Raw genomic sequence first — 72,089 nt, forward strand, 5'->3', positions numbered from 1 at the left:
AAGAGTAGTGAGTAACATTCTGTAGTGCACCTACTGTAGTTATTGCACAGCAGGCACACAACGACATAAGACGTTAATATTAGGTTAGATTTAGGTTGTGATGTCAGGTGACTAAAATTCAACTTCTATAGCCAGCGCCTAAGGACAATGTTATTTTTATGTCCAATAATGACGTCAAATGACGTTGATATTTTGTTGATTTTAGGTTGTTAGAAAATGACCAAAATCCAATGTCTGATAGAAGTCATAGTGGTAATGTCTACACAAAGTTAAGCTGTAACATCATTAGACGTTGATATTTAATTGCTTTTAGGTTGGACATCGGCCTGACATTGAGTTTTGAGGTTAACCTGAGTTTCATTTCTAAACAAAATGCAACGTCCCCATAACGTTAGGGTACAACGTCAATCTGGCGTCATGTTAACGTCTTGTGCATGCTAGGTGTTTAAAACTATTTTGGTCATCATACAGTTAACATCTGTCATCTTCTCATGGGTCAATGTGTTTAAAGATTTTGGACAACTTGGACACTTTTGCGGTATCCAAACAGTTTGCTGCAGTTTTAAATCACCCATATCTTGAGGTTGTTATGAGGTGATTTACCTTTTATGTGTGATTTGATTGACAGGAATCACAGGACAGATTTTTCTAATTCCTATAGACAAGAAATAATAGTGACTGCAGGTTGAAGGAAAGTAGAGGAGTAAAAGAACTGATACAGCACAAAAAATTTACTCAAGGGAGAGTAAAAGTAGACATTTATAAAACTAGTTAGAAAATGACAATTCCTGAGAAAAATTACTTAATTACAGTAGTTTGAGTATTTGTAATTAGTTACTTTACACCACTGGATATAGCCAATCAAATCTAAGGATGTAGGTTTGAAATCAAATTAAGCAGAAGACAGTGCACAAAAACTCTAGTTCCACAAGCCAGATGACAACACTGTAAAGTTTTTGAAAGTATTCACTCTGGCAAAAGTTTTTTAGAAGTTTTACTTTCAGTGACCTGATAATGCATGTTGTATGTGTACAAATGGCCACACCGTGTAGAGAATGGCCACCCAGATAGCACGTACATCTGCAAGATGTATTTTAAAGATCGTTTAGTCTGGAAAACATCTGCTACGTTCAAAGGTCTAATAAACGTCTTTTAAAGGACTACTGAATGAACATTCAAAATTTTACATTTTGCAGATGAGCAAACATTAATAAAATCTTCCAGATGTAAACATATAAACATCGGCTACTCTCTGTGATGGTTAATGGTAATAGAGAGTTGGACTTCTGATCCAAAGGTTGATAGTAGGTGGTTGGTGAATACCCAGTGTGATAGGGGCTTGACGAATAAGGGAAGGATACGCAATGACACAAAAGCCCCAAATTTAAAAGCAGCAGCATTTTAGAATGAAAATGGCCTTTCCAGCGTTTCCAAAACGCTCCGTTTTCAGCGCTCGAAAACTCCGGTGTAGTGTGGATGGATGGCGTAACCATGCATTTTTTGTTTTTTAAAGGTGTCTAATAGATGTCTAAACATAATCATCTTGGCTAAAACAAGGCTAAACTTGGACTGTCAGTGAAAATTTAACAGACGTCTAAGAATAGGCCAAAACTAGAGTAGTCGTCAAATAAACAGAAATTAATGAGTACACATATAAAGTCTGTCTAATCTATCTATTTGATGACTAGTCTAGTTTTGGGCTATTCTTTGACGTCTATTAGATTTTCACTGACAGCCCAAGATTAGCCTTGTTTTAGCCAAGCTGTCTACGTTTAGACGTCTATTAAACACAAAATTGTTTGCTGGGGATTGACAGCAAACAGCCAGTTCTCCTCTGACTTGTATTTCTTTATTCTGTTGTATTTTTAAGTTTCGTATTCATGTAGTATTTTGTCATCAAGAATAACTCAAAACATATGGTCAATTAAAATGGCAAAAGAAAATCTAAGCTAATCTAACCTGCATGTGACAGATGAGCAACTGTTTGGGTGAATGTACTCTATATGCTTACACACAATCAACTTACCACCAACAACAACTGTCAACGTTGTTAGATTTATAAAACTTTGTCACACTTTATTTTGATGGTTTGATTGTTGAATTTAAGTTACATTGCATGTACATGCCAGCTAATGCTCATTAGATTATTAATAGACTGTAAGGTTGGAGTTAAAGTTAGGGTTAGTGTAAGTTGACATGTACTTGCAAAGTTTCTTATAGTCAGTTAAATGTCTGTTGAAGGAGCATTATCAGCAGATATTACACAGACAGTCTACTAATACTCAAATGTACCATCAAAATAAAGTGTTACCAAGCTTTAATTCATAACTTCATCCTTGAAATTATTTCTGCTGATTTATTTCTGTCAGATGTGGAGGTGATCCCATGATTCCATGTTCCTTTATGAAGTCATTAAGCTTCCTTTTTTATTATTGTTGATTTGAATAGGAATCCAATGGTTCTAACAGTCATTTATTCATATATTTGATTTATTGCTTACATTTATATGACTGTGTCTAAAGGTCTTCTAAAAAAAAAGAGTTGCCTTTTGAAAGGAACTCAACACTGCATCATGATGTTGACACTGTGGTAGTTTTTTCCAATTGGTAGTGTTTGAAGCGTATGTAAAATCATGTCCGTTTTTTTTTTTTTTAGTTGACAAGACAGGTGACAGAGTTGAATGTCAAGACCATAAAACAGCAGCTGCATCAAATATCATCAGTTTCTTTGTCTTCAAAAAGTGTGTTAGTATTCCGGTGTCTGGGAGCAAAGCACATTGAGTTAGCCCTTGAGCAGGCTGCCTGTCCATTCTTCACTGTGAGTGATTCATGATCCTGCCTAGCTCTTTTCTTAAGGCATGGGTGTCACACATCTGTGCCCCATGGTTTGGGTTGGCTCCTGCATACACTGATAAAAACTATTGAATAAGGTAAATTCATTCATTTTCTTTTCAGCTTAGTCCTTTTATTAATCTGGGGTTGCCACAGCGGAACGAACCATCAACTTATCCAGCACACATTTTACGCAGAGGATGCCCTTCCAGCTGCAACCCATCTCTGGGAATCATCCATACACACTCATTCCCCACATACACTGATGACAATTTAGCCTACCCAATTCACTTGTACGGCATGTCTTTGGACTGTGGGGGAAACCGAAGCACCAGGAGGAAACCTACGCGAATGCAGGGAGAACATGCACACTCCACACAGAAACGCCAACTGACCCAGCCGAGGCTCAAACCAGCAACCTTCTTGCTGAGGCGACAGCACTACCTACTGCGCCAGTGCGTTTAAAGTAAATTGTATAAAAAAATACTTATTTAAATAGTATAGCACAGGCTAAGATCATTTTTTAAAGTATACACTGTATACTAGTTTATTGCTATATCATTTTTTAAATTATTTTTGCTTATTTTATTCTTAATATCAAAGTAATACAGATGTTACTACTTCAATGTGTTCCTTATGCCGCCATTCATACCGCGGCGACGGCGGTACTTGATGCGCCAGCAGCTTTTGACCGCTGGGTGGCAGTTTAACCACAGATATTCATCTTTGCCTTTTCACAACACTAAACAGACTTTTCTGTGCGTACCTTATGTGATCAGATGTGTTCAATTAAAATATAATTTTGATTTAGTTTTCTTATAGTGATAAACATGATCTTACCAGGGCTTAAAGTATTCCGGCACCATGCCGGATCTCCGGCGTGCGGCCGTGAGAGAAAAAAAAAAAAAATAGAGCTTGCACATGCGGTTTAGTTAGGGATGCTCAAAATAACTGATTAAGCAATAACCGAAAGGGTGCGTTTGTAACCGATGAATGGTATCAGTTAAACGATTAAAATATGCTTTATACATTTTTAAAGTTTGGCTGCATACGGGGAATCTGTTTAATGGTTTACTGACTGCCGCCAGTGTTTTACGCTCTGCTTATGCTTGCTCAGCGCGCTTTAAGTTTTGCCGTTGCGCGCTGTGTGCTCGAGTGGAAAAAGCGTGTTACCTCTGTTTCATTGTTCAGTCAAATGAAAGCACTGCAGGCTTTCTGTTGAGGTGACAGCGGGGTTTGGGTTGTCAATGTGAGTACGATAAACTTTTAAAGACTGAGGAGAGACTTGTGGTCGCTGTTTCAAGTTATCCAGAGCTGTATTTATAGATCTTAAATATCACAATATTATTAAAATTACAATTATAACATCGACAGCAACTCGACTCGCGCACACCAGCTAATTCAGTCGTTTTCTAGTGACATACAAAAGAGGCTTATTTTTTTCTTGTCAACCATAAAAGGCAGCGCGGTACGTCGCGCGTTTTTGCAACGTAAAGGCGTGCGCTTTGTGATCGGCCCCTAAATGTACAACAAATATTTGTTAACTCTTGGGATGGTAACACATGCAAACACACGTTTCTACAGACACATTTTGCCAAAGAAGCAAAATGAAAGAAGGATATTTCTCGTCACAGTTTCACACAGTGTTGACAATAACCAGCGCTGATGCAGATCACCTCTGTGCTGTATGGAGCCGCTTCATAAACTTAAAAAAAGCAGGCTGTTGATGATTTAGGGTGGGCTACAACCAACAAACCCCTTTTTTATTAATTTTTTTATTTTTTGAAAATTACAGTTATTAATAGTTCTTATATAATATCAGCTTTTAAAATAGCCTACAATCTACGAATCAAACAAATCCAAAGATTTTCTTGATTTTTGTATATAATAACTCCGCACCAAACTGAGGCTTTCATTTTATAGCTTAAAACATGTATGCAAATGTATGGAATGTCATATAAAAGGGCTGTGACGGTCACCGTGACGACAATCACTCTAGAACACACAATTTCTGTTTTGTTGCCAAATAGCCTATACATTTATGAACATAACGTTAACTTAGACGTGATACAGCAAGTTCAAGTTCAGCCATGAACCTTGCTGGAAAACTTATATTACATCGCCAATCTGGAAACATTTTGGATTCGTGGCGAACGAGTAAGGCTAATCAATAATTAGGATGAAGCTATTTGTAGGGCTTGTTTAGAAAAATAAGTGTTAAATGGACAAACACGTCGAACCTCCATAGCCATCTGTGGTAATGTCACCCAGCCATGACATGCGGAGCCAGCTCCGGTGTCATCTACTGAACGCAAATGCCCAGCTAGTCAGCCAGGTATGGTAGAGAGGCCTTTTCAAAAATGGGCAAATACAAAAGAGAAACTGATAAATAGCAGACGTTGATGAGAAATGGAGCAGCATATTTGGTAGTTGAGAACGCGCCGATCCACAATGTAGAGCTGGTTTCCGAGAAATGCAGGCGGCGGAGCAAGATACTCTCTTTGCCACGGTTGCGAAAAAGTATCTGTATGGGCTACAGGCACACAGTCTCAGTGCTGCTGGAAACATTGTAATCTCAAATAAGTCTCCGCTTAAACCGAACAAAGTCAACATGTTAGTTTTTCTGGCAAATAATTTAAAATATGAATAGAAAAAACGGCAGAGAGATGCAGTTTTTTTTTCCAACATCTGACTTGTGTTGTTACAAGCCTATAGGCTAATATTTTTGTTCTTCGTTACTATTTATATTATTATTGATTAGTATTTGAGAAGTTTTTAAAATGTAACGTTTACTGTTTCAAGCAGTTAAAGTTATTTAATATTTAACTAGCCTAGGCTGTATTGTGTTGTTTTATCAACGATAGTTAAAAAACAAACATGTTGGTTTGTACGAATATTTAGCATAATACTTTGGTCTTTTTTATTTCTTAATTTTACATGAAATGTAAATTAACTTAGGTAGGCTACTTGGGTACAGGGGCGTAATTTGTTGGTAGTATACCGAGGAATGTTTAGACAGTAAATATTGTCATCATTATTTAAAAAAATTATAAATAAATAAATTAAATAAAAAAATAAATAAAACACCTTACGGAAAGGATGCAATGAAGGAAAAGCATGCTCTTAATCATTCTTCATAATCTGATTCGTACCCTATACATGCAATAAACTTATATTGCGCCAACAAGAACAAGCGCTAAAAGGTAAAGTCTAAAGCAAGAGGAGTTATTGATATGATATTAATGTTAGTTGTTAATATTAATGATCGTAAACACGACCTGCGTTGTATAATAAACGGCGTCATTGTGTCCTGTCTGCGATTTTTTTTCTCGTTGAAGAACAGAAAATTCATGTTGTCACCATCTTCCCAGCCAGGTTTTCATCCACAGTTTCCGCTTTTGTTTCTTCTCAAACAATAAAGTTTCGCTATAGCAGGCCCGGCGGCAGGATATCATAATTGAGGGCGCAAGGGCGCAATCCCATTGCACTTGACGACTGAATTTGGTCCTTTCTTGTTCCTTTTATTTAGGCTATTTATTAATTCATTACTTTGCATTACCGATATAGTCCTACTTTTTATAGTAATAATAATATGCAGTTTTGCTATTACCGATTTTATTAATGAAGGCAACGATACCGTTTACATTAATGCAGAAAGATAATGTTAAGCACCAAACAAGTGGTTTAAATTATGCTAGTCTCCTTATTTCTTTCCGTTTTATTTTAAGCATTATAAATGTGTAAAGTTTTAGGTAAAGACGTCAAAATACGCCCACACATGCAAGCTAAACTAGATCATCTGAGTCATCACGCTTTATTACTCAACCAAAATCAGCGAGGAAAAAATAAATGTTTTAAATTAAATTATATTTAAATGTTACATTAAATAAAAAAATAAATTTAAATGTTAAATGCCATTTAAAAATAGTTTCTAAAATTAATGTGTTACTTAGTTACATTTTTAGGCATTAGTGTAGCCAAACAGAAAGCCATGTCTACCTCTATTATTCAGCCTGCAGCGCAAGAGGTGGATCCGCGGTAAATCCACACGCACTAAATAGCCTACCTTTTTCTTTTACAACACTGTAAACATAACTTCGCAGGTCGATCATCTTTAAACGCAAAAGACATTTTTAAGTGTCCTAAATTGACTGCCGCTGTAGAAGGGGATGTTTTTTTTACATAACTGTAAACGTGTGCTTTAGCTATGCCAAAATGAAAGCAAATATTTTGTTCTGCGTTTTGTCAATTGTATAGCTTAATAATAATAATTAAAATAATAATAATAATAATAATAATAATAATAATAATAATAATAATATTAATGGATATAATAAATTATAATATTATTTATAGTATAGACATTTTTACTAGGCTACTTTAATATTAATCCCTAACTCAAAAACTAATGTGAAAATGAATGGCAGCTGTGCTAAAATTAATGTAACGGGAAATTTCTTCTGCGTTTTTCCCCTTTATAGCTCAATAGTTTTATTCAAAGAATTAGTTAAGCAAAACATGAAATAAATTAAACTGCGTGTCTTTGTGATATCCACTAGTCCAGTTTTCTCCAGTGTGAGTTTAGAGTGCGCCTCCACCGCATGCGCATTCCCAGACAGCACACATACGTTGGGCCGACGTCGTGCCGATTTTCAAAATTCCATCGGTGCGATGTCGCTCAGGAAGCGTTTGCTAATTGGCAAAATGTCGCCGCGACGTCGGCAAATGATCGGAAACGCTGTCCGGCCGATGTTAGGACGACGCAACCGGAAATACCGGCCGCTCCGCGGAGGCGCTGTTCTCAGGCGTTTTGCTCATACTTATGGACCACTCGCTGCAGCAGCTGCTTATTTATTATAAACACGAGACACCACTCTCAATAACAGTTTAAGATTTATTAATATTTTCACAAACATACAAATAGATTAACATACCTTTATCACACATAACCATGTTTTACCACGTTTAAAACAAAACCAACAAGTTGTACTATAACCATGGCTGAACAACTGTGCAATAAAGATTTTAAATACAAAGTCCATTGCAGCATTCACATTAAGACCATAGGAATATTTACAAGTACTTCAAAACATGTACACTAAGGGTGACTATAGTTTACTATAGTAAAAACACAAATAACTTGTGTAAGCACATGTTATAATGCTTATAATTTCTTAAATAGTGTTAAAGAAAATGCATGTTTCCAAGACTATAATCTTAAAATACAAGATAATACCAGTCATGAGTTCAGTATCCAAAAGACTTTCTTCAGGGAGTTACAATAATAAAACAGGACACAAACACAAAATAAATACCAAGCAAACAATATTTACAGTAGTAAATAAAATCATACAAATTAAAATAATTTGATAAAATCTTATTAAAGTCTGTAGTCAATTTTTTTTTACAATTTTTTTATAAATGGCATTCAAAAATTTGCAATCTCCTCTGAACTAATAACACATCAATAATATAAAATAACAATACTTTCTCAGAGATAACCAGTTTTTTTTAGCAAACTCTAATGCACGACACAAAACAGATTTTGTCATTATATGTATATATATATATATGTATATATATATATATATATATATATATATATATATATATATATATATGTATATATATATATATATATATATATATATATATATATATATATATATATATATATATATATATATATATATATATATAATCCCTTAATTTCTGTTTAACAGAAATATTTTTTAACACATTTCTAATCACAATAGTTTTAATAACTCATTTCTAATAACTGAGTAAATAATATTTGACTAGATATTCTTCAAGACACTTCTATACAGCCTAAAGTGACATTTAAAGGCTAAACTAGGTTAATTAGCTTAACTAGGCAAGTTAGGGTAATTAGGCAAATTATTGTATATCGATGGTTTGTTCTGTAGACAGTCGAAAAAAATTGCTTAAAGGGGCTAATAATATTGACCTTAAAATGTTTTTTTTTTTAATTCAAAACTGTTTTTATTCTAGCCGAAATAAAAGAAATAAGACTTTCTCCAGAAGAAAACATAACATTTTCTTGCTCTGACCTTATATATATATATATAAAACTGGTTGTAAATTGTGTACAATGTTCCAAGAAAACAGAAAAAATGAAAAGAAATAACCTGTCATTTAGTTTTGTTTTATCTTGTGGAATGTTTTTACACATAAAAGGGGATAAATAGGTGGAATAAAAAGTGTGTCGCCATCCTCGAAATTGTTCTTGTATGTTGTCTTCAACTTTAGTCTTCACAAGTGAGGCTGGCCCAAACCGGGACTGCAGTAGCCAAATCTAATCCTTGTAGTGGGAACCCTTAAATAAAGCAAGAAACCAAAAGGAGAAAGATTAGCATTGCAGCAGTTCATATTACCACAAATATATATTATTTGTTTCATGACATATAACTGGAGTATGTGTTATGCAAGTGCCTAGCTAAAGTGTGTAATTTAATTTAAACTTAAAGAGTGTGTCTGAGCACTAATTTTCAGAAAAGCCATTTGAAAGTTAAATTCCTTGTGAAATCATAATGAATGTTTTTTTTTTTGGTTTTTAGTATCATTGTGTTAGTATAAATGTGTATCTAAATATATGTCTAATCTTCAGATACCACATTACATGCAAATTAAACTAAGTTTCGTCAACTAAAATGTCACACTGTACACCACATTTAATATATCATAGCTAGGGCCAGGAGGAATCTGCGGATGTTTTTTGCTATTTCTGCTGAAAATTTTGGTGAAAGTCTGCGGATTTCTGCGGAATTATTTTGGGAGTATCATAACTAAAACCTTAATATATGAAATAAAAAATAATATATTTTTAAGTTTTATTTAATGTTTAAAATGCAAATCCAATTAGATTCACTATATTTGGTAAATAAAGCAAGTTTTTCATATAACATATCTAGTAAGACAGAAAATATTACTGTACAAACCTCATTGTACATAAATCAGATGAACATTTTCACATTAGTCAATAATATTACTGAAATTAATTAAAAAACTGAATAAATATAGATTTACACACATTTACTCAAGTAAATAAACAGAATTAATGATAGGCTAAACATCTGCGGAGTTCTGCGAAAAATCCAGGTGAGCCTAACCATAGCTTTATTTCTGTTACAAAAAAGGTTTTTCAGCAAACAACTTCTATTATATGTGGGCTATAGAGGAGGATATATAAAGAAATTATATATTCAACTCTCTAATTAAATGCACCTGATGCAGCTAATCAAGTCTTTTAGGCTTATTTGAAAACTTAAATGACGTGTTGACCACAGTTGGACAACGCTCAGTGAGAATAATTTTTTGCACAAATTCTTTTTGTTCTAAAGAAACATGTCTGATTGTTAGCAATCATCAAAGACCAAATATATATAAATAAAATATAAATAAATACTATGCTCTTAAAAATAAACTTTTCATACATCAAGAATACTAAAAATATGTTTATTTAAAATGTTTTATATAAAAAAACAGCTTGAGGAGAGAATCAGTACATTGGAATACTATTTTTTCAGAAGGATCATGTGACACTATTAATTATATACATTGTATTAAATTCACAGTATTACTGCTTAACTGTATTAATTAAATAAAGCTGACACTATCAGAAGAGAATTTACCATACCAACCTTAAAGCTATGAAACAGTAGTGTATGTTTAAGATGTTACTCACTAGTCCTATTGTACTTTGGAGAGGTTGTCTGACAGGAGGATCCCTTCAACTCAGCAGAATTCTCAGCAGACCATCAGCGTACACCAATCTAAGAATAAAATAAGCAATTTGTTAAAAACCAAAAATATATATATTTTATATTTCCAGGTTCATAGGAAAGAAGAAAGCTAAAGCAGATTTAAAATGTAGAAAAAAAAAAAAAACCTATTGACAATTTAATGGCACAACATACCCAAAACTAAGCACGCTCAAATGGTTAATTTACATAAATGACAACTGCTTCTCATTATACCAATATTAGCTGTTAAGGATTCATTCATTCATTTTCTTTTGGGCTTAGTCCCTTTATTAATCTGGGGTCGCCACAGCGGAATGAAAGGCCAACTTATCCAGCATATGTTTTACGCAGCGGATGCCCTTCCAGCTGCAACTAATACACACTCATTTACACACACTTATACATATGGTCAATTTTAGCATACCCAATTCACCTATGTCTTTGGACTTGGGAAAACCGGAGCACCCGGAGGAAACCCACGCCAACATGGGGAGAGCATGCAAACTTCACACAGAAACGCCAACTGACCCAGCCGAAGCTCGAAGCAGCGACCTTCTTGCTGTGAGGCAAACATGCTACCCTCTGCGCCACCATGCTGCCCTGTTAAGGAATCAGATTAATATAAATCAATTGACATGTTTATTTAGTGTCTGACACATTAAATATTGCATTTTTAAATATTGTTTCTTTTTAAGATTTATTTCAGAATTAACTATAGAACCTGGATATATCGTCACATTTTCATGCACAGCAGCATTTCCAAGAACATAGAAAAACAGAATATAGGCCAACTGAAAAATAAAAATAAAAAAAAACTCTGACTGAATGCTTTAAGTAACTGGTTAGGAATGGGCAGGTATAAGATTCTGAGGGTATAATCTTAGATAAAAATATCACAGGTTCACAGTATTGTGATTACTGCTCTGAAATGTGTTTTTTTTATCTCTGTGTAAAAAACAGCTACTTTTTCCCCATTGAACACAACATGTTTAATTTTAAGAAACATTTAAAATATTTTGTAACAGTAAACATACCAGGCTAAATAATAATTTAATAAAATAGTGCTATCTTCATTAGACTCAAAAACACTAATTTCTTGTGAAGGCATAATAAGCTATTTGTTTTTCAGATGTTTGCTGAATCGTGAGCTGACCAGTAGCTTTTGATGTGGAGGGTCTTTTGCTGCCGTAGATAATGTTGGACTATTTCTTTAAGTCTTTCTTTAAGATAACGCGCTAAAAACCATATACAATGCATCCGGAAAGTATTGATAGCGCTTCACTTTTTCCACATTTTTAATGTTTCAGTCTTATTTTAAAATGGATTAAATTCATTAATTTCCTCAAGTTTCTACACACAATCCCCATAATGTGTGTTGACCCGATTTTAGTTAATCATTTACAAGTCAATATTGCCTATATGGATTGTAATTTAAAAAAAAATAACATGTAAAATTGCAGTGTTAAATGCAATGCCATCAAACATTTTAGACGCACCAGTGCAAAAAGCTAGTCTAGAGCACTTGGAATGTTGGTGTAGTTCTAGTTAAATTCAGTTCAGTTAAAGCTGTATATGCAGCCGGTCTCAAGTATAGGATATAGTATTTAACTAATCTTAACAACTAAACATTTACGAGTCTGTATTAGCCAGCTCATGTACTACAATGTAACAGATACTGTATATTGCCACCTTGATACTTAAGCTTTCTTTAAAATATTTTGTGTTCAACCGATTAATTAATTCTTTCATTTAATTTTTTCAGTGCAATAGTATAGCTTACACTGGTGTATTTGTATGGACCCCCCAAAATAGCGGAGGCCACTTTCTGGCCACCCAAGTATAAACTTCTATCCTAGCCACTGTGAACTACCTGTCTGTCCTGCTCCAGAACTCTTTGTCGGCTGCTTGTATGTGTGGATACAGCTGCACAAGTCTTATAACACTGACAAATACAGCCTCTGCACATCCTCACCACCAGGAGAACAGAATGACCTGAAAAATATAACCAACTGAAATCAGTTGAAATGTATTTTGTCTTGTGATGATGACACAAAAATAAATTATTTTTTACAAAGGATGTGCTGTTACCTATGAAACGGTCTATAATGAATGATCTTTTGATCCTGTTTCCTTGATGTCATTCACTCAGAGATGGTTTGGACATTTGATTGTATTTAAACTGTAATGAATTTAAGTTACAAAAACATTGATAGCAGGACCATTGATCTTGTAACTTATACAAATTGTTAAGTATTGAACAAGTCTGCAACCAAACTAGTCAAGTTAATAATACTAATCTCAACTCAACTATGATTAGTTGTCTTGTTTCTGCTGCCCAGACGGTCTCTCCACCTGCTGATAAAAAAGGAAAAAGTATGGTATTTTTACAACAATGAAACTGCAAACAACTTAACTATAAGGGGGTAAGCAGTGAGCATCTTTTATTGTAAGCAATTTACTGAATACTTTGTCACTGGTATTACCTAAAAACCAAACGTCCCAAGTTTGGCTCATAGCTGTCCACACATCTGCCCAGTAGCTTGTGGTAATACTGAAGACACTGATCAGCTGGTCCAACTGAGTTTAGAGTTGAACTGCAATCAGGCATCCAATACTGCAAAGAAAAAGAAACTCACTTTGGGTTAACAAATAATGTAATCCAACACATTTCAAGTAATTGTGCAGTTAATTCTCTTATTGAATTTTCTGAGAGCTTATGAATATATTTTGTCTTCCCAAAATAGCATGTACTGAAACACAACATTATGTAAATATAATTTAATAAGAGCGTGACGTGGTGGCACAATAGGTAGTGCTGTCGCCTTACAGCAAGGATGCTGACTCGAGCCTCGGCTGGATCAGCTGGCATTTCTGTGTGGAGTTTGCAAATTCTCCCCGCGTTTGCGTGGGTTTTCTCTGGGTGCTCCGGTTTTGCCTACAAGTCCAAAGACATGGGGTACAGGTGAATTGGGTAGGCTAAATTGCCTGTAGTGTATAAGTGAGAATAAGCGTATATGGTTGTTTTCCAGTGATGGGTTGCAGCTGGAAGGGCATCCACTGCTTAAAACATATGCTTGATAAGTTGACAGTTCATTCCGCTGTGGTTACCCCAGATTAATAAAGGGACTACGCAGAAAAGAAAATGAATAAATGAATGAATGAATAAGAGTTAAACTGATTTGTTAACATGTCTGTCAGGAGCTGATCTACCTTTTAATTAATTTTTTGCTTAATTTTTTTAACAGGTAAATCAATATATATATATATATATATATATATATATATATATATATATATATATATATATATATATATATATATATATATATATATTTGTACAAAAAAATGGTTCCAGTAGTAACGCTCCTTAAAGTTAAACTACATATTCACATTCCTCATCTGTCTACTGTTACATTATACTAATCGCTGTTACATACAGTGGCCGAGAGTGCAAAGAGAGTAATAAAACACAGACAAAGAAGACAGCTTTGTCACTTTTTCTATGCTATTTGTGAGATTGTGTATGTTGTCAAACTGATGAAAATGTTTTCTCAATTTACTTTAACATTTTTGTGTTTGTTTATGTTTTTATAACTTGCAGCTGTTGTTAAATTTAAAAGTATTTTAAACATGGATGGACATCTAAATGCATAAAGGGCACATATCTCAATAAATTATGAAATATTTTCAGATAAATCAATTTTGAATTAAAATGTATATTAATCTTCAGACTTGCATCTCCCTGATTTTTTTAAAAGAACAGCCATTCGTTTGCTCATCACTGTTTGACAAGTGTCTGGCAGTCAGTCAAAAATATACTTACATATAAAGATGTTCATCAGCTACACAGCACTTAGGTTAAACTTTGACCTCCTTTTCAGTTGATGTGGAAAACAAAAAGCAAAAGAAAGAAAAAACAAAACGACTGAATACAAGTTGCATATCATGCCTGTACAAATCAAAATGTATTCATTTAGGGCTTAAATTGACTTGTTTGAGGATGAGTTAAGGTGTAAGGGATGAGTGAACGGTGTAAATTTACATGTAATTCATAGCTATGATGTAAAGCTGAATTTTCAGCATCATTACTCAAGTCTTCAGTGTCACTTGATCTTTCAGAAATCTTTTTTAAAGATGTTGATTTAGTGCTTGAGGTTGAACTAATATAATGGTGATTATCAAATGGTGCTGATTTGCTGCTCAAGAAACATTTCGGATTGCTATCAATGCTAAAAACAGATGTGATGACAAATAATTTAGTGTAAACTTTTTTCTAAGATTTAATAAATCAATTAATCATAAAAAAATAAACAAAATGAAAATCACAAATATTACTTCATTAGCAGCAAATCTATATATTTACTAAGTTCTGAAGAATCATGTGATGTGAAATTTAATACCACTCACATGTTTCAATGTCAAAACTTTCTTAAAACAACTGCAATAAAGACAAGTAACAGATGCATAATATATAGACATGTAACATTTGCATAATGATGTGCAATGGAAATTCATATGAATTAATCCTATGCTTAAAGTTACCTTTCTTTCCTGTATCTCTGTGATCAGCTCCCTTCAGAAATTTAGGAATCTTGAGTTATATTTTCTGTAGCAGGGGGTTATTCTCTCACTCCTGAAACCACAGAACACTTTTTTACTTAACATTTAGTTTAAGATACCATGAAATATCAAAACACGATTGAACTTTTGATTCACGGTCCTTTACAGTAACGTTACAATGCGTATTTTAGACTACATATGGAGTGCATTCAATTAAAACATTGACAAAACCTCTCATCTACACATAAAGAATAAATAAAAGCCAAAACTTTAACAAACAAGTTTAACAAGAGCTAACATTAAGTAAGTTAACGTAATATTACCCCGACGCTAACGTTACCAGTGCTAATATGCTAACGGACTTTTACGAAGACTTACCACTCTTATATAACATAATATTCAACTGAATATTCATCAATTGCCAATAATAAATGTGTGAGGAACAGTTTTATGTAGTATTTGCTTTGTTTTAGGGACTAAACTTACCTGAAAACAGTCAAAACGGCAGCTTGAGAGAAGTCGTGTTGTGTCTTTCAGGTGGTGTCGTGTCGTGTTGTAGCTTCGTTTCCCATAGCAACATCCTCTCCGCTCCAGTGTTGGAAGCAAGACGCGCGCGCACATTAAAGTCTTGCAGTATTGCATTTATAAACATGATCACTTCATAGACAATTTAAATAATAACCTTGTATTTTAAATCTTGAATTTAAAATGTATTTAGCAGTTTTATATACGCTATTATCTTTAAGACGAGCTTTATAGCCTACTAAACTGTTACAAAACAAACACTTTATTTGTGCATCAGATTCACTGTCAAAAATAAATAACCAATAAATATAAATGCAAGTATATATAAAACAAAGATGTCACTCTGTAAAAAGGTGTTTATTTTAATTAAACAGCCGAAATGCAGAACATACTTGATTTTTACACTGGGAAAAATGTATTAGAAAAAGCCACAATAAAAAAAAGCAAACAGCAGTTAACACCAGAAAAAACAACGTTTTCATTATTAAAGCATAACAATAAAACTTTTTATATTTTAATGAATTGAAATCATGTGTTGTAGGCATTTTGGTCAGTTTTACTGCATTAATGTAGGCTATTTAAAGCTGGACCGACCGACGCAGTTCACATGATGCATGTCGCGTTTGTCTAATTTATTATGCACGCAAAAACTTACTTGTAAACCAAATATGTTGCCGGATTCTTTCATGGGCATGAGAGATAAGCACTTTATCAGCATCTAGACCAGCAGCCTGTAAGTACATTTAAGATTTGTTTCAGTTGTTGTGTATGGTTTGAGGACTTGTTTCCAGCTGTTTGTGTAAAGTTGTAGGACATTTAAACTTGCTTTCAGTTGTGTATAATACTAGAAGTTGTTTAGCCACTGTTTCCTTGGTTACTATAAGAGCTTGTGTAGCGAACGCAAACGCGGTTTCGCGTCGTCCGCCTCAGTTTCGGCCCTTGTTTTGACTCGGGAGGCGTGTCCAAACGCCAGGTAACCACTATATAGCGAGCACGCTAGCATTAGTCGGCAGGAGAAGCACTTTATCAGCATCTAGACCAGCAGCCTGTAAGTACATTTAAGATTTGTTTCAGTTGTTGTGTATGGTTTGAGGACTTGTTTCCAGCTGTTTGTGTAAAGTTGTAGGACATTTAAACTTGCTTTCAGTTGTGTATAATACTAGAAGTTGTTTAGCCACTGTTTCCTTGGTTACTATAAGAGCTTGTGTAGCGAACGCAAACGCGGTTTCGCGTCGTCCGCCTCAGTTTCGGCCCTTGTTTTGACTCTCGAGGCGTGTCCAGCTGAATTCAATCAGCTAGTGCTTTGGGGTTATATAAACAACTAGTTCACCGCGGCAGCGGTCGCGGCAGCCTCGTGTGAAGACCGCCTCGTGTGAAGACCGACGAGGGTAAAGACCATCGACTCTACCTGCGCGACTCCACCGAGCAAAGACACCGACAAAGCACTTGAGTACTTTACTGTATTGTTTTACTTTACACTTATTTTTTTGTTGTCAGTGCACTTTTATTATGTGTTTTCTAATTCCTGTTGTTACTAACACTCGCAAAACACGGGAGGTGCGCTGCAGGCGTAATCCTCACAACCTTCGTTCAATACATGTATCTACTATTTCACAACTCTCTCTCTCCGTGGGCCTCTGGAATTGTCAATCAGCTGTTAACAAGGCTGATTTTATTACCTCCATAGCTACATATTCTGACTATAATCTCATGGCTCTAACTGAGACCTGGTTGAGGCCGGAGGACACTGCTACACATGCTACTCTTTCTGCTAATTTCTCTTTTTCCCACACTCCTCGTCAGACAGGGAGAGGGGGTGGGACTGGACTACTAATTTCCAAAGAATGGAAATTTACTCTGATACCGTCCCTGCCAACAATCAGCTCCTTTGAATTCCATGCAGTCACCATTATCCACCCCTTCTACATAAATGTGGTTGTCATCTACCGCCCACCAGGTAAATTAGGTCACTTCCTAGATGAACTGGATGTTCTTCTCTCATCTTTTTCTAATTTTGCCACTCCCTTATTGGTGCTAGGTGACTTCAACATTTACGTTGACAAACCGCAAGCTGCAGACTTTCAGACTTTGCTTGCCTCTTTTGACCTAAAAAGAGCACCTACTTCTGCTACCCACAAATCAGGTAATCAGCTAGACCTTATTTACACACGACACTGCTTCACTGATCAAACAATAGTAACTCCACTACAAATATCTGATCATTTCCTTCTGTCTCTCAACATCCACATTACTCCTGAGCCGCCACACACTCCTACACTGGTTACCTTTCGCAGAAACCTACGATCTCTCTCACCCAATAGACTATCCACCATTGTTTCAGACTCGCTTCCTCCATCTCGCAAACTCACTGCACTTGATTCGAACAGTGCCACTAATACACTCTGCTCCACACTAGCATCATGTCTAGACCGATTATGTCCTCTTGCATCCAGGCCAGCCCGTGCCAGTCCTCCTGCACCCTGGCTCTCGGATGCTCTCCGTGAGCATCGCTCAAAACTTCGGGCTGCGGAGAGAATTTGGCGGAAAACTAAAAATCCTGCACATCTCTTAACATACCAAACTCTTCTGTCCTCTTTCTCAGCTGAGGTTACTTCTGCAAAGCAGACGTATTACCGTCTGAAAATCAACAATGCCACTAATCCTCGCCTACTTTTTAAAACATTTTCCTCCCTCCTCTATCCTCCTCCTCCACCCGCATCCTCCACACTTACTACTGATGACTTTGCTACATTCTTCTGCACCAAAACTGCAAAAATCAGTGCTCAATTTGCTGCACCTACAACAAACACGCAAGATACAACACCAACACCACACACACTCACCTCTTTTTCTCAGCTCTCTGAGTCTGAGGTGTCCAAACTTGTGCTATCTAGCCATGCAACCACCTGTCCACTCGATCCCATTCCCTCTCATCTCTTGCAAGCCATCTCTCCTGCAGTCATACCAACACTGACTCACATAATTAACACATCTCTTGACTCTGGTTTATTCCCCACTACATTTAAGCAGGCTAGGGTAACCCCACTGCTAAAGAAACCCAACCTGGACCATACGCTACTTGAAAACTACAGACCAGTATCCCTGCTTCCATTCATGGCCAAGATTCTGGAGAAAGTAGTGTTCAATCAAGTCCTGGACTTTCTTACTCAAAACAATCTCATGGACAACAAGCAATCCGGCTTTAAGAAAGGCCACTCAACTGAGACTGCCCTGCTCTCGGTCGTGGAGGATCTCAGACTGGCTAAAGCAGACTCTAAATCATCAGTCCTCATTTTGCTGGACTTGTCAGCTGCTTTTGACACTGTCAACCACCAGATCCTGCTATCTACGCTTGAGTCACTGGGCGTTGCGGGCACTGTTATACAATGGTTCAGATCTTACCTCTCTGACAGGTCATTCAGGGTGTCTTGGAGGGGAGAGGTGTCCAACCTACAGCATCTAAACACTGGGGTACCTCAAGGCTCTGTTCTTGGGCCACTTCTCTTCTCCATCTACACATCATCTCTAGGACCAGTCATCCAGAGACATGGATTCTCCTACCACTGCTATGCTGATGATACCCAGCTATACCTCTCTTTTCATCCTGATGATCCCTCGGTTCCAGCTCGTATCTCAGCCTGCCTGTTGGATATTTCACACTGGATGAAAGATCATCATCTTCAGCTGAACCTCGCAAAAACGGAAATGCTTGTAGTTTCTGCCAACCCGACTCTACACCATAACTTTTCAATCCAGATGGATGGGGCAACCATTACTGCATCCAAAATGGTGAAAAGCCTTGGAGTAACGATTGATGACCAACTAAACTTCTCTGACCACATTTCTAGAACTGCTCGATCGTGCAGATTTGCACTCTATAACATCAGAAAGATCCGACCCTTCTTATCTGAACATGCAGCTCAACTCCTTGTTCAAGCTCTTGTTCTCTCCAAACTGGATTACTGCAACTCTCTACTAGCTGGGCTTCCAGCTAACTCTATCAAGCCTCTTCAACTGCTCCAGAATGCAGCAGCACGAGTTGTCTTCAATGAACCTAAACGAGCACATGTCACTCCGCTGCTAGTCCGTTTGCACTGGCTGCCAGTTGCTGCTCGCATCAAATTCAAAACTCTGATGTTTGCCTACAAAGTGACTTCTGGCCTAGCACCTTCTTATCTGCACTCACTTCTGCAGATCTATGTGCCCTCCAGAAACTTGCGTTCTGTGAATGAACGTCGCCTCGTGGTTCCATCCCAAAGAGGAAAAAAATCACTTTCGCGAACGCTCACGCTCAATCTGCCCAGTTGGTGGAATGAACTCCCTAACTGCATCAGAACAGCAGAGTCACTCGCTATTTTCAAGAAACGACTAAAAACTCAACTATTTAGTCTCCACTTCACTTCCTAATCTGCAATTGCCTATTTGAATATCACACTAACTGTACAAAAAAAAAAAAAAAAAAAAAAAAAAAAAAAAAAAAAAAAAAAAAAAAAATTACTAACACTTCCCTTCTTAGACTTTACAGACCTGAAACTTGCCTTTAGTACTTATTCATTGTTGCTCTTAGTGGTGTAAATTGCTTCCTTGTCCTCATTTGTAAGTCGCTTTGGATAAAAGCGTCTGCTAAATGACTAAATGTAAATGTAAATGTAAATGTAGATAAAGTGCTTATGAAGTGCTTCGTCGGCCTCTGGTCGTTAACCGATGCAGAGCCGACGTTTGTTGAGCTGGAACAATAGAACACACGACCGAACGATCATGCGTATGTTTGGCCGACCATATACCGATGTTAGAATTAAAGGGGCCGACGTGTTGACCTTCGGCCGACGTCGGCCCAACGTATGTGTGCTGTCTGGGTTTATGCCTGCACCAGATCAAAGCAGGTGTAAAGTCCAGCACAGAGCGCGTTGTGCGGTCAACTAACAATACCCGCTCCACTGTCTCCAACACACAAATACTCGAACTCTTTATTTGTGGACTTACTTTTGATAATAGGCTACTATCATTACCTTTATCATGATTCTATTTTTATTTTTATTATTCAATTTTTTTTATTTTATTTTCTTTATTATATGTTATATCCATAATTGTTTGCACTACTGCCCTTTTTGCACTGTCTTTGTACGCAGTGACGCTGCACTGCTTTGGCAATACGAATGTACAGTTATTTGTCATGCCAATAAAGCACCTCAAATGTGAAAATAGCCTAGGCAACAAATAACAAATCGGAGTCTAATAATAACAAATGCCATTTTCATTTTCATACACGTGTGGGTTTTGACAATATGTGTTTAATTAAGCTATAAAGATTAGCCTATCAGATGAAATGCATAGTGAAATATGAAATAAATGTCAATTTTGCTGAATAATTAATTAATCTATATCTTTAATATTTTTAAAATCATCTTGCTTCGGCCCAGAGAAAGAGGCGCGCGGCACCAGCGGACCTGTGCTTTCCCAAACAAAGCCGTACAGTAACTTGCGCTGAATATGAATGGTTTGGGGGGGGGGGGGATATAGTAGTGAGTGTTTCCCAAAACCCCTATAGTTTCTCTGTCGCAGATCCATCATTTGAATCACGTCACTATTAACCCTGCTTTTATTTATTAAATGCTTCCCAACGCCGCATTTCTGTTGAGCGAAAAAAAGCTACTGAAAATAAATAAAGTTATGCCAATGCCATTTTAATAGTTTCATGATAGTAGTAGCTGGTGTGCTTCATCTGCGTGATTCTGATTTGACATTCTTCCGCTAAACTTGCACTGTCTTGGTGTAAATGGGCTATGAACTGTTGCTATTGAGGCTAAGGTGTAAATAGGCTATAGTTCTCTCTGCAACTTTCAGGTTTGAGGTGGGGGAAGTGGCAGAGGCAATTCAAATGAACCATCTCTAAAAATAAAAAATGCCACGTACGCGGCATCTGTGTAAAGATCATTAACTTATTTTATTATTATTATTATTATTATTATTATTAATTCATTCTTTCATTCATTTTCTTTTCGGCTTAGTCCCTTTATAAGTCTGTAATTGCCACAGCGAAATGAACCGTCAACTTATCCAGCATATGTTTTACGCAGAGGATGCCAGGAGGGCCAGCTGGGGCTTTGGGGGGCGAAGTGAAAGGAGAGACGGACTTTGCCCCAAGTCTGGGAAAGATGGCTTGCCGTCATTACACTAGTTTTCCGAAGGCACACGAGTTACATGCGCCAAACACATGAACAAATAAATTAATAAATAAGGGAAAGAAAACATCTAGCCTTATGGGTTGAGAGGTCTTTTTGATTATAATCGCCGTTATGTTTCCGTTTTAAATGTAAGGCTGTTGCATAAAATAATACAATTTTAATTTATAAGTGACTTTGCTGCGTCCCCCTGGATGTTTCAATAACGCATAATAATCTTTACACCATATTAAAGACACAGCAGACTAAAGGTTTTCGAGAGTTTTTGTCTAGTTTAAACGGTGTGTTTGTGCGTGTTTATATGCCTGCATATGTGTGTGTGAGAGATTGAGCAAATGAGCGCTCCCTTCACAGCTCTGGTAAGCTGCGAGCAGCTTCTTTCTTTTTGTTATTTATTTTGCAGATAATACACAATATGAATAAAACAGAAAGACATAAAACTTTACGTGTACCCTTTTGTAGACTTAAAACAAGTGTCATATCTTTATAAAATAGCCTAAGCCATATTGAAATATAATTTAAAGAATTACAAATATCTGATATAATAAAATCGCATGAAATAAATAAACCATTATAAAACAAGCAAAAGCAACAAGGTAGGCCTTTATAGCCTACATAAATGAAACCTTTAAAGCCATATTAAACAAAGCCATTTTACAAAGGCTTTGTTAAAAAAAAGATTTTATATATTCTCTAAAAACAGTAAACACCAGAGAAGGTTTAAAATATTATTTATTTATTTATTATTTATTTAGGATACGATGATAATAATCAAATCATGCAAACAGAGCATTTTTGGGGTGAGTGAACGCATGAACTGCGACCTTTTTTCAGTTAACCAAATGTGCAGTGCCACTTTAAAAACGGATCAGGGGAAACTACAAAAATAAGTGTATTCTGTGTCCCCAAACAAGCATTGATGTTTTTATATGACGCGCTAAAATTGAAAAATGAAATTTACATGAAGAGCTTTATTAGTGAAAAGCTGCTGAGCGCAACGCAATATATGCTGTTTTATTACTCGCTCTGTGCTTAAATAGTCTACTTAACACTTTCCTTAAGATCACAGATACAATATGCAACATCTAATTCCGGGGACGTTCTGGGGGCAGGGTTTGCGTGTCATGCTGCAAGCTACTAGCCCGAAAGTGAAAACGCGACATGATTTCAGCCTCACTGATGCCCATTAACACCTAACAGACAAGCTTTTGGTTATGAATAGGGGGAAGGGGTCTCCACTCTTTAAGTGTTTTTCATAAACATGAATACACAAAATCCAAAAATAGGACGGATGGCTTAACAAAACCTATGCGTTTAAAAACGAAACCGCATTAAAAATGGGGCATTATGAAAATGAATGTTTCTATGCACAACAACTGAACTTAATGTGTTATTTAAAATATCTATATTACGCTCCAAGCATTCGCCAAAACGAATATATTTTTACGTAAAAACACAGAACATAGCTGAATAGAGTGTTGCCTGCTTTAGACGATAGGTTATTAATTATATTATAAATGGTTATGTTCAGGTCAGTGAAATAATACCTTTAATAAATAAAATGGTGGGCCAGTGATTCCCTCGCTGTCATCAGTGCATGGGTTAATGAGCTTAGGAGAATTCTGCTTTGCATTTTTCTATGCATTACTAAAATCACTAAACCAGACATTTGTTTTATAAGTTAACCAAATATTCGCAGAGATTCAGCAGTTTTTTTCTGATGCATTTGCCATTCATGCCAGTCAGTGAAAAAAGAAGTAACTGTGGCCCTGTTTGCAGGTATTAAGATTCGTTTTCATCAATCTGATGCAACTTTTATTATTTACAGGACGTAAAAATGCAATTAAAAGTTTCAAATCAATTCAATTCAATTCAATTCAACTCAATTTATAAAAAGACTAGCCTATTTTATGCATTAAATAATGAAATATAACTAATTTCCTTTATTTCTGATTAGACCATGCATTTTAGACTATTTTACAATTGTAATATGTGCATATGCTTTTTTTAAAATAACATTCGTCTAACAAATATTTTAGCACATCGAAAGTAATTAAATGACCTGTTTTTGATTAAAAACCTTTATGCAAAAGGATCAAAAATTGATCGCGCACGCGTAGGAAAATGCAGTTATGTGACACATGACATGCATGGCTCCTATGCCGCGTTTTTAGGATAAATTGGCATATAGGTGCTGCTTTGAATAGAATAAAACTATTTAAAAACACATAAAAAACTTCACAAAGCGTATCTTATGGAAAAACACCAATTGCCGGGCTCTGCTTTCGGTTTTAAAAGAATCAAGCAGCTTTAAAAAAATATAATTTGCTGAAGAGAAATGACAGAAAAAAAAAAAGATTAAACATATCGGGACTGTTAAAAGAACATTTCTCTTTAATATATTCTTTCGACTCCGAAACATCAGCTAAGATTATGAATTACGGAGTGTCTCTATTGCCTGCTTCAGCAGTGCGTGGCTGGTTATGAACGAGGAGGCGGAGAGAATGCGCTGTTTAGTTTCGGCTTGATATACTTAAATAAAAACTAACACCGAACTGCTTTTAACGCTCAAAAAGTTAAACTAAAATGCACAACTCTTGTTGGTTGCACCCGCGGGATGCACAATAAACCTATCGCGCCATTATTTTAATTCTATATTCGTGAAGAATGAGCCATGAGATTGAGATTTTTGAAGGTGCTCTCCAGCGGCGAAGTTCCTGGCAGAGTAGCTGGTGAAAAAATGTGCATGCAGAAATTGAACAAGAGGAATAACATTTTAAATTATATAACAAGCATTGTATTCTTTCTAATCCCCGCCCAGTTTTAATACAAGTTGTGTTCTTCAATATTTGTGGCTGGGAAGTTTATTAATAATATATTTATAATTATATATTATTAAATAATTACATATATATATATATATATATATATATATATATATATATATATATATATATATATATATATATATATAGACAGAGAGAGAGAGAGAGAGAGAGAGAGAGAGAGAGAGAGAGAGAGAGAGAGAGAGCGCCATTACAAGTAAAACAACAACAACAAAAAACAACAATTTTACTTTAAAGAAAAACAGATGTTTTGAGAAAAAAAACTGAACAAAACTGAAACCAAATTATTAAAACTAAACTTGCGGCACTTTATTTATGTCCTGTGGCAAAATTATTTTTATTATACTTTAAGTTATCTGCTTGAAGTAGGCTAGGTCACATTTATCAATGGTAAGTTTTAGTCTAAGTTTACATCAATAACAATGTGCATTGTCCTTTACCATACAAAAAAGGAAGAAAAAACATTATTATACACCATAGTAGCCGCAAATCTTTTTAAATGCATTAAAAAAGCAAGCACATATCTTAGCCTTACCTTGAGTTTGTTCACATTCTGCCAGTATTAACATACATGCTGTATTTTATTACAGTTCATTTTGATGAATTAGGTCTAACTGACAGCTTTTTCTTCTTTTTTCGCGGTTATGCGGCATTATATTTCACACGCATATGCAAGGTGACTGAAATTGAAATTAAAATACCAAACATACTGAGCCATTAATTAAAAAACAAAACAACAGTTATAGCTTCTTTAAAGGAGAACATTGACGTTTTGAAAAAAAAAAAAAAAAAATGAACTGAAACTAAATTATTAAAGATAAACCTGCGAGACTTAATTTATGTTATGTCCTGCGGCAAAATTTGTTTTATTATACTTTCAGTGATCTCCTTAAGGTAGGTCAATTTATTTATTTATTTATTTGCTTTTGATGAAGCAGCATTCAACTTAAGCTCTTTAGACCATGCCACTGACCGTTTCTCAGTGTTTCGCCGCAATATCTTTAAATAAATAATTTATTTAGGCCTAATTTCATTATTAATTAGTTTTCATTATTCGTTTATTATTATGTACAATTGTTGAGACATAAAATAAGATAGTAAAATATAATCAACAACGAAAATTAAAACAAAAACAGAAATAAAAACATAAATGAAAATGTCTTGTCTTAGTCCTATCAAAATAGCAAACACTGAACATCTCTCTATATTTAGGCTAAAAGACTGCTTTATTTATTTATTTAAGACCACTTATTTGTACTGAATGTTTGTGCTTTCATGTTAGTTGTCTTTTATTTCTTCAATTCTATTTTCCAAAACTAGTCCTCTTTGCACTTAAAAAGTTTACAATAAAGTGTGTTAACAAATTTTAAATGATTAATGAAGGAATTATAATGCTTTGACTTATTGTTTAATCTCATTTACAAGCACAGTAGCATATTTAAAGCTGCTGTAAAGGCTATTTCTGTCCGTTCGCATCCCGTCCCTTTGCGCCCCCTGGCGGCTCATTCACAAGCTGCTGTCATATACTAAAAACAGAGCGGCAGTTATTTCAAACGGCGGCGGTATAAGACGCGGCGGTAATAGTCACTTTGAACTCTCACCTACTGTACATTCATGCCTTCCGTCGACACTACCCTAGAGTTTCTGAGGGAGTGAAATTTTAGATCTCAAAAAGTGTAAAAGTGCCTTTGGTAGATTTGTGAAAACTAAACGGCAAAAAAAAAAATGCCTCCTGGAATGTATTTCATGCTCTCCAGTAATGTATATAGGGGTACATAATCAGAATGAGTCTGGGTTGATAATTGTGCTGTGAAAAATCTAAAAGCCTTACAGCCCTACACGGATCTGAATAAAATGAACTGAAATCAATTTCAACGCTGACATTTACACATCTACACCAAGCGGCAACCTCCCGCTATCCCTCGTAAAGCCAATACGGAAGTAACTAAAACTAAAACTAAAACTGAATTCATCGCTTTGGGGGGCTGGCCCCAGGAAGTCCAGGTCATTTCTGACAGCAAAGGGAAATTGGCCATTTTTACAGCTGATAAAAATTTGCTTACAGCCTGGTACATAAGATGCCTTTGGGGCATATAGCTATGATTACCCTTGATGACAACTGTGAGGGGAGTGAATGTTTTTATAACTCATCCATTTCGTTTTTATTAAGTCATATTAAGTCTGCATAATTAAGGGCATGGTCACTTGAGTGACAGCTTGGACTTGCTGCTCACTGTCTCGTCACCTCAGCTAATTACGGCTGCTGAGCACGGCATATACATCATATTTTTGTATTGGTTAATGTTTTCGTTATACAGTCAATTGCCTTTTGGAATTATTTCCTACAATTATCAGATGATATGGCATGCTGTGTGCACTTAATTGTGTTCACAAACCGAGTTGCCTCCTTTTCCCAGGTGAGTGAAATTATATACTTGTATACCATCTCTATAAATGTATTTGTTTTATTTAAGATCATTTATAATGTTCTTTGGAGCTGTAAAGCAATCCAAAATCTGACAGATTGATTAGCTGTAGGCTCTAGAACCGTCATCTGAAGTGTTGTCATACATTGTCATGCCTGGATTTCATAAATACCCTTGCATTTACTAACACAGACTATAATTGAAGTGTTTGGACGTATTTTGCGTTTTCCTCCTGTTGAAAAACGTCTTAAGAAAAATGTTTAGTGGCTCTGTGTATTACAACAGTGTTTTTAAAAGTCTAAACACTTTATTGATATAGTGTACAACCAAGCACATGTGGTCAGAACACAACCAAGTCGCAGGTAATAAAGTATTAAGCGTTGTCCCAAAGTAAAGTCTGTGTAAGCCAGGTCCAAGCAAAATGCCAGCAGGTGTCTGTAGCTCCGCTCACTCTCCGCCTCTTTGCCCTTGTATCCTGCTGTGGGTGCGATGACACACAAACAAAATGGCGACAGTTGGCCGCGCCTACTCGTATAGTAGCTTAATTTGCGCTCTTCAGAAACCTATGGGTGATATCACAGATACTACGTCCATATATTTTACAGTCTATAATCTACACCTGCATTTTACAACTATTTCTCCCTGCCTGTCTGACCTGCAGGAATGTTCAAAAATTTTTAAATATTGTTAATGGCTTTTTATTCTCTTTTTTTCAATATACATATAAAAAGCACTATAGAAACAAAGATGAATTGAACTTTCGATTTCACCGCTGTTACCAGCTTGCACATTAGCTCACCATGTACTTTGGCAGACTTAAGATGCAGAGAGGATGACAGGGTTCGAGTCCGACGAAGAATGGCTCCAGAAAGCAGGTAAAATAAAAGACAAAAAAAAATAAAAAAAACAAGTAAATAACAGTGTGAGAACGTAATAAAAATCTGAAAACTTATTAAAAATTGGGGGGCTTTTCTTTTTTTTGGATTGCTTTTGAAAACACTGTTGGTTGGGTTTAGGGAGAGGGGTGATCCGGTAAAGCAGTGCTTTCAAAACATTATTAGTTGGGTTTAGGGAAGAGAGTGATTGGGTCAATCTGTGCTATGTAAACACTTTTAGTTGGGTTTAGGCAATGGGGTGGTTGGAGAAATCGGTCAGTCAGTCAACAGCGTCCTCTGTTGGATTTATGTGAGAGCAGCAAACGCAAATGGCACTCATGGGAGAAATTTGAGATCTGAAAAAGAGTACACAGCGGGCGCTGGTGGATTTGTGAAAACAAAAACTGCAAAGAAGCGTATCTCCTGGGACATATTTCGCGATCTCCAGAAATGTATATAGAGGTACGAATCAATAATGAGCCTTTCAGATCTCAAGTAAGGTCGACACCGTTGAAAGATGCCATCAAAAAGAAATCTTTTATGACAACCACACCACTACCAATAACATATCTCCTTTTTAATAATATGGCATTCTTTTTATCACTTTCTGAAGTGTATCGCAAAACAATGGCTACAAGACTAATGACTTACTTAGACTGAGACTGACTGAGTGAGTTGGACTGTCTTCACTGCTCTGGGAAAATAACCGTATTTCTGCAGACCCACGAATGAGCTCACTCTTCCCAGCTGTATCATCTGTGAATGGTCTGGTGCAGCTTTGCAGGGGAAAATCTCCTTGAGTGCCCATAGCAGGTGTCCATCTGAACTGTTCACCTTGAGCTAACATCACTCAGTTTGACTACGCTCCTCTCTTTATGTTACTTCAGTTGTAGACTCTTTCGTTGTAGAGTTTTTCTTTGAATTTACATCCAGATCATTAACGGATTCAAGGAATCCGATTGGGAAATACTATTCTGTTTCATTCCACAAAATCACATCACCTAATCAACAGTGTCTCACATCTGATAGGAGGACTTTCCAGGTCTTGTCCATGGATGAGTGACACCAGGAGTTTGTGGTCTGTCAGAAGACTAAAGCCAAAATATTTCTTGAAATGTTCCCAGGCCCACACATGTGCAAGACACTCTATGTTGTATTTTTGCATACCTTGTCTACACATCTGTCAGTAGTCTGGAGTAGTGTGAAATGGCCGGCTGTCCTCTACTGTTACTGCTCGCATCAACTGTGGTGGGTGTACGGTTCTTAATAGTGATGAAAGACTGACTTTTCAATAGCTGAGGTTTAGAGGTTAATGCACTGACATTTATATAAAAGATGTGTATCTTCAAATGTAATAACAAATCTGCTACTTGCAGATCTACATGCACAAACTGATATAAGCAAATGAGTAAGGAAAAAGGTCTAAAGCTTCATAAAGCATCTTGAGTAAAATTTAGCCAGTTAAAGGGATAGTTTATCCATTAATTTAATTCTGTCATCACTTATTCACCCTTCACTTGTACCAAACCTGTTTGACTTACTTATTTGTCTGTTGAATACAACAGAAGATATTTGGAAGAAAGCTGGGAACCTTTACCCATTGACAATGGTTATGGTTTTTAGCTGTCTTCAAAATGTCTTCTTTAGTGTTTAACAGATAAAGGAAACTCATTAAGGGTTGGAACCATTTGTGGGTGAGTTAATCACCCAATTCGAATGATATATGATTATAAGTGGTTATCAGCTGATAGATATGGGTCAGTAGGGGCCTTCTGCACCTACTGGTAGGCTTAGAAGGCTGTTATCATCCATCCTCATGATTAATCAGCTATACTGTTAGAGAAGACTCTAGATCCATATTTGTTTTTACATTACTGTAACGATTGAGTTTAGGGTAGACTTTAATAAAATACAGTTAATGGGAAATTTAATAAATAATATAAATAATTCTCATTAACTTCTGGCCGCAGCTGTATCTGATCTATAGTTGATTAACCATGTGGTTAACAAAATGGACTACAAACTACAGCATGCACTGCACACACACACCAGTTCCTTATCTTGTCTGATTGCAAACACTCGCAGCTGAAGCTGCTCAAGGACTCATTACACAGACCATTTATTCACCACATTTGTTCACACACATTGCTGAGTGTTATTTGTTTGTTTTGTTAGTCAAACGAACCTTTAACATTAAAAAGCGTTTAATTTCTATGTCTAGCCATGTTCTTTGATCCTTGTCAGGGTTTATGTAATCTATTCCAAGCCCTGTACCTTGTTTATCATACCTTCCTCTAAGTTTGACCATTTGCCGTGTTCATTGTCAATGACTTCTGGATTATCTTTTAACCTGATTGCTCCTGTGTTGACCGTTGCCTGCCTGACCATTCTGTTAAATAAATCTGCATTTGGATTTACTCCAATGTCTAAGAATCTTTCAGTTACACTTGTAAAGTATTTATTATTTATCCACATTAACTAATGCATTATTAACATCCAAAATTGCGCTTGTTAATGCATCGTGAGTTAACATTAACATTATTTAACTTAAATAACATTAAGTAATGGGCGATGTGGTGGCGCTGTAGGTAATGGTGTCGCCTCACAGCAAGCAGGTCGCTGGTTCGAGCCTTGGCTGGGTCAGTTGGCGTTTCTGTGTGGAGTTTGCATATTCTCCCGTCACGATCACCAGCGATCTTAACTCTATGGATCGCTGGAATACATGCACAATTACTAACAATTAGCCTTCTGACCTCTTGGCTGTTACTTTGACTACGTTTATGGATTGCCTGTATATATCTGTTTGCCCCTGTATTGACCACTGCTTACCTGACCTTGCTATTAAATCTGCATGTGGATTCGCATCTATGTTGTCAGTGTCACTTCCCCCAGTTACATCCCCGGGTTTGCATGGGTTTCCTCCGGGTGCTCCGGTTTCCCCCACAGTCCAAAGACATGCAGTACAGGCGATGTGGTGGCGCTGTAGGTAATGGTGTCGCCTCACAGCAAGCAGGTCGCTGGTTCGAGCCTTGGCTGGGTCAGTTGGCGTTTCTGTGTGGAGTTTGCATATTCTCCCGTCACGATCACCAGCGATCTTAACTCTATGGATCGCTGGAATACATGCACAATTACTAACGGACTACAAAACAGCCATTTCATGGACTGCAACTCCATACATGCACTCCGCTCACACACACGTTACGCATCTTGACTGGATTGTCAAGAAGTAATTACACACACTTTTTAAGCAGCACACACACTCATTCTAGTTGCTGAGTTTTGTTTAAAATTTGTGACCTTAAAACGCGTTTACTTTGTCTTGTTTTTCCATGTTTACCCTCATCTTGTTCATCTGTTTATCCCTGCCTGCCGCCAGCCTTCTGACCTCTTGCCTGTTACTTTGACTATGTTTATGGATTGTCTGTTTATATCTGTTTGCCCCTGTAGTGACCACTGCTTACCTGATGTGGATTCGCATCTCTGTTGTCAGTGTCACTTCCCCCGGTTACATCCCAGGGTTCGCATGGGTTTCCTCCGGGTGCTCCGGTTTACCCCACAGTCCAAATACATGTAGTACAGGCAAATCGGTGATGCTAAATTGTCCATAGGGTATGTGTGTGAATGAGTGTGTATTGATGTTTCCCAGAGATGGGTTGCAGCTGGAAGGGCATCCACTGCGTAAACATATGCTGGATAAGTTGGCGGTTCATTCCGAGATTAATAAAAGGACTAAGCCGAAAAGAAAATGAATCAATGAACATTAAGTAACGTTAACAACGACGAACATATATTTTTATAAATGTATTGTTAATTGTTTGTTCATGTAAGTAAATACATTAACTAATGCACCATTATTTTAAAGTGTTACTGGAAAAAATCATGACATGGTCAATAGTTATTTTACCTGAGTATATATTTATAAAAGTGTGTGTTCGAATTACACTTTGCTGAGGATTCAATGAAATAATCTACTGATGTGAAGTAACTCTATTGAAATAATTCACTTTATTGCAGGACAAATGAACTTCTCGTGTCGTACAGCCCGGTGTTATTTTTGATTTTTTTTAGGTCAACCTTCATTGTAATTCTGGAGTGGCCTGATGTCACTTTTATTGAAACAATCTGAACAGAAAAAGCAGGCATGTGAGCTTAATAGCCATCATCTGTAACCTTTCCATGCCTTAAGCTCATGTCTGCTCTCTCTCTCCCTGTTCTGCACAGAATCGCACAGACAGCTTTGTTTTCATTCCCAGGTTTAGTTATTAATTTACTTTTTCACTTCTCAGGCCTCTGGGTTTGTTATATTTAGGAGTGGCGTTTGATTAAGGCTCAGCTGTCCAACATTAGACAACAAATGACTGCAAACTGTATGATGCTGCAAACTTTAAGCATTACGCATTGTGCTATATTAGTGCTTATCCCAAATTAAAAAAACATACAAATGTTTCTTAGGTAAAAGGACCATAGGCTCTGCTTGGGTGGCTCATGATGAGACATTGTTATAATTACTGAGAACTTTACAGCATGTTTCAGATTAAACTCATGTCATTAGGCTTAGGCAAATTTCTGATTGTTACATTATCTACTGAACATACAAATCCACAATTGACTAGTTTTTGCACAGACAAGCACTTATTGCAACACAAATTTACTCTTATAAACTTAAAACCCTATGTAATGCTAAACCCCTTTAAGGTGCCATTGAAAAAAAATCTGGATAGGCATAAATATTAAAAGTTCAGTACATGAAAATTAGATACAGTGAGCCTGAAACACCATTATTTCCCAGATTTTATGTAAATTAGTGTAAAAACATGTAAATTGTGTAATTAGTACTCTATGGCACCTTTAACAATGGTAAAATCACTTTAACATTGGGCTAACATAAATTTGCACGTTAAATAAATTTAATTGTGGCTTTAAATAGAAAATATATAAAATTTTCAATATATCAAAAAGATTTCAAAGGGCCATGACACCCCCCTGTTTCAGCAGGGTTTTTTCACAACTCTACTTTGGAAAAAGTCAGGAAAGTGGGCGTGTCCAGCTCTGTTTATAGGGGAGTGTCGAAGAAGGGAAAGAGGGAAGGTCCGTAAAAATTTGCATAAAAAATGGGAGTGCCGGTTAGGGCACGTGCGGATTTTCACAGAGGCAAAACAAACACACAGCCGCAGGGCAGAAAGACAGTGACTGTGTTTACATGGACACCAGTAATCGAATTATTTGCCAAATTATTATATGGTGGACTTTAACTGCAGTTTGGCTCTTTCATACAGGAATTTCATTCATGCCCCTCATGAAAAATGAGATATTTGATTCAAGAAGCTGCTGTAAGCGTGTATTTTTCATGCAATGTTTGGTACCGCATGGCGAATGAAATAAAGAAACCTCTGCATTTCTCTGTAATTTAGATGCATTCAGTAGGTAGCTTCAGAAAGCCGTTTGTGTTATTCCTGTCACAAAATGCGGTGAAAATCCTACACGACGGTAAGTTTGATTGTGGTGCTTACATGTTTACATTGGCGAGGCAGTTGGTTTAAGACAGGGGTGTCCACACTCAGTCCTATAGGGCCAGTGTCCTGGAGAGTTTAGCTTCAACCCTAATCAAACACAGTTGAACAAGCTAATCAAGCTCTTACTAGGTATACTAGAATCTTCCAGGCAGGTGTGTTGAAGCAAGTCGGAGCTAAGATCAGCAGGACACCGGCCCTCCAGCACCGACTTTGGACACCCCTGGTTTAAGATGTTGGCTCGACATTGGATTTTGGTCACTTTCCAATCCAACCTAAAATCAACCAAATATTTACTGTCTTTGTTACACAACAGTTCATATGTTACAGCGAAGTTTCTTTATCCAGCACATTAGTTTCTTTTCTTCTACTGTCTGCATATTTAAACATGTAACTTAAAAAGGTGTTGAGATTCTTTCTCTTTATCAATGATGAAAATAACTTTGATTGAGTCAGATTAATTACAATTAAGTCAGATAAATTATTGATTTAAACACACCGTCCTTTAACTGCTTTCTGTTTCCAATTATTAGTTCAGATTAGCAGTGTAAGCTTCAAGCCTTAAGGCCTGTGCACGCCGGGATGCATTTTGCTTGTGTTTTCCGTCAATGTTTAAAGCCTCGTGGCTAAATAAAGGGCGTCAAAGTGATCGTGCACACCAGCGCGCAAAACGCCAGGCAGAAAAGCAACATTTTTAAAGCAACGCTTCATGCTCATTTTTTGTTTTGAAAACCTTCTCCTCCAATCAGGTTGGCACTTTTGTTCACGTGCACGGAGCTGCTGATGTTACAGTAAACAGCACTGGGAGGTACTCAAGTGCAAAACTGTCAATGCGCCCAACTGTCAGAGCGCACATTGAAGATACCCAGAGGCGATATGAACGTGGAGCTGCTTATTGCACTGGTGAACGATAATAATTTCTTCATGGCTAGAGCTGCAGCTGCTACTTGAACCATCCATGCGTGTTCGAATCGCCAATAACTTTAACAACTATCGTGTCAACTTTCTCTCTTCTTCTTTTTCTTTATTACAAACAGGTGTCGGAAGCTTAAAGTTATGTAGCACCATCTAATGTCAAGGAGTGATTTTACATACTCTTCTGCTCAACGCCAGTGAAAATCGCTTGGGTTTGAATCCAGAAAAACGTCTCAAAAAACGCTGACAATAAACACATATGAAAAGCATCCTCGTGTATGAGCCTTTACAACGTCAAAATAATGTTGTTCTTAGATAATGGCTAGACACCTGATGCCACAACCTAAATCTAACCTTAAAGGGCCATGAAACCCCCTCGTTTCAGCAGGGTGTTTTCACACCTCTACTTTGGAAAAAGTCAGAAAAGTGGGCGTGTCCAGCTCTGTTTAGGGGGGAGTGTCGGAGGAACTAAAGTGGGAGGGTGTGGGAGTGTCTATTTGGGCACGCACGAGTTTCAGTCAAAATACTCACACACAGGAGAAAGTGATGGTGTTTAATTAATTATGTGGAATTATTTGCCAAATTATTAAATGGTGGACTTTAACTGCAGTTTGGCTCTTTCATTCAGGGAATTCATTCATGCCCCTCGCGACAAACGAGATATTTGATTCGAGGATCTGCTCTAAGCGTGTATTTTTCATGCAATGTTTGATACCGCACGGCGAATGAGAGAAAAAAAAAACCTCAGCATTTCCCGGAAACTTAGATGCACACGGCAGGTAGCGTCAGAAAGCCGCGTGTGTTATTCCGGTCAAAAAATGCGGTTAAAAACCCTAAACGGGGTTAAAGTTTGGTTGTGGTCCTAACATGTTACGGTGCAATAGTTAACTTAGTTCGATACGAACAAACTGAATAAACAAAGAGCACTGGTCGCTCACTTACCAAATCTGTAGAGACAGGACAATCCACAGCAACTAGAGTCGCGTCTTTATGAAGAGAGTACTACAAGCGAATCCGATCTCAGCGTTTGCAGATGAGAACAGCTCTCAGGTAAACAATAATCCTCCTTAGACACGTAAGTTATTGTTGTCGAGCGTCGCGTACACTGTTAATCCACACGTGAGTCTGAGCTCTCACAGAGAGAAAAAGAAAACGAAACTTAACGGCAGCAAACTATAAAAGCAACACTTCACGCTTGTTTTGCCAACACAAAGTGGCGTCTATGTCGTGTAAACACAGTAATGAATATTAATGAAGTTGTACAATAGAGCGCCCTGATTGGTTGTTTCAAACAGAAAGTAAAAAAAATTCATTTTGAAAACGAAATGCATTGATTTTATTTTTTTGCTGTTTGAAACAACTAACACTCATTTGGGGGATGGTGGGTCTCTAGCGGGGGGGGTCTTTGGAACGACCGCTGGCAAACGGTATGGATAAGCTCACCGGGGGCGTTGGTTAGACCCAGGGGAGAGCCCACCAAGCCATGCCCGGATAGAGACCACTCTCTCCGGCATGACCCGCGCCTGGAGGGCGGGGTAGCGCGTCCCTGGGTTTCGCTGACCTGCCGTCAAGTTTTCGATAACAGACACATATGAAGGACTTAGTGCAATTTCCGATTTCGCGGTTGATCGAACCAGGCCCCAGAGGCATTCAAAGAAGCCCCAGGAGATGCGTTCGAACCCGGGGGAGCTAGGTGCGCGTTACTGCCCTGGTTCAGCCAAAGACCCAGGCCTCAAAGGCAATCAAAGAAGCCCCAGGAGATGCGTTCGAACCCGGGGGAGCTAGGTGCGCGTAACTGCCCTGGTTCAGCCAAAGACCCAGGCCTCAAAGGCAATCAAAGAAGCCCCAGGAGATGCGTTCGAACCCGGGGGAGCTAGGTGCGCGTAACTGCCCTGGTTCAGCCAAAGACCCAGGCCTCAAAGGCAATCAAAGAAGCCCCAGTAGATGCGTTCGAACCCGGGGGAGCTAGGTGCGCCCTACTGCCCTGGTTCAGCCAAAGACCCAGGCCTCAAAGGCAATCAAAGAAGCCCCAGGAGATGCGTTCGAACCCGGGGGAGCTAGGTGCGCGTAACTGCCCTGGTTCAGCCAAAGACCCAGGCCTCAAAGGCAATCAAAGAAGCCCCAGTAGATGCGTTCGAACCCGGGGGAGCTAGGTGCGCCCTACTGCCCTGGTTCAGCCAAAGACCCAGGCCTCAAAGGCAATCAAAGAAGCCCCAGTAGATGCGTTCAAACCCGGGGGAGCTAGGTGCGCGTAACTGCCCTGGTTCAGCCAAAGACCCAGGCCTCAAAGGCAATCAAAGAAGCCCCAGGAGATGCGTTCGAACCCGGGGGAGCTAGGTGCGCGTAACTGCCCTGGTTCAGCCAAAGACCCAGGCCTCAAAGGCAATCAAAGAAGCCCCAGGAGATGCGTTCGAACCCGGGGGAGCTAGGTGCGCGTAACTGCCCTGGTTCAGCCAAAGACCCAGGCCTCAAAGGCAATCAAAGAAGCCCCAGTAGATGCGTTCGAACCCGGGGGAGCTAAGTGCGCGTAACTGCCCTGGTTCAGCCAAAGACCCAGGCCTCAAAGGCAATCAAAGAAGCCCCCAGGAGATGCGTTCGAACCCGGGGGAGCTAGGTGCGCGTAACTGCCCTGGTTCAGCCAAAGACCCAGGCCTCAAAGGCAATCAAAGAAGCCCCAGGAGATGCGTTCGAACCCGGGGGAGCTAGGTGCGCGTAACTGCCCTGGTTCAGCCAAAGACCCAGGCCTCAAAGGCAATCAAAGAAGCCCCAGTAGATGCGTTCGAACCCGGGGGAGCTAGGGGTCCATTGCTGAGCTGCCAACCCGTCTCCCAGCGCTCATATCCCCGCAGGCCAGCGCGCGCAAAGGCCTATTTGGGTCACCAACGGTAAGCGAGGGGGCCGGAGAGCCAGGAGGGGGGGGTCTTTGGCGATCAGTGGTTCCCCGGGATAAGTGAGGGTGTATTGGGCAAAGAGCGCGGGACATGGAGCCCTGGAGGCCAATGGTGCACCAGCGGTACCAATTTACGCATCAGCTGAAACATTAGTGCGCTCACCGGGGGCGTCGGTTAGACCCAGGGGAAAGCCCACCAAGCCATGCCCGGATAGAGACCACTCTCTCCGGCATGACCCGCGCCTGGAGGGGGGGGTAGCGCGTCCCTGGGTTTCGCTGACCTGCCGTCAAGTTTTCGATAACAGACACATATGAAGGACTTAGTGCAATTTCCGATTTCGCGGTTGATCGAACCAGGCCCCAGAGGCATTCAAAGAAGCCCCAGGAGATGCGTTCGAACCCGGGGGAGCTAGGTGCGCGTTACTGCCCTGGTTCAGCCAAAGACCCAGGCCTCAAAGGCATTCAAAGAAGCCCCAGGAGATGCGTTCGAACCCGGGGGAGCTAGGTGCGCGTTACTGCCCTGGTTCAGCCAAAGACCCAGGCCTCAAAGGCAATCAAAGAAGCCCCAGTAGATGCGTTCGAACCCGGGGGAGCTAGGTGCGCGTAACTGCCCTGGTTCAGCCAAAGACCCAGGCCTCAAAGGCAATCAAAGAAGCCCCAGGAGATGCGTTCGAACCCGGGGGAGCTAGGTGCGCGTAACTGCCCTGGTTCAGCCAAAGACCCAGGCCTCAAAGGCAATCAAAGAAGCCCCAGGAGATGCGTTCGAACCCGGGGGAGCTAGGTGCGCCCTACTGCCCTGGTTCAGCCAAAGACCCAGGCCTCAAAGGCAATCAAAGAAGCCCCAGGAGATGCGTTCGAACCCGGGGGAGCTAGGTGCGCGTAACTGCCCTGGTTCAGCCAAAGACCCAGGCCTCAAAGGCAATCAAAGAAGCCCCAGTAGATGCGTTCGAACCCGGGGGAGCTAGGTGCGCCCTACTGCCCTGGTTCAGCCAAAGACCCAGGCCTCAAAGGCAATCAAAGAAGCCCCAGTAGATGCGTTCAAACCCGGGGGAGCTAGGTGCGCGTAACTGCCCTGGTTCAGCCAAAGACCCAGGCCTCAAAGGCAATCAAAGAAGCCCCAGGAGATGCGTTCGAACCCGGGGGAGCTAGGTGCGCGTAACTGCCCTGGTTCAGCCAAAGACCCAGGCCTCAAAGGCAATCAAAGAAGCCCCAGGAGATGCGTTCGAACCCGGGGGAGCTAGGGGTCCATTGCTGAGCTGCTAACCCGCCTCCCAGCGCTCATATTCCCGCAGCAAACATAAGACCCCACCGCTGACGGAGGCTAAAACGACGTGCGGCTGGTGCCCCATACACGAGCCCAGGGCCGGTGGTGACCCATTCACAAACCCAAAGACCGATTGGGCCACCAGCGGTACGTCTTGGCCAGTTGGGTCACCAGCAGCACGTCTGTCTGATCCATGCGGTTTGGAGGAGTTAGTGTCCCCGGGCTTAATAGTGGGGTGCCCGGGCACGGCTGGTGATTAGGTGCAAATCTAGGGGGTCCTTTGGAACCAGCGCTTGCCGCCGGAGAGTGCGTGTACCTCGGGCAGAGCGTGCAGGGCACGGCCCCCCCCCCCCAACGCTGGATCTCAGAGGCCCCAGGGGCTGGGCTCGCTCCCCAAGAAGGGTGTGTGTGCCCCGGGCAGAGCGCGCGGGGCACAGGCCTCCCCAACGCTGGATCTCAGAGGCCCCAGGGGTTGGGCTCGCTCCCCAAGAAGGGTGTGTGTGCCCCGGGCAGAGCGCGCGGGGCACAGGCCTCCCCAACGCTGGATCTCAGAGGCCCCAGGGGCTGGGCTCGCTCCCCAAGAAGGGTGTGTGTGCCCCGGGCAGAGCGCGCGGGGCACAGGCCTCCCCAACGCTGGATCTCAGAGGCCCCAGGGGCTGGGCTCGCTCCCCAAGAAGGGTGTGTGTGCCCCGGGCAGAGCGCGCGGGGCACAGGCCTCCCCAACGCTGGATCTCAGAGGCCCCCATTAATGGTTCACCAGCGGCTCCATCGATGGTTCACCAGCGGCACATCTTTACGCATCTAGCGCCAAAGGTCCAACAGGAATACGTTATGCCTGGCGCTCACCGGGGCGTTGGTTAGACCCAGGCCCGAGCCCACCAAACCATGCCCGACGGGAGACCACCCTTCCCGGCCTACTTGTCGGGACGTCCCGCGCCTGGAGGTTTTTGCCCGACACCCACAATCTCTGACCTGCCATCAGGGTTTCGGGGAAGGCGTAAAAATATGGACTTAGTCTCTGACAGTCCAGTCGCCAGACCCCACGGTGACTGATCGATAGGAGCTAGTGTGGCGCCCCAGGGGCTAGGCCCCCACCCAGGCCCCCCAAAGCACCAATGGGGTCGGCCTCTATGGGTGTGGCAGATCCTCCCCGTCCTGGGCGCTGTATCAGGGAGGCGTGGGGGTGTCCCTCCGCACACAGCGCCCCCCTTCCCGCCCCGATCTGTGGGTAAAGGACCCAGATGGCCCGTCTGGCTAAATGACCCAGAGCTTGTCTGCTGCTCAGCCCGCCCGCCAGCCCGCCCCCCTGGACTCCGTTTCCCCCGCGCCGATACTCGGCCCGTGCCCCCGCCCCACGCCCCTCGCCCTGCGAGGGCTTGGGGATGTTCGGTGGGTTCGGTCGAGTCACCCGGCGTGGTGAATCGAGGCCCCAGGGGCAGCGTAGGGAACGAGCTGGTGTGGGCTTCGATTCTACCCCCGCCCGAGTGTGTGCGTCTGCATCCCGTCCGTCCGCCCGCCCGCAACGCCGCCCACCCCCTGGGTTTATCCTTGCTGGCTCCCGGCTGACCCCCACCCCGCCTACCCTGCTCCCGGGGGAGTGAGGGTGGTTGGTTGGGAGGGGAAGCTAGTGGACTCCGGCGAGGTGAAACGTGCCAGGGTCAGTGGTGCCGGGGTTACGGGCTGTCTGAACTCCCCTTTCGATGGTTGGTGCGTATCCCATGTTGGTTGTAGCAGGTCACAAAAGCTCCCGCGGCTGGCGCGTGTGGAGCTGTCCCCCCCCGATGGGGCTCAAACAATCAATCCCCTTTTTGGGGTGGAAAAAGTGAACGTGGATGGCTGTGGAAAAGCTCCCGCTGGCCAGAACAGCAAAATGAAGGGGGGATAGGGAGTGAGGTGGGACACCCCTTCCCCAACTCGAGTCGTGACAAGAGAGAGAGGTGTCGAACCGCTGACCGGGGCAACGATGAAGGGGCGGTGGGGTGAATTGTTTAACGGGACACCCCCTCTGGTTCCTTTGAAAAGGGGGGAAGGGAGTGAGGTGGACACCCCTCTCCCCCCTACTTGAGAAGTCGTAACAAGAGAAGGCTTGAACCGAATGGATCTCCGTAGGGCATCGGCTTACACCTCCTGGTGCGGGGGGGTGTCCTTCCCCTTTAAGAAATACGGGTCCACCAACGTCATGACGCGGAAGTGGACGCCGCCTCCGGCCGCTTATTAACCGCCGCACGTGGCGTGCGGGCCCCTTTCCCCCTCTGCATTGGCTCTGGCACGGTCATGGCTGAATGTGCCCTATGCTTCAACGTCTACAGCCGGCTTGCGCCTCACCTGACGGCCGTTCACAAGGTGGCCAACTCGGACGAGAAGCGGCTGCTTCTCGCGCTGGCCGCCGGCCGCGTGGACACGCGGAAGACACCGTGCCCGGTCCCGGGATGTCGCCGGACGCCAGCCCGCCTAGACAGGCACTTGAGGCAGCACGCGGAGCTCTCGACCTCGGGAAGGAAAGAGGCTATGGGGAGGGCGAAACGCCGGAAAGTAGCTCGGGAGTTGCAGTGGCTGCGGTCCACCCAGCCTGCAATCCCTGTCGTGTCCCAGCTAGCATCGTCCTCCGAGGGGGAGCGGGACTCGGAGGACCCAGAGGCCGGCCGCCCGTGCGCCGACCGCGGCTGCAGGCGCGCCACCGAGCGCATACAGGCTCAGCTCACGGACCTGGGGAAACAGGTTACCAAGATGCGGTCCACCCTGCTCCAAATCACACGCCTCTACCGAGAGCTAAGGAAGGGAGAAGGGGGGAGAAGGAGGAGGAAGCGGGCGAGGAGAACCAGGTCGCCTCCTGCACCACCGCCTCCCGGGCGAGGGGCGGCCGGAGGTCCGACGCCCCCCGAGCCTCCGGAGGCTTTGGAGCCCACTGCCTACCCGTTCCCGGACCACGTCCCCGCGCTGAGTTGAGTATATTTCAGGCACGTCACTGTCGCTCTGCTGGGTGTGTGGCTTCGGGGAAGTTGACTCTTGGTTGTGCTCGTTCCACAGACCTTCTCTTGGGGGAGTTCGAAGGGTACCAACTGGGCAGCGAGCCCACCCCCCGCCTGCGGAACAACGTCACTTCGAAGCTGGGGAGAATCAAAGCCTTCCTGGGTTACATGGCCAGGGGCACCGCGGAGCCAGGGGACTTCCTCTTCCTCAACCAACCAGCCCGCATCCGAGCGTGGGCCGCCCGGCTAGGTCAGACGCGCATGGCCGAGCCCACCAGGCAGCACTACCTGAAGAACGTGGCTCAGTTCCTAGACTACCTCTCGGAGACGCCGCCGGCCGCCTGTCAGCTCTCCAGCACGGCTCTGGTTCTGATTCGAAGGGAGGTCAGAGCCCTCATCCGCGGCATTCGCCGGCGTGTCGTCGTGCACGAGGTAAGGACCAAGCAGGCGAAGGAAAGCCGACTGATCCCCAAGGCCAGTCTGGTGCGCTGTCACCGGACCGCTGGGAGGAAAATTCCCGCCCTGCTAGGTAAGCAAGCCCTTCCGCCGTTCCAGCGATTCCCCCTGTTCGTTCTTCCGGGGCACCAACAGCCCTTGGTTCATCCAGCCACGTCTGTCTGCCCCTCTCCCCCGCGAATGGGACTCATTCGGGGGGGAAGGGGGGCAGACCGACGTGGCTGGATGAACCAACAGCTGCTGGTGGCCCGGAGAGGAGTTGTGCGTTTCTTCTTCAGGGGCACCAGCAGTCCATGAACTGCTGGTGCCCCTGAAGAAGAAACGCACATTTCCTCTCCGGGCCACCAGCAGCTGTTGTTTGAGCTGCTGGCGCCCCGGAGTACAAGTCACCAGCAGCCAAGAGCTGTTGGTGACCCAGAAAGGAAATAGAACCGTCGGTGGTGTAATCTGTCTAATGTCTTTCACCAGATAGCCTCGAATCCAACCCAAGCACTAGGCAACAGTGGCGCTTCTATGGCTTTCTGACTGGCTACCTAACCTCCATCTCTGGGCACCGCTGTGGAGTCTTCCAGAATCTCACAATCCAGGAGGTTGAAGAGGCCTCCAGAAGCCCCGACGAGTCTGCTTATGTCATTAACGTGAGTATGGCGCAAGTAAGGTGGGGGTCACCAGTAGCATGCTCTCTCTCTCTCTCTCTCACTCACTCACTCACTCACTCACTGCTTGTTCTCTGATGGCAGATTACCACTCACAAAACAAACAGAGCCTTTGGGGCGGCTCAGCTGTCCCTAAACAGGGAGGAATACAGCTGGTTCCGCAGGTTTTTGGCGCTGCGGGCTGGTCTCCCCGGAGGGAGCCAGGCTACCTATTTCTTTTTCACTTCCAGAGCCAGTCCTTGTCGGACCCTGAACAAGTACTTTCAGTCTGCTTGGCTCAGTATGGGCCTTCCAGGCAAACCCACCTTTACTGACGTACGCACTGCGATCGCGACTCATGTGAGTAGGCATTGTGACGCCCCTGTAACTACCAGCGGCGGCTTCTATCCTAATCAAGCTTCTGTCTCTCTCCGACGCAGGCAAAGAATGCACACTCTTCAGAGGATCGCCGCAAGGTGGCGCAATTCATGTGCCATGACACTTCAACCTCAGATAAGTTCTACGCACTTCACCTCGGACCTCTCCAAGCACGCGAGCGCCGCAGACTCTTTGAAAGGGCCCTGGTGGAGGAGGAGGAGGAGGAGGAGGAGGAGGATGGGGAGGCAGCGGGCACTGAAAGCCCCCCGCGGAAAGGGCGCAAGAGGACGGAGACTTCCGTCTCTCCCCTGGTAAAAATCACATTCTCTTTGGCGTGGACAGCAGAACGTGTGGCATTGGCTAACTTCCCTTTATGTGTCTCTTTTCCAGGAGGGAACCAGCAGGAGGACGCTGCCATGGCGCCCTGCCAAAGGGAAAAGCCAGGGCGCTCGCCCGCTCGAACAAACAGAAGACTCTGAATCGTCCTGAATAAATATTGTACAACTTAACGGTCAAATGGTGTTCAGTGTCTTCATTATTCCTTTTATTTATTATCTGTGTGGTAAAAGTAAATTCAGTGGGGACAAAAATGAGCCCTGTCTTCTTAGTTCAACGCTGTATGCCTGCTGCGTCCAGGTCCTGCCTTGGCTACGTTCCGATTGGGACAGATTAGCCCTAACTTGTGTGTTAAAAGTGTCACGTGGGATGCCCTCGTCCAGGTTCTGCCTTGGCTACGTTCCAATTGGGACAAACTATCCCTGCCTTGAGTGTTAAAAGTGACTCGCGGGACGCCCCCGTCCAGGTTCAGCCTTGGTTGATAGCTCATAGGGAGAATGAATCCCTTTTCCAGCACAAGGGGGTGATGGGCTGGACAAATCTGTCCAGGTCTGCAAATGCTTTGAACGCCCAGAAGGCCTTGAGTCCAATTCTGTATATTAGCAAGCTTCTCCCGGGACAGCTCGGTCCTTAGAGATGCATGAATAGGTCAGGACAGGGCAGCTGTGGAGTGGAGGTTAACTTTATGGAGGAAGTACGAATTTGCTTGAAATAACGCAAAAACAACCAATTTACACTTTTTAGTGAAATATAGGTGTCTTAATAGTGTTTTTAGCAGTGTGGGACACATATATGACTGTCAACAGCTCAAAAAATGTGTTTTGGTGTTTCATGACCCTTTAAGGCTCGTACACACCGGGACGTTTTTCGTTTGCGTTAATCGTCAGCGGTTTTCAAGACGTTTTTTTTCGGATTCAAACCCATGCAATTTTTACTGGTTCGGGCATGCATAATCAATCTTTAACGTTAGATGGTGTTACACAACGTTGGTAATGGTTCAAGTAGCAGCTCCAGCTGTAGCGATGATTAAATGATTATTGTTCACCAGAGCAATAAGCAGCTCCACGTTCATATCACCTCTTGTCACGACTGTCAGTGACCACTAGAGGGCGCTGTAGTTCAATGGACACTGAGTGAAACTACAGCGCCCAAAAAGACTACATTTCCATACATTCTTTCGCGCACACACCCGGTCTGTCAACTACACTGATTTCAACCACAGCTGTCTCCAATCTCCGTTGATTACCTGGACTATATATTCAACCATTCCACCTCTGTTTGTTACTGCGTTGTTTGTCTATCTTGTCATCAGTTTCTAGTAAGTCTTGAATATCGAGTTTGTTGTTACCTTAGTCTTGTTCCTGTTTCTGTCATAGTTTCTTGTTTTGCTGTTTATTTGTTACTTTTTTATTTTTGAACACCGGACATCTTGTTTTTCTGTTTGCTGCACGATTGTAAATAAACCTGCACTTGGATCCACACCTTTTTGTTCCTGTTTTGATCACGCTAACGTGACACCTCTGGGCATCTTCTTCAATGTGCACTCGCATTGACAGTTTTGCGCTTGAGTGCCTCCAAGTGCTGTTTACTGTATCTTCAGCAGCTCTGTGCATGTAAACAAAAGATGTGATTGGTGGAGAAGGTTTTGACGTGGCACCTCAAAACAAAAAACATGCGTAGGGTATGAGGCGTTTTTTTTTTTTTTTTTTTTTTTAAATCATGTTTTTATGCCTGCCGTTTTGCGCATTGGTGTGCACAATCACATTGACGCCCTTTATTTAGTCATGAGGTGTTAAACATTGAAGGAAATTGCCAGCAAAAAACGTCTCGGTGTGCACAGGCCTTAATTTTAACATCTTATGAAGTTGTGTGCCTGCTGGGTAGTATCTCTCAAAATTGATTGTTTACTACGAATACTGAAAAAAATGCTGGGTTCCACAAAATTCCTTCATGTTGTCCCAACACAAATCGATTAAGTTAACTTAATAGTTTTTACAAATTTAAATGGATTGAACATAAGATGATTACATTTTCCCAAAAAAGTCTCAAGGATTGTGTTCATTCAGCTAATTTTGTTGTAAAAAAAAAAAAAAGAAGTTTAAACAAGTAGCAAAAATCATTTTTAAGTGTACAGTAATTTATTGTAAAATTAAGAAATGTTCTTTATGTTTTTATCATATTTAAAAAATAAATCCCAGTAACCACAGCTGACAATGTTTTACCATATCTTTTTACAGTGTATTAACATCATAATGAGTCTGCAGTTTTGCTCAAGGGTGATTAAGCTTCACACTTGCGTGCAGGACCACATAAATTCAGACTCAAGATTGATGTTTAGAGAAAGTGACGAGTGAGGCGTGAGGTGCATGTCTGTGGCACAGTCTGCTGGCTGGAAATGCAGATAAGGCATGAAAGACAGAGCAGATGTTGAGAGCTGTTTCCCAGCGAGCGCTTCATCCTACAGGTCTGGGTTTTACATGATCCTCCCCAACACTTCTTCCCATGCATGTCAGACTGTGGGGATCCTATAGTGAAATCTGATCCGTAGGAGCGCAAGTCCAAGAATGGCAAGGCTGTTTCTGCGTGCAAATGTATCATTTGTCTGTATGTCAGCCTATGAGATGACGTTTGTCTTTTCCTTTTAGGGCACTGGACATGGATGTCTTGGATTATTTTGATTATACTGGCAGAAATATTTACAATATTGTTATTGATATATTTTTTTTTCTGCGAACGTGTTAAGCTGGATCTGGTCTGTTCTTTCCAAACCACCTGCTATATCATAATGTAACATATTCCATAGGAAAAGGCTAGAATCCTGCGTTGAGAAGAATTGAGAATTTGAGGAATTTTGAGGATCAACCGATTGAACATTTAAATGCCACTGAACATTTAAAAAGTGATCCTAATGTTGGTTTGTACTGTTTGCAGAATAAGAATAAAGCATGACTGCACTGAACTGTCGATTAAATAAATCGGTTTATTTGTTTGACTATGTAAATTATGTTAAAAGATTAGACCCTGATGCTGTAAAGCCAAAGTTCATTGCAAGGTATAAAGAAGGTAACAAAACAACTCCAAAAGATAAATCAATGTCTTTTAAAGCCAAACATCTGTGAGAAAGAACACACTTTGAAGCAGTCCAGTACACTTGCATGGACTAAAATCATTGATTTTTGATGTATTGGGTGGAGTTTCCCTTCGAAGAAAAAGATGTCAGATGCCAGAAACACATTCTAGACAGCCAACAGGAATGTGTTGAATTAATGAGGATAAGTGACATAGAATTAAAGCAAAATACAAGCATTTTAGGTCGTCTATTAAACTCCCCTGTGTGCAATCATAATTTTAACTGCATCAATGATCTTGGTAGCCCTACCTAATTTGAGCTACTATAGATAGATACTATCATCTATTTTAACTAATTAATTAACTAACAGTTTGAAGATTTTAACCATTTAGATTTGCTTTAGGAAGGTTGCTGGTTCGAGTCTCAGCTGGGCCAGTTAGCATTTCTTTTTGGAGTTTGCATGTTCTCCCCGTGTATGTATGGGTTTCCTACGAGTGCTAGGTGTCACCCACTATTCAAAGACATGTGGTACAGGTAAACTGAATAAACTAAATTATCCATAGAGTGTGTATGAATGTGTAAAGGTGTTTTCCAATACTGGGTTGCAGCAGGAAGAGCATTAGATGCATAAAACACCCGGTTCAAATGTTATCCTTTGATTAAAAGGCCAGCAGGGGCCTTTTGTGCCTACTGGTAGGCTCAGAAGGCTGTTATCATCCGTCAACATGGTTAATCAGCTATACTAATAGAGAAGACTCCAGATTCAGATCTGTTTTTACATTACTGTGACGGTTTGGTTTAGGGTTTGGGTAGATATTAATAAAATACAATTAATAGGAAATTTAATAAATAATAAAAAATAATTCGCATTAACTTCTAGCCGCAACCATATGTGATCTATAGCTGACTATCCATGTGGATGGAAGATAACAGCCTTCTGAGCCAAGCAGTAGGCACAGAAGGCCCATACTGGCTTACATCTATCAGCTAATAACCACTTATACCGCCTATTCAATTGAGTGATAACATTCAAATCAGCTGGAAATAGAGAACAAAAACAAACAAATAAATAAAGTACAAAATAAAAATTTCCCATATATATATATATTTATATAGGAAATTTTTATTTTGTACTTCATATTTATTTGTTCGTCCAATATATATTATATACTGAGCAAATTTTCTTTCATAAATGCAGTCTGGCATATGTTAATTTATTTTAAGAAAGTTGTAACGATGTCATTTGAGTTTATACAGTATAATGTTATAATCTGAATTTGTGAATCTTGTTTAGTCCTTTTTAAATTTCAAAGTACCACCACAATTTTAATAAAAAATTATTTAAAAAAAATCAATAATCTGCTTGACACAGACAAGAATTTAATTCCTAGCTCCTAGATTCTTCTCTCTTAGTCAGACAAATTGTGGAAAGTAAAACTTAAAACTTTCACGGCTGGCTGGATTTATTCAAGCATGTTCAAATATGTACCTATTAAAAGCTTTTTTTATTTTTACATTTTTATGTAAATCATTATACATGAACTTAATGAGTGAAAACCAGATACGGAGGAATCTTCATATATCCCCAATACTCCAGCAAATATTCTACTGAGAGAATGAAAGTTGAATCAGGCTCCTCCTATAGAAGCATTAAATCTTCAACTTTTCAGGGTGACCCTAGCTATACATAAACAAACATCATTGGTTCTTGCATGTTTAATCAAGTTTGAGTGTTTGTTTACTATATTTGATGACAAGAATAAAATGTTAACACGTAGTACATTAATTTCCTTCATCTTAGTATCTAATTTATCAGAGGTCGCCACAGTGTAACGAACCACATACACAAACACACACACTACAGCCAATTTAGTTTTCACTTTACTTACACTGCATGTCTTTGGGGGCGATGCAGTGGCTCAGTAGGTAGTGCTGTTGCCTCACAGCAAGAAGGTTGCTGGGTCGTTGGTTCGAGCCTCAGCGTTTCTATGTGGAGTTCTCCCTGCGTTCGCGTGGGTTTCCTCCGGGTGCTTCGGTTTCCCCCACAGTCCAAAGACATGCGGTACAGGTGAATTGGGTAGGCCGTAGTTATGTATGAGTGTCCGTAGTGTATGAGTGTGTGTGTTTGTGTGTGAATGAGTGTGTGTGAATGGATGTTACCAAGAAATGGGTTGCGGCTGGAAGGGCATCAGCTGCGTAGAAACTTTTTGGATAAGTTGGCGGTTTATTTCGCTGTGGCGACCCCACATTAATAAAGGGACTAAGCCGAAAAGAAAATGAATGAATGATTGAATGATTGTCTTTGGACTGTAGGAGAAACCAAAACAAACACGGGAAGAACATGTAAACTCTTCACAGAAATGCCAACTGGCCACCTTCTTGCTGTGAGGCAACAGCGCTAATCTCTAAGCCACCGTGTCACCCATTTAGTACATTTTAAGTTTAAATAAGACTTAAACAAAATATTTTTAAATAGTAATGGAGTAAAATCAAGTATTTTACACTCCAGCCTTTATATGAGGACCTCATTTGTACATCCCTTTGTTTCTCTGCCAGTTTGTCTTGTCATTGTCTCACCTGAGCTGACCTTCAGTCCTCCACCCAGCCCATAAAACGATGTGATAACAACAGCGTTTGCTTTCATTCATCTCCACCATTGTCAAAGCGTCTACCAGCTTGTTTTATAGTGTCTTCTTTTTCCCAGGAAACAGTAAAATCCCTCGATAACATAATTGGGACGTTTCACATACAGTACATCAACTGATGCAAGAAAGATGCAAGGCTCTCGATGAGTAATAACTTTTAAGCATAAGAATCATAAGATCAAATGACGTCTAGAAAAACATGTGTTCTGACAAAAATAAATGACATCATCATTAGGATTTCCCCTACCTTCCACTCAAATAACAATATAGCCTCTTCGTCTTATCGGGATTCATGCAAAGCAGATAGATGAAGAGTTTTTATGATCTCTAAACTCAACCTTTTCAAAAGGCTCCACACCCTCGCCAAGTTACGATCTTCTGCACATGTTGCTATTTTAACAGCACAATCAAATCAGATCCTGAACAATGATCAGTTGGGTTTTCTTGGCAATGGGTTCATGTGTTGGAAACACCTGTTAATGCTAATGGTTTTCCAAAATATGATCCAATAATGCCATCAGGAATAGATTTTAATGGCATTTGATGTTTAGAAAAAGGGAAACTATCAGCCTTACTTATAACGTGGGCTTGATCTGGAAAGAATGCCGAGTATATTTATGCAATTGTTTGTCTTGTTGTTGCTGAGATCCAAGATTATTTTATACTGTGATATATGTGGGACAGAGTTGTATTATTCTGTGGTCCATTTTATAGGCCAATATTCAGGCTGATGGTTGAAAATGATATGGGCCGCTATTGTTTGGTTGACATGGAAACGTGCCTTTATTTATGTGACGTGTATCTGACATGAAAGTGGTCTTTTTTTTGCATGAGCATTGAAATTCAACTCATTTCCAAGACTCTTTCATCCTTGGCCAAACACTGAACAGCGAAGCATTTTTAAAAAAAGTTGTTCTTGCAGTAATCTTGATATCAGTAGAACATTTGAAAAAAAAAAAGAAAAGTTTTTCTGTGCTTTTTTGTTTCTAGTAAAATATGGATTTGCTGCTTGGCACAATTCTGTGGTCATCAGTCATATTATTCATGTTTATCATGTGTTTGTCATGGTAATGTAGTGAAATTAAACTACATGAACTTTTAACAGCTCAAAAAATGTAAGCTGCAGGTCTTATGAAGTTGGTTTCTTTAAATTATCTCCAAGGACTACATTTCCCACAAGCCCTGTACCTGGAACTTATTACTGGTCTCACCTGTTTCCTCTTAGGAGCCATATAATGGTTGCATACACACATACATTCAGGATGAAGCAGTGCTTAATTTGTAAATGAATAATACCCAGAACAAAACCAGGACAAAAAAAGTCACTAAACAATTTCAGTTTTCCCGCATTTTTATACAGTCTTTATGTTTTTTGTGCTATTTTGCGTTATAGGTTATGGAGGACGAAACCTGCAAAAACAAATACGCAAAAATGTAAATGAATTAGCTAATCCATAAATTACAGCATAAATAAAATAATAAATCAATAAACATGCAAATAAATAAATAAGTGTATATAAAAATCCACAAATTCCTGCATAAATAAATATATTAATAATTAATAGTGCGGCAGGTAAATTAATAAATTACACAAATGTTGGGGGATAAAAAACTCTCTCATTAGCATGTTGAGCTGAGGAAAAGTACATATGGAACTACGCTCAGAAATGAAGAAACGTTTAAAAGAGGGGATAAATAAACTTTTAGTTCACATTTGTGTAATTTATTAAATTATTTACCTGCCCGCACAATTTATTTATGCTGAAATTTCTGGATATTTTATACACATTTATTTATTTATTTGCATATTTATTGTTTTATTTATGCAAGAATGTATAGATTTGTTTACTCATTTATTTATATATTTGCATATTTATTTATGTATAATTTTTGCAGTCATGGCTAATAAATCATGTACAAAAAAATCTGCAATTTTACGTTTTTTTTTTTTGGTCCCACTTTATATTAAGTGGCCTTAACTAATATGTACTTACACAGGAATTAATAGTTTGATACAATGTACTTATTGTTTAAATACATGTATTTACTGTGTACTTATGCTTGATTAAATACATGTATGTAATTACATCTGTAATTAACTTTTGTAATTACATTTGTAAATACACTGTTGACCATCCCTTACACCTTAACCCACCCTTAAACCTACCCATACCACCAAACCTGTTCATAACCCAACCTCTATCCCAACTAAAAAGCACCACAAGTGTTCTCAAATACATTATGAACACAGTAAGTACATTGTATTTATTTTTTGATGTAAGTACATAGTAGTTAAGGACACTTAATATAAAGTGGGACCTTTTTTTTTTCAAGAACTTTAACGGCCGTTAAATTCCAGAAATTTACTGTAAAATAACGAACATTACATTACAGAAATTTAATGGTGAACTTTGTACATTTCTGTAGTTCAATCTCTGCTATTTTACAGTAAATTTCTGCAATTTAACGGCTGTTATTTTACAGTTTATTTCCGGCAGCAGGGGTAAAATTATGGATTTTTTTTTTACAGTGTAGCTACAAACATATATTGTATGAACAATCACTGTTTAGTTCACTTCAATATTATGTGCCAAGTGAAAAAAAAATAACACACTTATCTATAAGAAGTTTTCTGGCTAACTTGAGATCGCTTTGCTTCTGTCTTCCGCTATCCTGATCCATTCACAAAACATGAATATCTGACATTTTCAGAAACAGGATCCGGCAAGATCTGGCTCTAATTGAGCACTGGGGTGAAGTGTTGTTTGTCCTGCATCATACCAACAGTTATTCCTTTTATCAGTCTTTTTCCTGTTTTGGCTCTTGCCTGTATTTGCTGTTTTTTGTTATCACTTGCTGTCTGCCCCAACCTATGGCCTTTTGATTGGAAAACTACACTTACTTCTATTTACCAGTGATGTAACCCCTGCCTGTTTGACTATGCTGTGTACAACAAAGCTGCATTTGGATCTAACTCTGTCATCCATGAGTCATTTGTAGATATCTACAGTATTTTCAGAAAGGAGGGTAAGAGAAAACTGTGAGTGTATTAACCCTGAAATAAGGATAAAATGGGTTTTCTAGCTTCAGAATGATAGTAAAAAAGGAAAAGAACATTTGTGAAATGAAGCTTTAACTCAGTTGCTGAGATCACTTTGTAAATAGGTAAAGGATAGACATGTAGGGCTCTATTTTGACGGTCCATGCACAGAGCGCAAAGCGCAGGGTGTAAACGCTTTTAGGGTGTGTCAGAACGCATTTTTGCTAATTTAAGGACGGGAAAATCCGCTTTGCGCCTTGGCGCATGGTCTAAAAGGGTTGAGTTTATTTTGTTAATGAGTTATAGGTGTTTTTTGAGAATAAACCAATTAGAGTCTCATCTCCTATTCCCTTTAAGAGCCAGCTGCGTCGCGCCATAAGCACATTAGCTATTTACAGGACGTAAAGTAAGTCTAAGTGGAAAAACTGAGCATTTCACTAGCAAACAGTTAACTTTTTTTTTGTTAAACAGAGCATCTACTGCGTGAGAATGAGAGATAATGGATCACTTTCGCTCTTGGATAGGGAAACCTTTACGCACAGACATAGTCTCTAAATAATTAATTGTGTTTGTTAAGCGCAAATATTCGTTTCAAAACTATTTCTAAATTCAGTTGTAATTTCCAGCAAAAGAATAAATGAACAATATTAACGAAGTGTGCTCAAAAACCTGAGTTATATCCTAAAAAACATGCTGTGCCCCATATGGTCTAAAACCTGACAGGTGGGTAAATCTAAGCTTGTTTTTAACAAGTATAAATATAAATATGAATATGTATATAATAAATAATACTGCCAATAATAATAACATTTTACAAAAGCAAATTGTTATGAATGAACTGAAAAAGCCTCCCGAGATGAAGAAGACATAAAAGCAGTGATTTTTCATATTTATGTAGGCTAGAAAATAATGTCTTGTAATATTTTAATTTCTTTATATTTATATTCTATATCTATTCTTATTATATCCTATATATATACCCTTAATATTTAAATTTTTTCATATGTAAAGATATTTGCCTATTGCTCTCTTGTGCGAGGCGCAACTCTGCGCCGGAGTTTAGACCGGGTTTGTTTTGGTCTAATGAAAAATCTATTTTAGTTTCTCAAAATAGCAACGCGCCTCAGAACGCCTTCCTTTTTAGACCAGAACGCATATGGGCGCACATATGAGCGCTAATGCATTTGCTATTTAAACAGCATAGTGCAACGCCTCAAAACGACTCTTGCGCCAAGCTGAAACTACCAAAAGACTACCGCGCCACGCCTTGCGCCACATTGCACCGGGTGTATGATAGGGCCCGTAATCTGAGGTAAATGCTGCAATTTATTCTCAAATTGATCAACCACACCACAACCAAAATAAGTAGTTCCTCATACAAGAGTTTTTGAGATACTCTGATCTTGTTTTTATATTTTGGTTACGCATATACATTCAAACTGTTGAATAAATGCAATATCCCACTTATAACACAGTGATTTGGTTGTATATAAGCACTCAGTGTTGGGCAAGCTACTTGAAAAATGTAGTGAGCTAAGCTATTAGCTACTCTACTTAAAATGTAGCTTAACTACACTAAAAGCTACCACCTGGGAAATGTAGCAAGCTAAGCTAAAAGCTACAAGGCAAAAGTAGCTTAGCTACATCCAAGCTATTTTTGCAGTTTTTATTTTGAAATCGAAGCAACTCAAATCCAAGTCAATCATATCTTAGTGATCAATAAAACTTTAAATGTTACATATGAGGCAAAATTGTTCAGTTATTTACTGTAAATAGTATGCTGTACTAAACAGAAACACATTATAGTATAACAGCTAAAACAAAAAATCCAATAAAACCAGGTGTTACACATTGAAAATACTATAGTAAAGGGATTTTTTTGGAATATTTATACATAAGTTATAGCATTTTAACATGTACTTCTCGAGGTATGGTAACGAGGAATCCTGCTTCAGAAATAACTCCTCTCCCTCAGTCATCTTTCCATCAAGCAAGTTTCGGTTGCCGACATCGCCAACCAGAGGTGGCAGTAACGCACCAAAAAGTTTGTTGTCGAACACCGTAAAACAGGAAGAAGAAGAATTCCTCATTCTAGCCATCATATGGATTTACTATCACCGACTACACACCGGCCTCACAGCTCCTTGAATGTCGGTGCCGTCACTTATTGATCCGCGATCTGTAAATGTAGCTTGTGTGGATGTTACTCCGCTACTTGACTAATAAAATAGCTTCGCTACTGAAAAGCTATTTGATTTAAGAAAGTAATGGCGCTACTGCCAAGCTACTAAGAAATGTAGTTAAGCTAGTAGTTTCACTACTTGTAGCGACGCTCCTGCCCAACACTGTCAGCACTACTGTGATTATCTACAGTATTCAACCTGTGAATCACTGCAGTGCTGATATACAGCTAAGGCTAAATCAATTCAATTAATTGATTGAACTTCCTTATGGAAACAGGCCCAAGGTAAGGGTTAAGCAATGGATTGGTAAATAAAGAGATGTAGATTTAATTTCTTAAAGTTTTAATTCAACTATAATGACAACAAAATTTTCATTTTTAGGGGATAACAGTTACAAAAATACTATGTTTTTATTTATTTAAATATTTTTGTTTTTGGTTCTCTTAAAAGAAGCTGAAACTAATAAGAAAATAGTTATTTGTACCAACGGATATTCTGAAAGAAAGAAAAACGAAAGGCATGCTGGGAGAGTCTGTGTCAGTTTCGGTTTACTGCTTCCACTAGGATACAGCTTGTTATGTTCTGGCCTCTTTGCTTACTCAGTGTTTATACTGTCTCCTTAGCTTTCCAAGACAGGCCTAATATCATCTGTCAGTGAGCCACTTGGAGGTATTCTCTCACTGTTTTATCTCTTTTGTTCTCTTTTGACAGCTGATGCTATTGAGGTTGTGAAAATATTCTTATAGTCACTGAGAGAGTGTGTTGACAGTGCCTTGGGCACAACAAAAAAACTCAAGATCACCAGGGCCCTGGTTCAAATACCTGTTTTGAAAAGGGCTTGGTGTGGCTTTCAGGTATGTAAGCCAGACCCATGAACAGTATAAGTAACAAATTACTGTATAATTAAATGCCACCTTCAACATTCAATTCAATTCATCTTTATTTGTATAGCACTTTTACAATGTAGATTGTGTCAAACCAGCTTCACATAGGAGATTATAGTGAACTGAAACAGTGTAAGTTCAATTTTCAGAGTTTAAAATCAGTTCAGTTTAGATTAGTTCAGTTCAGTTCAGTGTGTTTTAATATTCACTGCTGGCAGAGCAAATCCATCAATGCGCAGCTCTACAAGTCCTAAACTATGCAATCCAGTGGCGACAGCAGCGAGGAAAAAACTTCACCAATTGGCGAAAGTGAAGGGAAAAAAACCTCGAAAGAAACCAGGCTCAGTTGGGCATGACCATTTCCCATATGAACTGCAATCTAGGAGCCGGAGGATGGAGAATGCTGGACCTCAGCGAAGACTCGTCTGTCCAAGGAGTCTCACAGAAATCAGAGGCATGAAGTGATAGAGATACTCCTCCATGGCCACCACAGCAGCTGCTACGGCCTGGACCATAGAGACCATAAGTTGGAAACGATCAGAGCTGTATGGCAGGGGAAATGCAAATATTCCAATATCTGGGCCATAAGTAAAAAGTGTACATCAACTTGAGATGTTGACAGAGTTGGGGTCAGAAAGTCTACAAAATTATGATGTCGCTTATGCACTCACATATACACCCCACGTGTGTTTGGTGAGGTCTTTAATGCTGTGGTGGATCTTCATTTATTCATTCATTTTGCTTCAGCTTAGTTTCAGATTTAGCAGGGGTCACCACAGAAGAATGAACCACCAAGTATTTCAGCCAAGGTTTTACGCAGCGGATGCCCTTCCAGCCACAACCCAGCACTAGGAAACAATCATACACACTCTCATATACTGTACACACACACTTATACACTACGACCAATTTAGTTTATTCAATTCACCTATAGCGCATGTCTTTAGATTGTGGGGGAAACCGCAGTCCCTGGAAGAAACCCACGCAATCAAGGGGAGAACATGCGAACTCCACACAAAAATGCCAAACTCGAACCAGCCACCTTTTTGCTGTGAGGCAACAGTGCTAACCACTGGGCCACTGTGCCGCCTCTGTGGTGGGTCTTTTATTTCTTTTTCACCTCCAAACACTTAATTAAAACACACCACAGGATCAACTTTAACAACAAATGTTGACTGGCCAAAGAATGCAAGTTTTGCCATGGACAGCAGCTCCCAGATCTAAAACTAACAGAAAAACCATTGTGATTGTTTGGCCATCTGCTCAGGATGTTTCCTTGCCAATGGACTGGGACACTAGAATAGGCTTTAGGATCTCTATACTGTAGGTCCTACTGTAAATATTGTAGGACAACTGGTTGAGGCTCTAGTATTATCCAGTGTTATCATGGGTATAGTTTGCCCCTGAACATTAAAACATTAGACGCTTTCACACAGTGATACCTGTAAACATCCAGAAAATTTCCTCAACGACTTTACCGGTAAATTCAAATATGTGCTGTTGTGTTCACACAGGCAAGGATGTTCTTGAATTTTTACAGAAAGGAACATTCACACATCCATTCCAAAATATCGGTAAATTCTTACATCAATTGTAGCTACAATAGTCTAAATAAAATGATAGCCACGCTACATACTGATGTCTTTGGTGTTTATTTTTTTCTCTCTCTTTTTGCAGTAGACACTGTGAAAACTACAAGAAAAAAACAAAAAACATTAATAATATGCATTTCTCAGAGTCCTTTTCACAGTCTCTTACTTAAATGTCCACTGATATGCATTTGGACATCTCTGAATCCAGTAACATCAGTCTTTACACACAACATCATTCACGTAAACTGACATAATACAACACTATTCACAAAATGAAACAGAATTAAATATAAATTACTGCGTGCGCCCTCTTTGACCATGCAGATTAAGGAACTCTTTCTCAGGCTCCGTATTAATGGCTTCTTTCTGCCACCATGTGAGTTTCACCCATAATGCAATGGTTCAGCACTTCACGTTACTCAAAACGTGTGATATGTTATGCTCTAATTGCATTTTTCTTTTACAAACCCTTAACTTCCAACAATTTTAAGGTTGCACATTCTCTGCTTTGCATTATATTGCATATTATGTGTTTATAACAGAAGTTCATTCATTCATTTTCTTGTCGGCTTAGTCCCTTTATTAATTCGGGGTTTGCCACAGCGGAATGAACCATAGGAAACACACGCGAACGCAGGGTGAACATACAAACTCCACACAGAAACGCCAACTGACCCAAACCTGCGACCCAGCGACCTTCTTGCTGTGAGGCGACAGCACTACCTACTGCGCCACTGCGTCGTCTATAACAGAAATTAACATACAAATTATCACAAATTGATTTGAGTTTATATCAAGAACACAAATGTATGCAACTTTGAGAAAAAAAAACTTGTCCTTGACATTTACATTAATCAAACTGAACTTTAAACTGCCGTGCTTGTATTAAACATGAAGGATGTCCATCTTTTTCCTGATGGTTTGACTTTTTTTTAAACTTTAGAATTCAGTTAGCTGATTTTGTCCCAGAGACGGGCCAAATAACTAGGAAAAAATCTGCTAACATTAGCATTTGCTTTGTTTACACATTTGACGACATTACAAATTATGATGATCAACAACTTCCTGATGAGCAACTCTTTCGCATATCGAGAAGTACGTTTGAGCTTGTGAGATACTTTTTCAAGAGTTCACACTTAGCTGATGATTTATAAAAGCTTGTTTGGCATGCTGTCCCGGGAGAGAGCCCCGAGCTCAAGGGCTCCTCGAGCCCGGGGCTTCCTCACGTTGGCAGAGCGAGAGGGGAGCCTGAGCTCGGTGGATCTCAGAACTCCCCTGCTGCGGTAGCTAAGGGAACACAAGGGTTTAGACAAAAGCTTGATTGTTATGTATGTTGAATGTCTTTGGATGGTGGGAGGAAACCGGAGAACCCGGGGAAAACCCACGCGGACACAGGGAGAACATACAAACTCCCCACAGAAACACCCACCTGTCCTGTGGAACCAGGGCTGGCAGTGTTCTTGCTGTGGGGCTCACAGTGCTAACCACTGGGCCGCCGTGCAACCCAATCAGAGGTAAAGGGGGAGAATAGGGGAGGAAGGGGGTTTCTTCCAAACTAAGATAAAATGAACTGAAAACAGTGACTATTTATAGTAGCTTAGGGCTCATATGATTCGAAGATAGTGATTAGCAAATGCGAGACCGGCCGCGATAAATCATAAGCATGTGATCCTCTCTAAACTAGTTTATGAATAAACTTCACTTAAAACAAAAGATTACCAGTGTTGTAGGCTACTCAAACCTGACTCACAGAAGCGCTCCTCACACGCAACTAAACACAGAGCTTTTAGGTAAACTCCCAGCGGTTTATCATATGCATTTTATCATTCAATATTTTGTATAATAGTCTCTGGTTAGATGACCAAAGAGACCGACCAGGCTGATGTTCAGTAAACAGGTCTGACATGTAGGAAGGAGCTAGGCCATTTAGAGATTCAAAAACAAGGAAAAGAATTTTAAAAGTGACACTAAAGTGCACAGGCAACCAGTGCAGAGAGTGCAAAACGGGTGTAATGTGGTCATATTTTTTGGTGGTAGTTAAAAGCCTTGCAGCATCATTTTGAACCAACTGTAGGCAAGATAGAGTTGTCTGACTGATCCCAAAATATAGCGCATTACAGTAGTCCAATCTAGAAGTAAAAAAAACATGAATTATTTTTTTAAAAAGTGTTTCTAGATAAAATAGGTTTGACTGTTTTTAAAAGTCGAAGCTGAAAAAAGCAGGATTTTTTTTCACAGTTCGCATGATCATATAAAATTATTAAATGACTTTCAAATAGCAGCTAATTGTGTCTGGAGAAGTATTTAAAACTGTTTTTTTTTTTTTATAAACAGTCCGGGTGCATAGTAGACGTCTCACTACAGCATGTTCTAAACATGAACACGCTCTGTCTGGCAATTTTTCTTCTGTTCACACAGAGCAGCATTCTGGGAAATTACCAGTAATGTTGCAACTTCCTTTTCAGCAAAATTGCGGGGAACAAATTTACAAGTATTTTTAAAAAGTGCCTGTTTACACATGATCTCTTTCTGGAAAATTGTATTGTACAATATAATATTCCGGATAAGTCTGTACTGTATGTGTGAAAGGGGTTATTGTCATGCAAACTATTAATAAATAAATATAAGAACGATTCTTATCATTAATTAATACTCAATTAAATAAACCCATTACCATGAAGTTTCTACCACACAACTTATATTACATTATTTATTTTTTTTAAGACAAATGGATTGCATTCTTTAAGTTTAACAGTTCAATTCTAAGAGTCTCGAGTCACAGATTCTCAGGTAAAAGTCGAGTCATTTTCCAAATTTACTCAAACAAGTCACAAGTCCTTAAATTTGAGACTCTTAACTCGATTCCCCCACCTCTGGAATATGGCTCTTGTAAAGTGTTTTAATCACACAAAGCTGCAGCAGTCATTAAAGGGTGTATATCGGTATAACATCACTCAGTTCCTCTGGACCGATGCCTTCTCATCCCACACACCTGCAGTATACATTACTGAGTGGATATACTGGGACCAGAAGTGTGTGTGAAAATGGCTAATCTTTCCAGACACAGCGAAGGAGCACATGAGAGTGTAGGTGTGTTTGGTGCATTATTAGCTGCAAGCCACAGTGGTGCAGAGCTGCTGGGGTCGAGATTGTATGTTATGCTGGCTGTGTTATGCAGTGGCAAGCACACCCCTCCAGCTCCCTGTCGCAGAAGAACCAACTGTTGCTTACATTAAGCCAGTTTTCCCACGCCAGAGTCATATATTGTACAATACCACACTGCCTGACTTCTTTCCATAAGCTTCTAGTAGTATGACTATAGCACACTCCATTTTTTCATCCATTTTTTGTTAACTATCTGACTTTTCAGCAGCCACTGCAAAGCTGGATTAAAAATCCATTTGTTCATTAAATCCTGATAGTATGTGTGTAGACTGTCGGAGCGGGTTGGGTGGTGTAGGACCCGCGGGGTTACATTTGCAATGATAATTAAACCCTCAGCATATAGCCTGTAAGTAAGGTGCCAGTATTGTTCATGCAGTATACAGTACTGTATTGTGTCTAACACAAATAACAGCCATATCCCTCTGCAGCCCAAGACCAGTTCTCACTGAAGCTAAGCAAGGCTAAGCCTGGTCAGTACCTGGATGGGAGACCTCATGGGAAAACTAGGTTGCTATTTGAAGTTATGTTAGCTAGGCCAGCAGGGGATGTTCAACCTGAAGTCTGTAAGAGTCCTAATGCCCCATTATAGTGAAAGGGACACAATACTGTCAGTGAGCGCTGTCTTTCAGATGAGCCGTCTGTGGTGATTTAAAATTCTGTGGCCCTTTTCGTAAAGTGTAATCCTGGTGTCCTGGCCAAATTCCCTCCATCTGCCCTTACCCATCATGGCCTCCCATTCATACCCATCCACTAAATTTGCTCTATCACTGTCTCTCCACTCAACCAATAGCTAGTGTGTGGTGAGTCCACAATTGTCCTGTGGCAGTTGTTGCATCATCCAAGTGGATGCTATAAATTGGTGGTAGTGTGAAGTAGGGTTGTCAGGATACTGGAATTTGGTACCAATCGATAGTAAAAATTTAAAAAACATTAATTTCCCTCGAACATTTTAGCGCTATTGAGCATGTTCCTAAACAGCGGTGATTTGCCATTTGGTTCACGTTCTTAACAGAAATGACTGTGATTGGCCGTGAAGGCCATCAGTTCAATCGAACTCACCACTGCTGACTGGGTGTAACCCAGGGGTTTTGCTAGACAAAAAGCTATAATTTTATTTATTAAACCAAAAAAATATGTATATAATTATAAATAAATAACAGTATTATAGTTATCTTACAATTATTATTCAGAAATTACTCCTAAATGTAACTGGAAAACTATCTAAAGATACAACTGGAGTGATGCTAAGATAATTTAAGAACTCTTTTGCATGAATGCTAATCTCATTAGAATAAAATTCTATAGACAATTCTATGTAATACAAAAAAAATGTTGTTTTATAGAATTATCTGTTGTGTGTTGTTTTAGAACTGACTCACGGGTGAGAATTAGGCTTATTAAGTCTTGCCTCCTGTGACGCAGTGGCGCAGTAGGTAGTGCTGTCGCCTCACAGCAAGAAGGTCACTGGTTCGAGCCTCGGCTGGGTCAGTTAGTGTTTCTGTTTGGAGTTTGCATGTTCTCCCTGTGTTCGCATGGGTTTCCTCCGGTTTCCCCTACAGTCCAAAGACATGTGGTACAGGCGAATGAGTGTGTATGGATGTTTCCTAGAGATGGGTTGCAGCTGGAAGGGCATCTGCTGCGTAAAAACATGTTCTGGATAAGTTGGTGGTTCATTCCGCTGTGATGACCCTGGATTAATAAAGAGACTTAGCCGACAAGAAAATGAAATTAATCAGAAGCCGTGCTTAGACTAAATAAGATTACCTTCATATTTTTTCAACTTTCTTTTGTCGACTTGCAAAACTCACTGCATGCCAACACCTCCACATAAAGATTGCTTTCACCAGTGTTGGTTAGGTTGCACATAGAAAACAATGTCTTTATTCTGGGATTACCACTGTTAGTAAATGCACTTGCACATAAAGTAAATCGCATCTCAAAGCATTTACCTGGGCACTGGCGATTCTTACTGGGGTACGTGCCCTAGTAAATGGGGTCTAGTGATGCCCCTGGTTTAACCACAGATACAGGGACACTGGAGCATTTTAAAGTCTCTCGCTTGTATGCCAGCTTTTAGACAAACCAGGTAATCAATTTGACTTTGAAATGCTCCAGTGTCCCTGTATCTGAGTATGCACTCAGTAAACAGCAATGAATTTGGTCAATTGATGACCTTCACGGCCAATCACAGTCATTTCTGTTGAGCATGTGAACACAATGGCAAATCAGCACTGTTTAAGGACATGCTCAATAGTGCTTAAATGTTAGCAGGAAAAAGACGTTTTTAAAATTACTGTATCAATTGGTACCAAATTCCAGTATCGTGACAACCCTAGCTTGAAGAGACCCCCTCATGTTTGTGAAGCTCTTTGGGTGTACACATACATATGGCCATACACGATAAATGCGCTATATAAATACACATTAGTTACTTACTTGCCTACTTACTTTTTTGTGGTTTGAATTTGTGCTTCTTCCTGCATAGGATTTAACACTATGAAGTCTCTGTAACTTAATACGATATAGCAGATCACCATATGCAGCAGACCAGGATATAGCTGCATAACAATTTAATAACTATTTAGACAAATCATGTCATGATATTAAACAGGGGAAAAGAAAGTTAGTGCTACACACCATACAGACAATGTGGTATTGCAAATGATGTCTTGTCTCCAGTTTCATCAAATGGCCAAAATTCTCCTTTCTAACTTCCCGTCCCATCTGTGAAGGCCATCATATGAACCCATCCCATTTATTCCAGGAGTTTCCTATCTATTTATGAAAAATCCATCACTGTTCACGCTTCTTAATCCCCAGGCTTTCATTATTCCTGAGAAGCTTACAGTCACCATAGAAATCAAGAGAACGAAACAGTAAAACAAAACAAAAAAGGGGCAATCATCATAGAAGGGAAAAAGTGGACAAAAAAAAAAAGAAATACAAAGAAGGGAACAATTGGGAAAAATCTCCAAAGGTCAAAGCGCTGGTTCGAAGAAAAAAAGGCAGCCATGAAAGTGTCAATGTGTAGTGTGTGACGCACTGCTGAAGCTGGGTTCGCCTGCTGTAGCAAATGGGTCTCAGGGGCTCTTTATTTCTGAAGCTTGACTGCAATTTGGAGAACAAATACAGTGGTCCCGCGCAACGATGTGCCAAATTTGACAGCCTGCTGGAGGAGTGATACAGGGGTGGACTGTACGCCCCATCCTATGAGTTGATCTCCAGAGGTGTGCATCCAGCCTGCACTGCTTGATGTCACCGCCGCCCATGTTGGGGGCCTGTTCGAGCTGCGTTTAATTGCAGCGACACTCTCTTTCCATCGGCTCAGCTCCGACAGCTGATTTATTCCCAGGCAGGGTCTGGTCCCCATTGATAGACCAGTAAATGCTTTGACAAGAAAAGTGTTTCTAATGAATTGTGGCCATAGAAACCAACAAATCAAAGCAAGGACTGAAAACAAATTGGATTTGGGGACATCAAAAAGGATCCAAAGCGCTGAGACAATTTCCCCCAATTGCTAGGGTTGTTGAGTGTGTATTAAGAAATGGTTTAACACAACGGTGCAGTCAAATCGTAATCTGCTATAAAGTGTTAATGGGTGAAACTGCGGGAACATCAACCATTTGGTGACTATGTGACGACATCCACAATTGCTTGTCTCTCAAATGTCAACTTGTGAAATGTCAAGTGCCTCCTTAATTGGATTAATATGTGTATACCATAAGTTAATTCTTCCCTGGCAAAATGTGCATTTGGACAAACTTGATACTACAATCTGTCTGTAGAAATGCCATGTCTTCTTCTGATTTAAAACAAACTTTAAGTTTCAAGAGTTCTTTCTTAGCTGATAATTGATTATAAATGGGTCGACGCTGTGGGTAGCATGCTGCCTCACAGCAAGAAGGTCGCTGGGTTGCTGGTTCGATCCTCGGCTCAGTTGGCGTTTCTGTGTTTGCATGTTCTCCCTGCATTCGCGTGGGTTTCCTCTGGGTGCTCCGGTTTCCCCCACAGTCCAAAGACGTGGTACAAGTGAATTGGGTAGGCTAAATTGTCCGTAGTGTATGAGTGTGTGCAATGATTCCCAGAGATGGGTTGCGGCTGGAAGGGCATTCGCTGCGTAAAAACTTGCTGGATAAGTTGGCGGTTCATTCTGCTGTGGCAACCCCGGATTAATAAAGGGACTAAGCTGACAAGAAAATGAATGAATGAATGATTATAAATGTTTGGCATGCTGGCCCTGGAGAGAGCCCTAAGCTTATAAGATCCTTGAGCCAGGGGCTCCCTCCCGTTTGCAGTGCAAAAGAAAAGTTTGAGCTCAGGTAGGTCTCGAGAACTCACCTGCTGATTTATGCTTATGTCTAATGGCAATTAGGGATTACTATAGAGCGATATACATCTGATTAAAAAGCTCATCAATGGTGCCAATTTGGTTTGGTCAATTCATCAATGTTGTATGTGTTTGGACTGTGGGAAACTGAGTAACCTAGGGGAAACCCATGCGAGCACAGGGAGAACATGTAAACTCCGCACAGAAACGTCTACTGGCCAAGACTAGAACCTGTGACATTCTTGCTGTGAGGCGACAGTGCTAACCACTGATCCACCATGCCACCCTGTTACGGAAAAATGAGAAGGAGTAGGGGTGGAAAGGGCAGTTATTCAAGATGGAGATAACTGAGGTAAGAAACTCTGGCTATTTATAATGAGTTAGGAAACATTTGAACGGTGAATCATGTGTTAGCCAATGCTGGACCAGCCATAATCAATCAGGAGCATGTGATTGTCTCGAAATTAGTTTAGAAATAAACCTAACTCAAAGCAGAGCACATTTTAAGCAATTCTGAAGAGAATTATCAGCTGGTTTAGGTGCTTAGGGTTGGGACTAAAGTGTGAAAGACAGAATTTAGCTCCAACTGGCTTCAATACAACTGTCTGAAAGTTTTCAGTATGCTCAGTAATACCCTGATTAGCTGGTTTGAGTGGGATTAATTAGGGTAGGAGCTAAACTCTTCAGGACAGTTTCCATCCAGGAGCAGGATTGCACCCCTTGGGTCTAAGGCCATGTCCGTATGTACAGTGGTATTTTTAAAACAGAGTTTCCCTGCTTTCTTTTTTATTAAAAACTCTTTCCACATGAAAATGCAAAAATTTACTGTGGTGCATGTTATGGACACGCCGAACCAACAGGTGGTGATAATGACACTTTTATGCAGAGTTTACACCAAAAAGGGAATTAGGTATTTGAATGAGTGAATTGCATACAAATCAATGGGTAAAGTTGCAGTCACACTTGAGTTTGAGCTTGCAAAATTCCATCATACGGCGCTTCGAAAAGTAGCGGGATTAAATAAGATGATTATATTTTAAATTCTTGTCCAGAGAGGTCATGTTTTGATCTTCGATTAGTCTCACACAATCATGTAATGCAATTTCGCAGATTAGAGTTCACCAAGCTTGAACTTTCCAACGCAGCAAAATGCGAAACTTGCCGCACATCATTGCGTTTCTAGTGTGACGCATTTGCGTGCCTATGAATGGAAGTCTATGGGGAGACACGTCCAGTGTGACCGCAGCTTAACACTTTATTTTGATGGTCCATTTGAGTATTAGTGGACTGTCTGCTTAATATCTGTTGATACTGCTCCTGCAACAGACATTTAACTAACTATAAGAAACTTTGCAAGTACATGTCAACCCTAACCCTAAAGCCTGGTTTATACTTCTGCATCAAGTGATCAGCGTGACCCACAGCACAAACCTTGCGCGTAGCCGTGCATTTATACATCTGCACGCTGTTTCTGTTGCTCTGCAATACACTTCCAATACGCTAGCTGGCAGTAGGTGTTCATGATTCTCTGTTTCGAGTTCCTTCGCTGTTGTTTTGTTTTTTCTGAGCGCTTCCTTAATGTACAAGTAGCTTAAATTTGCTCATTTTGAGGCGGCAAATGGCGGACGTGCAACAACTTTAATCATAAGGTAAACACAAAACAGCAGTCTCCATCCAGAGCTCCTTCACGGGACTCCACACTTGTAACACACGCTGCATCATGCTCGCACAGCTCTCACCTCCGCCCACACTCATCAGCGCTACCAAGCCGACCAATCACAGAGCTTGTGGTACGCGTTACATTTTTTGAGAGGTGCGCGTCAGCCGATAGCCACGGCGAGGGTCTATGCGTCCACGCGTAGGCTGTGCAGTAGCATACACATGTGTTTGATGCAGAAGTATAAATCAGCCTTAACCTCTAAACCCAACCTAACAGTCTACTTATAATCTAATGAGAATTAGTTGACATGTAGATGCAAAGTAACTCAAATTCAACAAACGGACCATCAAAAGAAAGAGAACAATCAATGCAAAGGTGAGAACAGAGATGAATTACCATCCCATGGGGGAATTACACAAAATATGCAATGTGTTTGAGCAAATGTGCAGAATTTTGCATCCTTTGCATCTTTCGCGTTTGCTGTGAACCCACCCATGTTGGCCAATTAGAAAGGATAACAAAAAAGGATGTACGCTGAAGTCATGAGGCAAAAACTCCAATTGTAGGCTCCACATGACTACATTGTACCTAAAGTTTTGGAAAATCATTACCCTGGCCGGCGTTTTCAGAAAGTTTCAGTTTCAGTCACCTGACTTTTCATGTAGACAAACAGTGAAAACGTGCAGAATAAAAATGCCTGTGTTTGTGTTGACAGGGCCTAAGGTAGCAGACATTCCACATATAGGACAATACCAAAATTGTGTCACACTTGGTGAAACAAAAAGACAAGACAGGCAGAGTAAAGATTGTTTTCCCAATATCAGCGTATACCACACACCTTTAAAATAGTATGTTACTTAAGTTGATGTCACAACAAAGAAAAGTAGGACTGGAAGTAAAGAAAATGTGATCTGAATTAATGCATAAACTATTGTGACTGAAAAAAGTTTCTTACTTTTGTCTTTGTGGTAATGGTAAGACCTAGCTTTTCAACCACAAAAAATACTAACCTTTCTTACTGGTAAATTAGATTTTCAAAACACTATGCCATTGCCTGGTCCTAGTTTAGATTTCCCACACTATACATTGTGCATCTTTCCTATTTAATTTAGCAGATTGTTTTGTGCCAAAGGCTCTAGTCTAAACTCGACTTATTTGCAATGCATTGTCTCACCATGTTGAGTCTATTGTTACAGCTGCCTGCCCAGTGCTGTTTACAACAGAAGACCCTCTGTCCTGGTCTGTCCTTCATTGGCCAGCTGGAAGTTCCTCTTTCCAGGCCAAACTCTTTTCAAGTCTACTTTTCTATCTGGGAATTTACCTCCTTGCATCATCCTGAACTCTGTCTGCCCCAAGTCTTTGGTAATCTTTGACTAGTCTATTTGTGTTGCTCTAACCCTGAATTTTAGTCATCAGTCTAGCAATCTCACAGCTTCAATGAAAAAAACAATAAAGAATAACTCGTCAAATTATGCTGATATCATGCTTTTTTACTGTGTTTTGATGAGAATTAGCTGGTGATCAAACCTGTGGTTGTTCCCAGACGGCCAAATTAAGGAAATAGACATTTTAACATTGCCATATTCATCATTAGCTTGACGCAGCACGGTGGCTCAGGGGTCGCTTCACAGCAAAAGGTGTATTCTTTACAGATTTCTTACCTTTATTAAGTGTACATCTTATTTTATTTATATTATATTTTTATACAGTAAAAAAGCTCTTGGCTGTATTGTATCTACAACCTTTCAAATTGTTTTCGTGTTATGGATGTATATGTACATATGGGATTTTAAGAGTAGAGGAATATTTAGTAAGTAGACAGATGTGGCTAGATGAATATTCTTGCGCACATTTTCTGTTGAAATGGTAAATCTTGGCTGGATAACGAATGGCAACACTTTGAAATAAACACAATTTATGTACATTTTGTCGGAGCAAGAACTTTTTGCGAAAAAAATCAGATGAATATGTTAAATGAAGTTAAAAGACTTCTCAAGGTCTGCTTTGATCTGAAGTTGTACTGTTGAAGTAGTTGTTGACAACTACTGTTCCAGATGTTCATGGAGTCATTGTTGTCAATCTCCAAAAAGTCTACTGCACTTCCAGCTGTATGTAAAATTTCCCAGACTTATTGGAAAAAGTGCCTGTGGCAAGCAACAGTGCTGCAAAATGATATTACAGTACGTCTTGCACATTTCATGACATATTTAAAGTGAAATGTCTAGTGAGTGGTGTTAAAACAGAAAATGTGAATGTGGCAACAATTCATATGATTCATACTTGAGGGCTGACAATCAAATCAGATGCATTTATGATACACATGAGAATGTCACAGTGAATAACAGCATTTTTGTTGCTTGTTTGAATCATATAAAGCAGTGGTTCTTAAACTTTTTTCACCAAGTACCACCTCAGAAAAAAATTGCCTCTCCAAGTACCACCATAATGAGTGGTATTGAAATACATAGTAGGCCCAATTAAGCAGCTACAGCTCTGCACAGTTCACAAACGTGGCAGATTACTTCTTATTATTATGAATATTTATTATTGTCTGCCACTTTAAACATGATAAATAGTTTGAACAATAACACACTTACAGCAAAAAAAAAAAAAAGATAAATAAAAAATCAAAGTTTAAATTAAAATATGATTTTAAAAGTTAATTAAAAATGTCACTGTTCTTAAAAAGTGAAAGGAAAACTGTTGTACTTAAATGTAAAGTAATATCATAAAGTAGCCTATTCATCAAAACCTGCAAATGTTTCTTGGACCTCATAAATATAGGTTGTACTGTATGTCATAATATTCATATATAACTCTGTTTGATGCATTTTTAAATAAATGTTGCATGTATATATGACATTTGTATATCTTTGAAATATAAACGTTAACTTGTATTTTCAATATATGAATAGGATTTGTTTAAATTTAAAATAGGATTCATGTTTAAATTAGAAATTAGATCTGCTTACTGCTCGTTAGAGTAGGCTATGTGTGTCAGAGAAGCAAGTGATAAAACTATACCCGTCAACATTGGGATATAAAAATATGAGATACGCCCCCCAACAACCGTTACAAGTATGGGGAGGAAAATAACCTCAAATGATAGAGTACATAAGAAACATTAGAAAATTTAAAATAAAATAGTAGGTTTAGCCTATTAAAATCAATTTCCTGATCACATCGTTGTTATCGTACATGTCAAAGGGTTAAAAGTGTGGTCGCGCACCACTAGAACAGGGGTGGCCAACCCTGTTCCTGGAGTGCCTCCTTCCTGCAGATTTCAGTTGCTACACATATCAAACACACCTGAACCAATTAATTACGACCTGAACACCACGTGATAATTACAGGCAGGTGTGTTTGATAATGGTTGCAACTGAATTCTGCAGGAAGGTGGCTCTCCAGGAACAAGGTTGGCCACCCCTGCACTAGAAGGAAGCCCGCGTACCACTTGTGGCACATGTACCACAGTTTGAGAACCACTGATATAAAGCATCTAAAGGCTTAAAAAAAGAAGTTTTTATTTCTTTTATACAACATTTACTTTTTACTTTATTAGATTGCCTAAAAGTGTGCACACTTTGAGTAACATTCTGTCCATTAGCCAATTAACTTTCATTTAATATTAACTTGTCAGGGAAGAGTGTTCTGATTCCTTATTCAAATGAAAATTAACTATAAATTCACACAACAAACTTACACTTACATAAAATGCACATACATTTAATTTATTGCTTCAAAGCTCCCAGTAATTGTTTTCAGTAAGATAACATCTAAGTGCTTAATTTCATGATAAAGGCATTTTAATTGTGGTGGGGAAAACCCAATACAATGCAGTGACTGATCAAATAAATACAGCCCATTTAATAAATATATTTTAGATCAATTCATTCACTCATTACGGCTTAGTCCCTTTATTAATATTTGGTTGCCACAGCGGAATGAACCGCCAACTTCATTTTCATTTCATTTTGTTGTCGGCTTAGTCCCTTTATTAATCCGGGGTCACCACAGCGGAATGAACTGCCAACTTATCCAGCAAGTTTTAACGCAGCGGATGCCCTTTCAGCCGCAACCCATCTCTATGGAACATCCACACACACATTCACACACACACACTCATATACTACAGACAATTTAGCCTACCCAATTCACCTGTACCGCATGTCTTTGGACTGTGGGGGAAATCGGAGCACCCGGAGGAAACCCACGCGAAGGCAGGGAGAACAGGCAAACTCCACACAGAAACACCAACTGAGCCGAGGTTTGAACCAGCAACCCTCTTGCTGTGGGGGGACAGCAGTACCTACTGCGCTACTGCCTCGACGGCCTGAGGGTGAATAAATTAAGCCTAAAACTATCAAACTATAATCAGTGTTTTTTTTTTTTTTTTTTACTGTTTTCATTTATTAGTGAACTGTTTTCACTTTTTAAAGTTTAGAGTCTCTAGACCAACCGAAAGAAGTGCTAACAGTTAAAACATGTAAAAGCAACAGCAATCACTATAGCACACAGCGGTCCTTTTAATACAGCTGGCCTCAAAACTACAGCCTTGATGTCCATCAAAGACATTATTAAGCTTATGCTGAGCAGAAAACACCCAAAAAATATATGAAACATAACGACTGCCTTTGAGTTTATGGTCTGTTTTAGTATTGCACATGACTCTAATGCATGACTGAGGCAATGTGAGGACTGGAGGCTCAGGAATCCAAATGAACTTTGAAGTACACACAAATGTAATAAATGTGGCTTTACGCCAGGCAGTTAAAATAGTGGGAATTGTGGTCAGACTCAAATTCATGAGGCCAATTGAGCCATCAGAGGCACATGGGCTCTCTTTGCTGCTGCAGATGGGATTATGCCCACACTATGCTTAGTCACATCCAAGAAATAGTTTGATTAATGACAACATTCAAAAGATTGCATCACTGTTTTCTAAATATTCAATAATCACTGTCCACAGCGTATCATATCATGTTCAATATATCACACTTTTTTACTTTTTGGTTTACATGGTGCATCAATGGTGATATGACATTGGTAACACTTTACAATAAGGTTTATTAGATAATGCATTTACTAACATGAACTAATCATGAACAACACATGAACAGCATTTATTAATCATAATTGAACATTTACTAATGCATTATTAACATCCAAGTCCATGCTTGTTAACATTAGTAAATGCACCATGAGTTAACATGAACTAACAATGAACAACTGTATTTTCATTAACTAATGTAAACTAACAGGAACAAATACTGTAGTAAATGTATGGTTTATTGTTTGTTCATGTTAGTAAATGCATTAATTAACATTAACTAATTATTGTAAAGTGTGACCATAACATTTTGTCAGCAGTTGCTAGAGTATTTGCAGTTATTTCTAGGTAAACTTGGCTGAAGTTTATAAAATGTCTCTTTAATAGCCCAATTCTTCTTAAATTAACAACATTTCAAGAGTTAGGCCTCGAGAACTCCCCTGGCTTATTTATAGCTTAGGACAGGTTTTAGGGATTGCTATGGAGAGATATACTGCTGACTAAGAGCACATCTGTAGTGCCGATTTGGTTTAGTCAGTTCACTTATGTTGCATGTCTTTGGACTGTGGGAGGAAACCAGGGGAAACCCACATGAACATGAGAAGAACACGTAAACTCCGCACAGAAACGTCAACTGACTTAATAAGGACTTGAACCAATGACATTCTTGCTGTGAGGCAACAGCGCAAATCACTGGGCCATAGTGTCACCCTATCTAGGAAAAGGAGGAGGAGTAGGGGTGGAAGGGGGAATTCTTTAATACAAGGATAAGACACTGGTTATTTATAGTGAGTTAGGAATCATCTGATTGGTGATTCATGTGTAAGCTAATGCGGGACCAGCTGTGGTCAATCATAAGCAAGTGATCCTCTTGAAATTAAAACTTCACTTAGGCTGCATTTACACAGCAGATTTCGATGGATTTTGATTCCTTTTTGTGACTGTATCCGATTATTTTGCGGACCTGCTTACATCATCTTTTAAAAGTGACTCATATCCGATTATCTGCATTTACACTGCACATGGGAAAGATGCAATGACCAGGAAAAAAAAAAGAGCGGACGCTGACTGACAGCTGATAATAAAAGAGCGCTCTTTTCTCCGTTCCTGGA

General features: G+C 39.9%; 1 protein-coding gene and 1 long non-coding RNA gene across 21 annotated transcripts; one reads left to right on the plus strand and one right to left on the minus strand.

Annotated features, from left to right (window-relative positions):
• Window positions 1–8,518: 8,518 nt before the first annotated feature.
• On the minus strand, window positions 8,519–15,724 carry LOC141377692 (uncharacterized). Of its 20 annotated transcripts, none has more exons than XR_012390244.1 (11): window positions 15,641–15,724; window positions 15,137–15,227; window positions 15,002–15,032; window positions 14,418–14,467; window positions 13,422–13,529; window positions 13,078–13,208; window positions 12,683–12,949; window positions 12,465–12,586; window positions 11,123–11,194; window positions 10,537–10,624; window positions 8,519–9,168 (listed from the first exon to the last, which is right to left on the minus strand). It is a non-coding gene; the product is annotated as an uncharacterized lncRNA (long non-coding RNA). The 20 variants fall into 20 exon arrangements; XR_012390234.1 differs by having other exon boundaries at window positions 11,019–11,194; XR_012390239.1 differs by having other exon boundaries at window positions 12,465–12,603.
• Window positions 15,725–40,715: 24,991 nt separating this feature from the next.
• On the plus strand, window positions 40,716–43,542 carry LOC141377691 (uncharacterized). The gene is made up of 6 exons (XM_073922548.1): window positions 40,716–41,528; window positions 41,615–42,085; window positions 42,481–42,650; window positions 42,753–43,007; window positions 43,088–43,336; window positions 43,416–43,542. Exons 1-6 carry the CDS (start codon window positions 40,862–40,864, stop codon window positions 43,512–43,514), a joined length of 1,911 nt encoding a protein of 636 aa, XP_073778649.1. The 5' UTR covers window positions 40,716–40,861; the 3' UTR covers window positions 43,515–43,542.
• Window positions 43,543–72,089: the final 28,547 nt, after the last annotated feature.

Source organism: Danio rerio, chromosome 14 (assembly GCF_049306965.1).
Source record: "Danio rerio strain Tuebingen ecotype United States chromosome 14, GRCz12tu, whole genome shotgun sequence".
Taxonomy (NCBI): domain Eukaryota; kingdom Metazoa; phylum Chordata; class Actinopteri; order Cypriniformes; family Danionidae; genus Danio; species Danio rerio.

Coding starts and splice junctions, on each gene's coding strand:
- LOC141377691 (XM_073922548.1), top strand. CDS start 40,862: ATGGCTGAATGTGCCCTATGCTTCAACGTCTACAGCCGGCTTGCGCCT. Junction 42,651..42,752: donor AGTCTGCTTATGTCATTAAC/GTGAGTATGGCG, acceptor CTCTGATGGCAG/ATTACCACTCACAAAACAAA. Junction 43,008..43,087: donor GCACTGCGATCGCGACTCAT/GTGAGTAGGCAT, acceptor TCTCCGACGCAG/GCAAAGAATGCACACTCTTC.